Raw genomic sequence first — 72,089 nt, forward strand, 5'->3', positions numbered from 1 at the left:
AAAAAACATGTAGCCTAAACATTAGTTCAATATGCCTCTTTGTGGAAGCGTGGGATAGGCTACATTTCAAAGGCTTTCTTTCTTTCTTTCTTTTTGTTTTTGTTAACTTGTGGAATAGTGGAATATTTTTTGTTAACTTCTCAGTTGAAGTGAATTAATATAACCTTTACACATTTGTTGAACCATGGTACTAATAAAAACTACAGGATAGTAAGAGCTGAAATGTTGCTTTATTTATCCAATTTCCACCACTATGGAAAACGTCGGCCGGTCTTGGGCCTGAAACTCCCGGGCTGAAAAGTGGCCCCACTCCGGCCCTGCTGACAGTTCTTGCAAAATAAAACACTCGCCTTAAAAGTTTTTCTTGTGCTCAGAACCAGTGTCAGAGCACCAATCCAGTGTCTCTTTAATTCTTTTGAGCAGTATATTTATATTGTTTATGTAGAAAATTATACATTTATTTCTGTAATTATACATTTACCCCCCCCCCAACCCTACAGTATATGTTAGCAGCAAGTAGAATAGAGAAAAACATTAAATATTTAAATATCGCAAGTTATATCGTTATCGCAATACTCAATAATGTTATCGCATATCGCATGTTTTCCTAATATCGTGCAGCCCTAAAGCATAGGCCATTATACAGCATTGTACAATATATTCAATGAAATGCCAACATGCTGCATTAAATGGATCCATAATCCAGTCATACTGAGCACTGCTGGTTGGGAAATATTTTTTAAATAAACTTTGCAGGGATGTGATGTAGGCCTACTGTTTAATACATGGGATCACAAGAGTGCCTCCCAATCAGACGTTTCAGCGATTTCGCTCAGAAATCTCAAAGGCATAATACTGTCGCGATCGATGCGCCTGTCCTACTCAAGTTTTTTTGGTGATCTTATTTGCTAGGTGAGGTGCTTGTCTTTGCCTTGTAACTGGACATTTCACTCAAATGTATCGCTAAGATATATCAAATATATCGCTAAGATAGGCCAGCTTCGTCAAGAAATGTTCATTAGTGAACGTGCTTGCAGATTCAAACATGCGCTCTTCCTCCAAAAAGAGGCGACTCGGAGCTCAAACACGCGCGACAGCACTTTACCAACCCGCGCCTTGCCATGCAGCTGCAGTCTACTTGGAAGCAGCGGGGAACATAGGACCCTTTTTTCAATTTTTTTCTTTTACCATCTCTCCATCTTGGAAAGATTTTTTATGCTTGATGATGGAATGACTCACCCTTAAGGATGCCTCGGTGGCTGCTTTGGCTTTTGAATTTGTCTTGGTGAAAAGAGACTGCTGTCCGATTAACTGCGAATTTTAGTTCCCTCACCTTTCTCTTTCTAAGTTCACTATTCGGAGGGAAGTCAGTGTCATAGTTTTTATGAACAGTTCGATAGTGCCTCCCCACATTTCCCTTCTTCAGCACAGCAATGCTAGCTTTACGTATGAGACAAACACACTTGGAATATGAGGTTGTGAAGAAAAAGTCCAAGTTGTTTTTGTTGCTGTTTTTGGAGCCTGGGCTGTCCACAGAGACCGCTTTTTTTTACAGTGTCAGGGCACAGGCAGCATGTGAGGTGAGGTATGCTGTATGTGATAAAAAAATGTTTTAGCTTAGAAATCACGTAACATCGCTTAGAGCACTTTTAACATTTAAACTACAGAGCTACAGCTACAGCAATATAATAATATTTAAGCTACAGTGCAAAGGAGGCTATAGCTAGGAATTACCACTGCATCTGTCAATACTAGTACTAGAGGATAGGAGTGCCTACATATTGAGTACTAGTCAAAGTATGGTAGGAGGAGAAGTTGTAGAAGAGGAAGTAGAGAAGGGAAGAGAGATGTAATCTAGTAGCCTGGAAGCCAGCTGATTTTAGCCCCGCCCACAACATTTGAGGTTGGGAAGTTTGTTCTGGACTTGTTCCATTATGGAGCAACTATGCCCGAACCAGAGCTGTTCGGAGTCACGGTTCGGACCAAAACTTGAATTGAATTGATCTTTTATTTCCCCTTGGGGATTTCTATCTCCTGAACGGTTTAGTTCAGAGCTGAAAATGCAACTGTGTTTGACAGAGGAAAGATGTATGTTGCTAGTGACAAAATATTAGCTTTCAGTATGGTACGATGTCTTTGTAAGTGACATTTAATTAAAAAGTGTTTCGTTCTTCCCAGTTCTTCCCAACAAAAACGCTGTTGCTAAAAGGTAGAAGAACCCCTGTATCGGTTGAAACATGTACCATAATCACATCCCAATGGAGCAGTATCAGACTTAAATTCTGACTAGTACGGGCTAGTAATCTAGTCTAATGTTATACTATGTCTTAACTCATTGAGTGCCAAAACCCATGCGTTGAGTGCGTATTACGTTTTTAGCTTTTTTTTTTTAATTACGAAACTAGACACTCTAACACACCTTATATGTGATTTTGGGAACTCTGTGATGAATGGAAATGAAATACAGTATATGACGATCGTGAAACTCATGAAAACGCACAATCTGGACATTTTATCATAACTCGGCTGCCGCTTTGGGTCGAATCAGTGACGCATGCACGTCAGGTCAAAACCAGGCCATTTTCGTGGGTCTATCACTAGGTGGCAGTCTCGCCAGGTCACTTCCCGGAAAGTTCACACAAGTAAGTAACAGGCAACACTTCATATTTCATGAAAGACGTTATATCTCCATTTCTAGAAAAAAATTTGCTGAAAACTAGCCACTGTTTAGCTTGGGATTTCTCAGGAACAGAGGCGTGTAGAAATACACGGTTTGCACCCACTGAGAGCTTAAAGTCTCATCTTTCAAACGAGCCATTGTATGTGTTCATAGCTATCATGTTTAGTGGACACAAACTCAAAATAATGACTATAGCTAAAATGCGCATCTCTCTCCTCCCTCTATTGTTGTTTATGTTTGTGTTGCTGCGTGGTATTACACGTGAGTCATCATGCTGAAAACGTGAGCGTTAATACCCGAAAAAAGTGGTCAAAATAGAGTAACGCGTTACTGGCATCACTGGATCTAGCCATGTCTCGTTGAAAGTAGGCCTACACTTTCCCATTTTCCACACGTGGCCGAACTTTAACAAATTCTGAGGAGACGCAGATGTATTTTGCGGGCAGGTATTGCATTTATCACAGGATTTGTAGATGTATCACTGCGTAGGCTACGTACCAACACCAGTATCCCCCAGAAAGAACTACAACACACTGAACCAATGTTCTGAGCATTCTGCTGGTTTTGTTACAATGGTAGCAAAGACGCTAGAGCTCTGCTTTGCAAGCTACGACTCAATACCTTTTTGCTACTTTATAATAACTTTATGCGGCCAGCGTTTCTGGAAATGCACGATGGTAAAATATTTTTTAGACCTGACTAAACTAATTTTAAGACCTCGGAATGAAAATCTGGCCGTTTTTAAGACGTTTTAAGGCCTTAAATTTAAAGTTCTGAATTTTAGGCTTTTTAAGACTTTTTAAGACCCCGCGGGAACCCTGTATTAGGTTTTATTGCATTTTTGATGGAGTTATGAGGATATATTTATTACATTATTGGGAAATTATCTCATTGGTGGGTTCTACAGATTTCAAAGTCCTTAATCCTGGTTGCATCTCTTTTCAGCATTCCTGGGGCCTCAGGTATCTGCCATTTTATTTTCCTAAGGAGCCTACAGTTCAAAGTAAATGTGTAATGTTGGAAATAAATTAATGCCTATGGATTCCTCTAGAAAATTTAAGTTAAAATGCAATGGTGTGCATTGGTGTGTGTGTGTGTTTGTGTGTGTCTATGGGTATCGGGAACAAAAATGTAACCGGAACTTAATGCTTATGTTGTGAAATGGCCATTGTCCATTGTATTTTTTCAAATATGTGCTCAAAAGTGTGGGCCTCAAATGTCATTCAGGGTTGTTCAGGGCCTTTCGCTTTGTTTGGGTTAACTGAAGGTGATGGCTTTGGATGTCTGGCATTGTATGAGTGTATGTAGCATATGCATTTGGTATGTCAGACATACCAAGTCAAATTGTCTAGTATACATAAGAGCTTTGATTTCTAATCTGACATGTACAGTAAGCATGAGGAGACAAAGTGGCATAAGCAGCCATAAGAGTTTTTTTTTTTTTTTTTTTAAAGTGTGTTTAACTAGCAGACAATATTGTAAATGTATGGGTATGACTGCTTTACATCACTGTATTTAGTCAAAATGACTTAGAATATAAAATCAGCAACCAACACACATGCTAACTAACTCTTCATTAACAAACAACATGCATTAGAAAACAAACAAAAACGGCATAATGTTGCTTCAAGTTGAATTGATTTTATTGCATTGGCAGAACAGATCTCAGAATGGAACTTTCATGTTATATAATGTGGTCAGTCAGGAAGATCTCAACGCTGATATGTCTCTCACATGAAATAACACTTCAAACAGTTGCTTTAAAGTGTAGCTGTCATCTAATGATAGAGTAGCCATATGATAATGATAGAGTAGCCATATTCAATTATGAATATTGCTCAAGGACACAGCAAGTTGGACAGCTGAATGACATTGGCTTTTGAAAGGTTTTCTCTCCAGAATGCGAGTTTCTTTATGAATCCGGGCGGTGGTAGTGTAGTGGTTAAGGAGCTGGGCTAGCGTGCACTAGCCTGAAAGTTGTACGGCTTCCACCGTTGTGCCCTTGAGCAAGGCACTTAACCCCAAGTTGCTCCGGGGACAATGTGATCCCTTGTAATATAGCTAACATATGTAAGTCACTTTGGTCAAGAAGTGTCTGCTTAATGTAATGTAAATCCATCCAAAAATCTCATTTGCATTATAGTCTTGTTTTTGCCCTGCATACTTATGTTCAGTTCATTAAGTTTACAGAATATGTTGGTCACATATGCAAGGAGACACATTTTTTGTCGGTCACACAAAAAATCGACAAACTCTGTTTTGTTAACATGCATGGAAAAAGCCAACAATTAATTTCTCAGCTTGAAAAATCTCTCCAGAACCCTGCCTCTAGACAATCACCATGCTTCTGTGTGAAAGAACAAATTGACATGTTCTGAGCCCATATGACAGCATAGTTTTGTGAACAGACAAGCATGCAGTGGATGTGGTTTGATAAAGTTCACAATACTGACTACCTGTTGTAAAACATCTGCAATTGGCCCACTGAGTTCCTGACATGGCAGTTGCTCTCAGTGAATCATGCAGTCCATACGACGGAGGGGGCCACATCCTTGATCAGTGTTCGTAGGCCTGCTCGTCGTCCTGTATTGTCAGACAGAGGTATGGAAGTTAGTTGTTGAGCCTCTTCCTCCCCACACAGAAAGTATGGAGGCAGCAAAGCTAGAGGAGTTATTCCAGATGGGCAAGAACAAGGTAGGGAATTGGTGTGCTTGTCAGAACGCGTTAGACTGCATTACAGCTGTTTAAAGCCAGACGTCATGGTACGCTGGAACAAAATAAGGTAACTTAGCCTGTAGCCTATAGGGCTGTATCAAGTTGTCCAAATGAATAGGTCATTGTAGACGTTGTTGTATTATTGCATGTGGATGTTGTTATGCTATGTAGTCTACTTTTTTGCTGACCAATGCACAGGGCTAAAACCGGGAAACGGACAAATATTGCACGCGTGATTTATTTTTTTTTGCAGGGGGGGGGGGGGGGGGGCGTACCATAGCATTAATTCCTACAGGCGCCCCTGTATATGTGTAAATCCTCTACGTTTGGAAATGAAGATGACTTAATCCAACATGTTATAATCCATTGAGTATGCCTAGCCTAGGCTATGTCAGCGTCACAAGACGAGACTTACTTAGCTACATGAAGTAAACAACTAAACAACTGTATAATTAACTCAGAAGTCAACAGACAGTTGCTGTGTGAACCTGTGTCAGGTGATCATGAAATAGTATGCAAAATATTCAAAATAATCACATATCACGTGTGGTGTGTAGGCTACAGTCTGTGTGAAATGTTCAGGCAGGCACTGCACATCAAAAGCTCCACTCTAGAATCTTGCTGCACGTATGAAATCGAATTGACACACGACACAGTCATCGTTTTAAGAATTTTTCACTTTGGAGTGCGTTTGTAAAAGTATGCGTTTGAGGGAGCTAAATCTCCGTTTACGTGTAAACAAAAGGGCCAAACGCATACAAAAGTATGCATTTATACAAATATCTAAATATGTGTAAACGGGCCCTTCAATGACACTCATAAATCCATATTCTAGAAAGGTTTTGTCATACTTTACCTTTCTCTTTGTTGGATGTTTTATGTGGCCATGTTCAGATTCAGAATGGTTGGCCATAGGCATTCACAGCAGCACTAGATCAGTGTGATTCAGCAACGAACGAACAAGAACTGGAAAGGCGAATCAGTTCAGGTCGTTGAGTGCCAAAAACGTAATATTATTATGTTTTTCCTTCCCATGCGTTGAGTGCCAAAAACGTAATATTACGTTTTTAGCTTTTTTTTTAAATTACGAAACCAGACACTCTAACACACCTTATATGTGATTTTGGGAACTCTGTGATGAATGGAAATGAAATATATGACGATCGAAAACTCATGAAAACGCAAGATCTGGACATTTTATCTGGATGTTTGATCTTAACTCAGCTTTTGATGGTTGCCGCTTTGATGGTAGCCTATCAGTGACTAGAGGTGGATTTTGTCGTTCGTTCTCATGACACAGTTCGCGTCGTTCAGTTCACCAAGATGATTAGTTCTGAATCGTTCGTTCTTTCGTTCAGTCGCATTTCCGGTAGCCTACAACGTAGTTCAGCGGTGAATCATGGAATGCAGGTTCTCAGCTCCTCGTTTGTGAAAACGGTCAACACAACACTGTAATTGTAGCGGCAAATATAGCTGCAACTAAATGATTATGTGTACTTTTAGACAAAACAGCAGTAGCTAATGTGTTCATTCATCTTGACATTAAATTGACATATTGAAGTAGACTACGGCTAGATCAGCTAATTTCTTTTTTAAAAATGTGTTCATTCATAAAGGAACAAAGACCCAGTAGGCTATGCCGACAAACATGTTTAAAGGCTTGGCAGAAAGATTATATTGATGAAAAGGTTTCAAGTCCCCATTTTGCCCAGGCTACACAGCCATAATCACTCTGCTTCTTCTGCTTCACTCTGCCAAGAACGAGTGACTGACTTAACGAGAACGACAGACCGAAGTGAAACAGGTCTTGGCGTGAGAACGAACGAACGAGACAGATTGAAGAGACATTTATTAACCTGACATGACACAGAAAATACAAAGACAGCATGCATTTACCATTAGACAGATATTTAAATGTAAATGCCAATATTGAAATGCAAAATGGAATTGTTAATGTACATTATCGTTATTTTTTATCGTATGCTCTCCCACTAGTCTCACTAGCCCATTTTTTTTTTTTCATCGAAACGGTTGCTATGCTTTCATGCCCCTCATTGGCTAATTCGATGAGAACGTTTTAGAAACAATACAGACAACAGCATACGATTGGTTTGGCTCTCGCCTTAGGAAGCTGGGCCAGAGGCATTCACAGCAGCACTAGGTCAGTGTGATTCAGCAACGAACAAGAACTGGAAAGGCGAACTAGTTCAGGTCGTTCATTTTAAAGACCCGTTCGAAGGAACTAGTTCGTTCGCGACCGACCCACCTCTATCAGTGACATGCACGCCAGGTCAAAATCAGGTCATTTATTTTCGTGGGTTTATCACTTGGTGGCAGGTCTCGTTAGATCTCTTCCCAGAAACTTTGCAGGCAACACTTCTCAGGTGCTGAAGGGAGAAATTAAAAAGTCGAAGAAAAAGATATTGCAGAAGGTGCGTTTTCGCCAGACAACGCTGGATGAGTCCACTTTTCAAACGATTAAAAAATTTAATCACGATTAATCGCTGAATTCCTATAGTTAATCACGATTAATCACATATTTTATCGCATGATTAAAATTCTATTATTTTGCATTTCTGAACTTTCCAGGAGTCCATGTTAACAATATAAAGCAATTATTGTGTATCTTGATTAGGATTCAAATGAAAGCAAAGCAAGTTACTTCATTAACTTAATTTTAAGACGTTAATAACGCGTTTAACTGACAGCACTAGTTTTTTTCAATGCCCATTATTTTAATTTCCCGAATGTTCATGGAAATTCATCTCTTTTTTTTCAGAGACTCTATTGCCCATTACAGTGGGAAAAGGGTTTATTGTGAATGTGTAATAATTTTTTGTTGATGTTAAAAGTTAATTAACTCATTGGCTGCTAATGACGTCTATAGACGTCAATTTAAAGGAGAAGTTCGGTGTGAAATTGACCTTAGCTGTACTGAAAGATGTTGCCGAGTACTCACATGTGTCCAATAGGCACCTTCGCTCACCCCCTAGCATTCCAAATTACGCCGTTTTTAGCCGAGTAGCTGTGGGGGCATAGCGTAGCCTATGCAACTAAATCGCTATTTTTACACCATTAAAAAGGTTCCAAGTAACTCCACACTGCATTGGTAGACTTCTGAGGGTCTTGGAACCTTTTTAATTGTGTAAAAATAGCGATTTAGCTGCTTAGGCTACGCTATGCCCCCCACAGCTACTTGGCTAAAAACGGCGTAATTCGGAATGCTAGGGGGTGAGCGAAGGTGCCTATTGGACACATGTAAGTACTCGGCAACATCTTTCAGTACAGCTAAGGTCAATTTCACACCGAACTTCTCCTTTAAATACGACTGTTGACTGGCATTGACCTCTATAGATGTCAATTACGTTTTTCAACGGGGCGGGCTGGGGAACAATCTGGCGGAGCTTGTCACTAAAAATCAGGCTTGTAAACAGAGAATGTACTAGCGAACTGACCTGCTAGGTGGCCGCAGTGTCAGTTTGGATGGGAGATGAGAAAAGACCATAGACAGTAGAAGAATACTAAAGCTGCTGAAGCCCTATGGCGAGTCCCTTTACACACTCCTGTACAGTAGGTGGCGGTATACACACAGAATGTTGTAATCCGCCAATAAAAAAGAAGACAACCTATGGCTAAATCCAGAGTGGTACAGAAAACAGCTATATGATGTCTATGGCGAAAGCCTATAAGAAGAAACGGGTTGTTCACAACTAAACAACTTTTTGTGCTATATTTAGTGTTGATTTGCTACTTTCATTCGTGTCTCATGTGAAACAATGAAATAGGCAATATGGCCCCTGTGCAACATGTTTGAATAACCAGTCAGGAAAATACTCTTCCACTTTTTTATTTGAAATTCCAGATGAACATTAATTATTACTGTATTACTTCATAAATATATGTAGAAAAGGAATCGTTTAAATCAAGCGGAATAAGTTTACATGCAGGAATCCATGATGCGCCTCATGCTCATGAACCTCATGTTGCTCATTCCCATCTCCCTGAAGCTTCTGTACTCGCCAGGCCTCATGTACATCATTCTGCCTCTGAAGTGGGGCTGCTCATACATGAGCCAGTGGCCATCCATAACATTGCAGGACTGGCAGTCAGACATACGGTAACGGTCCATGATGGAGTCACAGTCGTCCATCAGCTCCATCATCTGTCCACCGAAGTTCTCCCTCTCGTAGATCCTCATTCTGAACTGTCCTCTGTGCTGTACAGACAAAAGTTCAATAAGCGTTTTACTCCAATAATTATCATTAATTATCAGTAGCATCTGACATGAAACTTATTTACCATGGGGATCATGCGGCAAGATCTGATGCAGTCGCTCATGCCCATCATGCGCATGTAGTCAGAGTACTCGCCCCTCTTCATGAAGTACTGGTTACCCATGAAGTTGGGACGGTCGTAGACCATGAAGCAACCGCTCTCCACCCTGCAGGAGTGGCAGCGGCTGAGGTAGGAGTGCATGTCAGGGCAGTCACTCATGCACTCATAGGAACGACCCTGGAAGTTCCTGTCCTCGTAGAAGATAATCTGTTCAAAGAGGAAGTGAGATTAATAATCAGTACCACTAGTTTGTTAGATATGATTCATACATAATGGTAGCTGCCTCTAAACTTACCTTGCCCATGGTCATGATTGCGGTTGTAGTTCTGCCGAGAACAGTTAGCACTGATGTCCTGGCTGTGTTAACCCCTTACTTTTATACCTGACAAACCTCAAAGAAAAAGTGCCCCCTATTGTGTTAAGTCAGCCAGTAGGAGAGCTTTTGTTTTGATAACACACGCCTAAGCCCCATAGCAGATGAACAGCTGTTTAGTCTTGCGCAGGGGGCGTGTTCGGTTGGTATAGGTGCGGAGCGCTCTGACCATTCATAATTTGTGTTATCACAACTCATTCTGCTAGATGTCAGAGCGGAGTCTGGGGAGTGCCAGAAAGCTAGTAGCACTGGTCCAGCACTGCAAGTAGACATAGTAGCCTCAGGCAGTGGCTTACACTGACCTTGTGCCCTCTGCGGAAAAGTGTGAATGTCCGCTTGCCTTTTGGCAATCAGGCGTTTGGGGTCAAGCTCGAGTCCAACGAATGCAGTGAGGGAGCAGTTCACCTGTTAGCCTCCAGAATCCAGTCGTCCAAAAATTTTAGTATGCAGATTCTGTCCTGTCTCAGAGGAGCAGGAACCGATAGCCCGAACAGGAGAACTCCCACACCTCTCCTTTGAAAGCAAAACGCAGATGCTTCCTGCGTCTGGGCATTATTTCAAAGTGGAAAAACGCTTCCTTCAGGTCCATGTAGACTAGCCATTCTTCTTAGCAGACACTGGCGAGGATTTGGTGCCGAGTAATCTTTCAGAATGGCACTTGTTTCAATTAGGCATTTAAAGGTCTCAGGTCAAGGATGGTGTAAAAATCTGCTGTAAAAACCCCTATGTATGTCCTCCGCTGGTACTAGCTAGTTAGTTTGCTTTGCCGCCAGCTCGCTGATCTCCTTCCTCACAGCGGCTACATAGTGGGGTGGAACTGGCATTGGGCACACCGCTGTGAATTGTGATTGAGGGCACAGGTGAGCAGCGAGTTGCTTGCATGTTGGCGCATCCCAAGCACCCAACTGAGGCAGAGTGGGACCTAGTGACCCACAGGGGAAGGGGAAGTGTTTTTTTTGTGTGAGGCTGCTTCATGTGACACCAAACTACAAGTGGAGATGGGCAAGGGAGAGCACTGGCTACCACTGTGTGGGGCACGAGGGGAAAGGAGTTCCATGCACAGACCTGGGAGATTCTTTTACACCGGAGCTGGAGTAGGTGATTTTTTTTCTGGCTGACTCAGGTCAGGAATGTTGCTGTGCAGAGCCCTTCGATTCAGATCTGGAGCGCTGTTGTCGAATCCGTTTTGACCAGGACTTCTGCCTGGCGGGAGGGGTAGGAGGTGGTGGTTCCTTATGAGGTGGGCAGTCTCGAAGCCACCTTTAAGCTGTAGTTATCACTGCAGTAGCTTGCAGCTAACGTCACCCGGGGCTCTAGGCAAGCACATGGGTAAAGAGGGGGAGGATGCCCCGGTTTGAGCAGCAGCGGACACCTGAGAGTGAGCCTTCCATCGGTTCAGATGACATCATACGGGGATGACTTCCTATTGGTTAAGGCCAAATGAACCTGACTGAAAGAGAAACAGCCTCTTGACTGTATATGGGAAGTTTATAATAATAATAATAATCTTTATTTATATAGCACTTTTCAAAACAAAGTTAAACAAAGTTACAAAGTTAAAGTTAGTTTAGGAGCTCTGTCTAACACTGCCTGCCTAAAAATGTATGTTTTAAGTGGTGCCGTCTGCTCTGACTGTGTGTGATCAACTAGCTCAAGCGGGTGATCTGGTGGTCTTTTAGAGGTTTTATAAATCAAAAAAACTTCTATAAAAACCAGACCAGGCATCTCATTGAGACCCGTCTCGATATGTTAAAACATGATGAGGTTTTATTGCAATTTTGATTTTTATTACATTATTGGGAAATTATCACATTAATGGGTTCTACAGATTTCATAATCCTGGGTGTATCTCTTTTCAGCATTGCTGGGGCCTAAGCAGCCTCCAGTCCACAATGGCGATAAAAGTGTAATGGAAATACTTGAATGCCTCTGGATTCCTCTAGAAAATGTCACCCCAACCCCTACCATTGATTTAATTCCTCTAAGTTAAAATGCAATGGTGTGCATTACACATTGGTGTGTGTGTGTGTGTGGCTGTCTATGGGAATTGGGAACAAAAATGTAAACGCAACTTCATGCTCATGTTGTGAAATGGCCATTGTCCATTGTATTTTTTTCAAATATGTGCTCAAAATTGTGGGCCTCCAATGTCATTCAGGGTTGTTCAGGGCCTTTCGCTTTGAAGGTGATGGCTTTGGCTGTCTGGCATTGTATGCACAGTTCAAATTATGAGGTTTTTTTGGGGGGGTTGACCCCCTGATTAGAACCTAGACCCCAAAAACAGATAAAAACAACAGTTTGGGAGGATTGCAATATTCAATATAATTAGAGATGTACCGATTGATCGGCTGGTGACCGGAATTGGACGATTTTCACGTGATCGGCCATGACCGGCTGGTCAGTCTGACACATGCCGGTCAAATGAACTTGCGGGCCGCACTTGAAACAACGTCACCCATCTGAGTTTGCAAAGTTCGAAGGAGCTAGCAAAGGCCAGCACTTAGAGCTGGATGTACAAAGAAAGCGCTAATACCAAGTTTTTCTATGCGCAAAAAGCGAACGCTGTGCTTTGCATGGAATTAACTAAGCGGTCACTTCATTAGGCTACGTAAACAGCGCTCATCACCTGTCCCTGGCGCTAATTGTGTGCCCACAGCTGAACCACAAGCGCCGCTGAACGGAGTTAACCGATTGCAACATTAAAAAGAATCAAAGTTTAGCGATCATAGGCTGATAATAAGATGTCAACAAGCAGCGGCATACAGAATAGGCCTAGTAGTTCTACTCCACTTAAAAATACTCAAACTATTTACTGCACGTAGACTAAGGCTATTTACTGCACGTAGACTAACACCAAAGCACTTTTCCTCTGTCGCACACACGCTATTTGTTTATCCAACAATGGCTTTGGAAATAACAATGTCCACAGACAAGGTAGAGTATATTGCATGATTTTATGAAAGTTTGATGTATTGCGACATGAGAAGCAAGTTTGTAGTTTCTTATGTCTCATTCCATCGAACTACAGATCCGCTACCCTATCTGGCAAACTTACATAGTGCAGTTATAGCCGATAGAGCGCCGCGAAGCGAATGCAGAAGTGCCGTTCACCCTGTTACGAGCCTATTAGAAAGGCAAACAAAAGTTGAAGTTGCTTAATTTGACATAGTAGCCTACAGTAAAAAAACACTGGTGCTCGGAATAGCCTACTAATTCAGCTGTCTCTGAAAGGTTCTATGTATTTAACCAGAATTTGGATTAATGTTTTTCAAAACACACGCCCTGTTTTCATACATATATGGCGGATCACCTAATCAATCGCTATTAGCACTTCTCTTAGCACACTCCCCTGTGTTTCCATTAATGCATATGAAAATATGTTCCATGGCAACATGTTCAATCATGACAATTGTTTTTGTATTTTTAGTTGGATATTGGATGTGAGAAGAAAAAAATGGGTGTTCCATAACACAGTGCATTTAGTAGTGTGTGAAATGAATGTCCCACACTGGGAAGCATTATAGTTTGATACTGCATCTGAAGTTAGACTTGAAGAAGAAACTGTCACCTGTTCCATTTTTGTTAACAGCCATTCCATTATTGATAAGTTAATTACATTTATATGTTAACATGTTCTATTAAAGAAAAGATGGAAAATAACTCTTTGTGTGTGCTGTAAAGTGGTTAGAAGAAATGAAATCAGAATCGGCTAAAATCAGTATCGGCAGGTCAAACTCTCGGTGCGGTCATCGTGCAAATGACCCTAGGGTGAGAACTTCATAGGGTGAGAACTTCAAACAGCCCATTAGTATTTTGATGGTCACCGGCGCATTTGAAGGAATCTACTTGCACGCAAGACCGTATGGAACAGGTATTCCACTAAATCATGCTTTACTAAAACCTAGCAGATTATAGCCTACACGCATCTGCACTCGTCTGTTATTTGAACTCATTGGCAAAGTGAAACTAACTTCACCGTGGTCTCATAGTCAACAACAAAACAGTTATACACAGTTAATTTCACTATTGACTGACAATAGGTTACCATCGAAAACATAACCTGAAAAACACTTACCCCAATAATGTTTGAATGACAAAATAAAAAACCTAAGGACATTTATCCTGCAGAGAAGTTGCTGCTTACATCTTGTGACAGTGCATCTTCAGCTGTGCTTCATGCCTCTCGCTAGACCAGGTTTTTTTTAGTCAGATGCGTAACGTTTTATAGATAGTGTACGATAGTGATTTTGTGGTCACGGGATCAGGAAGATCTCATCGCTGCACTGCAAAGACGGCTTATCTAATAAATCTAACCAAGTGTTATTAATCTTATATCAGGATTAAAAATGTAATCCATATTGTTTTCAGTTTAAATAGACTTACCTAGTGCTTTCACGTAAAATCATTTCACTTAATTTAAGTAGAGTTTGACTCCTTTTAAGATGTCTCATCCTGAAAACAAGCAAATTTGTCTGCCAGTGCATTAACCAAATTTGTCCTAAAAACAAGCAAATTTGCCTGCCAGTGCGTTAAGTAAATTTGTCTTGATAAGACTGTAACGGCGCTATGTCGGGCACTAAGAAAAAGCAAGTTCAGGCGCCAGGCAGGCCTATCAATCCTGCCACTAAATAATAATTAAACAAAGCTACCGCCAGCCATATCAAATAATATTAAAAATAAACAGACAATAACCAAGGTTTCAAGCCACACGTCTTTACTCCTTACCAAATCAACCAAAAATAGACGTGCATCCGACAACAACACAAATACACACCAGCCGTGCCGGTTATCCACAACAGAAAATAAACAATATAGGCTACAACACAAAAGTCCAAAGTCTCTAGCTCACTCGTCAGTGAGATACCCCAAAAACTAAACAAAAGTTATCAGTGTGCGTGTATGTAGAAGAAAAGAAAAGGATATCAGTGTGTTTGAACTGTGTACTGTATGTAGGCTATGTTGCGGGAGTGGGTGTCTGCGTATGTTAGCGTGCGTGCATGTGTGTGTGTGTAGGGGAGACAAGCAGAGTAAGAGGGTGTGTGTGTGTGTGTGTGGAGGAGAGGAGCAGAGCGAGGGATTTAAGCTCCACTGCAGCGTGGAGTCACTCAGGGCCAGTTCAACCGAGCAGCAAGGAAAAGTAGGATTCGACTCACAGTTTCTGGAGGGGCTGTTTTGGTCTGTCCGGGAAAGTCTAGGCTACTTCACTCGGCTCGAAAACAACAGACCGGGCCATTGACTTCACTTCGATGCTAATGTTGCTCGTCTTGAAATCTCCCCAGAGTATCCTTAACTCATTGAATGCCAAGCTGTTTTCGGGAGCGTTGTCCTAGAGTGCCAGCAATCTAGACCATTGTTGATGATTTTTGTACAGCCACAGCATATTCTGTGTTATAGCTATGAACACATACGATAGCTCGATTAAAAGGTGAGACTTTAAGCTCTCGGTGGGTGCAAACCGTGTAGTTCTACACGCCTCTGTTCCTGAGAAATCCCGAGCTAAACAGTGGCTAGTTTTCATCAAAATCGCTGTTTTTTTTCTAGAAATGGAGATATAACGTCTTTCATGAAATATGAAGTGTTGCCTGTTACTTACTTGTGTAAACGTTCCGGGAAGTGATCAGCGAGACCTGGCGAGACTGCCACCTAGTGATAGACCCACGAAAATGGCCTGTTTTTGACCTGACGTGCATGCGTCACTGATTCGACCCAAAGCGGCAACCGAGTTATGATAAAATGTCCAGATTGTGCGTTTTCATGAGTTTCACGATCGTCATATATTTCATTTCCATTCATCACAGAGTTCCCAAAATCACATATAAGGTGTGTTAGAGTGTCTAGTTTCGTAATTTAAAAAAAAAAAAGCGCTTACGTTTTTGGCACTCAACGCATGGGAAGGAAAAACGTAATATTACGTTTTTGGCACTCAATGAGTTAAGGCTCTCGATACTCCTTTTGGCGCTGGTGCTCTCACTGCTTTTGGACCGCGTTAATTCCGCTTCTCACTGTGCTTTACTCGATGCTCTCCCCCCCATCAATGCTACAAACTGGCATCTAAACCAAATGCCAGCTTACGGCCACACCCCCCTCAATCAGTCTCGCTACAGGTGCTTCTTATTCCAGAGCAGATGAAATGATTAAGTAGCGTCAATTATGTTACTTGTGTTTGTGTTTGCAGTGTATGCGTGTGCTTCTGGAAAATTGAAAACAATTAACGTTGAGACAGGGTGAAATGAATTCCGCCACAAGACTCCTTAAAAAAGTCAAAGTCTTCCTAAATTAAGTCAAACTGATGTTTTGAGAGAGTGGTAGGTAAGTCTCCTCATACTGAAAACAATCCCAAATAGATTGTTTGATCTTAATATAAGATTAATAACACTTGGTTAGATTTGATTTTTTGCAGTATGATAAGTCTCTCACATGAAATAACAGTTCAAACAGTTGCTTTAAAGTGTAGTTGTCATTTAAGACACATGACGATAGAGTAGCCATATTCAATAATGACAAATAACATGGTTTGTTATGGTTTGCCTAACCCAGAGCATAGTACCTCCTGTTCATGTTTGAAACATTATCTTTCTTTCCTTTATTTTTATGAACGCCACTAGAGCTAGCATTTTTTTTTCAGCTAGCGCTGTTTTTCTCAGCATTTTTCTGTTGATTTTCAGCCATTTTTGGAAGTTTGGGGTCTTCCTGGAGGGCACTTGTTTGAAAGTGACTCGTTTGAAAGGGCACTCGTTTGAAAGTGACTAAGATATCCAGTAATTTTCCTATTTAAAACTTGTCTCTTTTCAAGTTAGAAAAAGTGTAATAAGACTAATAAAAACTAAAAACGTGGCGATTTTCTAGGCTGACTTGACATGGAACTATACTCTCATTCAGGCGTAATAATCCAGTCACTAACCAATTTGTCTGCTGCAGCTCAACCTTGTTGCTGGAAGTTAGCCTACGGGGACTATTTTCAGGTGCTGCATGATATTGTGCTGTTGCGCCCATAGTGTTCCTTGATTATTACGCTGGAATGAGAGTATAATTAGTGGGTTTGATCGATCCAGCAAGCCCGCTATTGTTCTTCTTAAGTTTACTTTATTTATTTATTTATTAGTGGGTTTGATCCAGCAAGCCCACTATTGTTCTTCTTAAGTTTACTTTATTTATTAGTGGGTTTGATCCAGCAAGACCACTATTGTTCTTCTTAAGTTTTCTTATTAGTGGGTTTGATCCAGCAAGACCACAGTGGAGCAAGCCCACTATAGTTCTTAAGTTTTTTTTCTTTCTTTCTTTCTTTCTTATTCCTTTTCACCCACTTTTTGTACGAACTACTGCTCCTAGACCGCTTGAGCTATCGACGCGGTTCCAACTCCAAAAATCCATGCCCCTGATCAAACCCAGTCTTGCAGTTCCTCGGAACCGCAATTCTAGTTTATTAGTGGGTTTGATCCAGCAAGCACACAGCACTATTGTTCTTCTTAAGTTTTCTTATTTATTAGTGGGTTTGATCCAGCAGGCCCACTATTGTTCTTCTTAAGTTTACTTATTATTATTAGTGGGTTTGATCCAGCAAGCCATGCTGTGGGCTTGTTCTTCTTAAGTTTACTTATTATTAGTGGGTTTGATCCAGCAAGCCCACTATTGTTCTTCTTAAGTTTACTTTATTTATTAGTGGGTTTGATCCAGCAAGACCACAGCATGGCTGGGCTGGGCTGTCTGTGTATATGAAGGTGTGTGCATGTAACTTTTGACCAGTATGTCCGATTTTCATGAATGAGGTACCGTTGGAATCCTCGAATGAAGCCCAGTTCAATGCCTTGCCAGCACTAAGTGTAAAGGTAATGTAAAAAAAGATGAGACAAACCATGTTGATACAGGTCATTAAAAATATATATATATATATTTTCCAAATCCATTCAGCCCAGTTCAATGCCTTGCCAGCACCAGTTGTAAAGGTCATGTAAAAAAAGATTACAAAAATAAATAAATAAAGTATTTTCCCAATCCATTCAGCCCAGTCCTATGCCCAGCTAGCTCCATTCAAACTTAGTCATGTGTAAAGTTGTATAGTTATTACATTGAGAAACACACTTTCATACAGATATTATGCACATCCACGCATCATTACTATTCAAGTTAAGTTACTCATCATTGCCCGGCAAGAAGTCCACAATCAATTCAATTGTCTTGCCACGATCTGTGGAGCTTACAGACAACGTTATATTACTATAGGTTCTGTATGCTATTTAAAGCCGACCTAACGATGAGTCCCTTCATGACGGTGTGTTGCAATGCATTCTGGGCGCTGTGCTGTGATCCGACGGCTCGTCACATGACCCACCAAACACAACGATGCTTGAACCAGAGCGCTTGAACTAAACGTAGTAAAAATAAATAGCTACCAAGGCTCCAAATAGCAACACACTACACCGTAGCATAATGAGGGTATCTACATGTAAACCGAAGCATTCAGAACTGTGTAAGTTTACAGGCAGTTTATTAAAAAGAAAAACAGTACCGTTCACGTCTCGTTCACACAGACGGGCGCCATCTTGAGACAACACAACTCTCTGGGATGTGGCGTAATCTCGCGTGAAACCTTGTTGCCAGAACAGCAGGAAGAGGTAACAGGATAGCAGCACGAAAGATACACAGGATGCACACGGAATTCGAACGAATTTGAAGACATCGAAGAACGAACCCTTCTTCTTCCCCCACTTCGAACGTTATCACTCGATTGAATGGGCGTTATCAATCGTAATCAGCCTCATAGTTATGGGTTAGAAGGGACCATCTACACCTTCTAGCAGGTTCAGAAGGCTGTTATCATCGATTCACATGGTTGACCACGATACGAACACATTGGGATCCCAGAATCCAATCAGAAACGGAAATTACCGAGCAGGGACGGGCTAAAACGAAGAATTTAAATCGGGAAAGGTGGTGAGATGTGTTAGTGTACGTTTCCTGAAACGGAAATTACTGAGCAGGGACGGGCTAAAACGAAGAATTTAAATCGGGAAAGGTGGTGAGATGTGTTAGTCTACGTTGCCTTGTGTTGCACACATGCATTTGGTATTATGATTTGTGGTTAGATCTGGGGTCACGCTTTTATGGCTTAGCCTTGGCTACTTAAGGAGGTAGGCTAACGCAGTCCTGGTTATTGAGGTATGTAAACGCTTGAAAAACGCAGAAGAGCCCCGTATAAGAGCCCCAGTGTGATAGGCTGGTTGCTGTCATGTGACACACGCCACCACAAGAAAGCGGAAACGCATCGTAGAGCGAGAGCTGGCTGTGTGGGGTAAGTTAAGTTAAACTACGTAAATTTAGTAAATAATAATAATAATGTTGTTTTTTTGTTGTTGTTTCGAACAAAATATAGGGATACTTATCCTGACTAAAACTCCTTCATGCTGTAAAACAACTAGAATCACGCGAAATTAGTGCAATTTCTTAGTCAATGTAAAAGACGGACAAATACGTGATAATTAGCTAAATAAATCATTATTCACGACACGTTATGGTTAAAGTATCGAAATGAATGCGATGGTGATACAATCAATGATGTCAGTTTCACGTAATAAGCTATTTGTTTCTTTGGCTCTGGGTAATTGAAATTAGCAATTTCTTAGTACAATTCAATGTCTTATAATGGTAAAAGACGTGGACAAATACGTAATAATTAGCCAAATAAATCATTGTTCACGACACGTTATGGTTAAATTATCTATGTCTATGAATTGCAGTAGTGATCAAATGAAAAAGGAAAGAAAGGTGTCCTGATGTGTTGTTTAGGGATGGTCCTGCAATGTTTTCTCGACATATCTTTATGCCCCCCCCCCTACTTATGTTTTCACAGATCCTTGCTCCTGATATCCTGATGTATGGGTTGCATTTCATTATATGACTCCAGCAGAAAACTCACAGAAAGGAGAGTGGTGTCAAACTACAAGACAGCCAGTATGTAAGCAAGGCCTTGATTGTCCTTGTTTGGCTACTCATTTGTCTACTTCCTTAAGAGGCTGAAGCATGCTGGCCTTGACACCTCAGTCCTTGCTTCCATTAACAGCTGTGTTATGGAGTGCATCCTCACATCATGGTCTACTGCAGCGGTGGATACAGAGCACAATTGGCAGGTATTTTACGTCACTTTTACATTACTTTTACTGTGATTTTGCTAGATATGGTCGCTGTGCTAAATATAGGCCCATAATGTAGATCGAGAAACGCATTGTACAGCTGACACATCTTGGGCTATACTATTAAGGGACAGCTGAATTGACCACCTAAACCATATATTTTCTGAATGCCTATAGCCTCTAGATGTCAATTAATATACATTAAGACATGTACCACCTTCCTACTGACTTTGGTGCATCATAAGGCGTACATAGGCCCATAATGTAATTCGAGAAACGCATTGTACAGCTGACACATCTTGGGCTATACTATTAAGGGACAGCTGAATTGACCACCTAAACCATATATTTTCTGAAAGCCTATAGCCTCTAGATGTCAATTAATATACATTAAGGCATGCCCCACCTTCCTACTGACTTTGACATATCATAAGGCGTACATAGGCCCATAATGTAATTCGAGAAACGCATTGTACAGCTGACACATCTTGGGCTATACTATTAAGGGACAGCTGAATTGACCACCTAAACCATATATTTTCTGAAAGCCTATAGCCTCTAGATGTCAATTAATATACATTAAGACATGTACCACCTTCCTACTGACTTTGGTGCATCATAAGGCGTACATAGGCCCATATTGTAGATCGAGAAACGCATTGTACAGCGGATACATCTTGGGCTATACTATTAAGGGACAGCTGAATTGACCACCTAAACCATATATTTTCTGAAAGCCTATAGCCTCTAGATGTAAATTAATATACATTAAGACATGTACCACCTTCCTACTGACTTTGGTGCATCATAAGGCGTACATAGGCCCATATTGTAGATCGAGAAACGCATTGTACAGCGGATACATCTTGGGCTATACTATTAAGGGACAGCTGAATTGACCACCTAAACCATATATTTTCTGAAAGCCTATAGCCTCTAGATGTAAATTAATATACATTAAGACATGTCCCACCTTTCTCCTGACTTTGACAATATACAAAATAGTGCCATGTATACATTTATGTCCTCCAAAGTTTGCAGGAAGGTGGGCCATGTGCTAGTGTATGTTAACTCACATGTACAAGTGACAGGCTTTAAGAAAATATATGGTTTGCATGGCTGAAACTGCTTTGCCTTTGTGTTGGAGCTCAAAATGATCTAAACATATCTTAAATTTCTCTCTTCTACTTATGTTTTCACAGATCCTCGCTCCTGATATCCTGATGTATGCATTCCATTTCATTATATGACTCCAACAGGACACCTACACAAAGGAGCTGTTAAAGCATTGTCCTTCTACAAACAACAAGACAGCGAGCATGTAAACAAGGCCTTGTTTGTCCACTTCCTGAAGGGGCTGAAGCATGCTGGCCTTGACACCTCAGTCCTTGCTTCCATTTACAGCTGTGGTGTGGAGCGCATTCTCACATCCTATGGTCTGCAGCGGGTGGTGTCATCGCGTTATTTATCATCGTTTGTGTAAATCTTACACATCTTACACAAAAGTCTAAAATAATCTAAACTTCATTCACTCTCCATGTATAGATCAAGATAGACTTGCAGAACAGGCTGCAGGGCAACAGTCTGATAGCCTGCATGAAAGCATAAATGGTCCGCACTTGTTAAAGAGTGCAATTATCAAAGGGCCCTTGAATTGTGTTTTTTTAAACCAAGGAGGATGGCTGTAGCGATGCTGTCAGCTCTGCCATAAGCAGTGACTGTGATTACGTTTGCACATTTTGAAAATGTTGTTTTTCTTTCTTTTGCATTCTTTTCCACTTCATTGTTGTATAGTTTGTATAATGTTTGTTAAAGTTGCACACATTAATTCACTGTTCTTATTTGTAAACATTTGTATAGTGTGGTATAGTTTGTATGGTGGAGTCTTTATTGTATCGCACAAACAAGAACACCCCACCCCACCATACCACTTTGACTAACCAATTTTCTGCGGGAAACCCTGGAGGCTTTCTACAGGTATTTTGTGAAACATAGGGGTTGCTATGGTAGTGGTTGCTAAGCTATTGCTAGGGTAACTGAGAAGGTTGCTATGGTGTTGCTACAGGATATAGTGGTTGCTATGCAGGTTTATAGGGTAATCCTTTTGGTTGCTAGGTTGGTGATAGAGTAACTGAGAAGGTTGCTAGGGTGTTGCTAGAGTAGATATGGTGGTGGCTATACTAAATTAAGTGGTTGCTATGCTGGTTGCTAGGGTAATTGAGATGGTTGCGAGGCTAGTCATGTTGGTTGACTATCAAAGTGGTTGCTAGGTTGGTATTGTACAGGTGGTTGCTAGGTTGTTGATAGGGTAACCAAGAAGGTTGCTAGGGTGTTGCTAGGGTAGATATGGTGGTTGCTATTCCAAATAAAGTGGTTGCTATGCTGGTTGCAAGGTTAATCATGTTGGTTGCAACGGTGGTTGCTCGGTTGACATTTTGGTGGTAGTTGTGAGGTTGTTGGTAGGGTAATTAATATGGTTGCTAGGTTGTTGCTATGGTTCTTATGTTGGTTGCTAGGTTGTTGCTAGGGTTACTTAGAAGAATTTTGTTCAGCTAATACATTTTGGCCTACACTATTAAGGGACAGCTGAATTGACCATCTAAACCATATATTTTCTTAAAGCCTATAGTCTGTAGATGTCAATTAATATGAATTAAGACATGTCCAACATTCCTACTTACTTTGGTGCATCATATAGGCTTAAGCAATACTGCTATTTTTGCTCTTAGACTAAAAATCCATAATCACTTTAAAAACGCTAACTGATTACAATAGTTTTTGAAAGTCAATTTTTTAAAATCATGCTTGAAATTGTAACCATATTCTTTATTGAGTTATGTTAATTGACTATAATACTATTGTATTGTCATCCTTCTTTGGGACTTGAGTACTTCAATATCCCCTTCATGTATCAATGTACATTAATATCAATGTACATTAAAGCATCTTTGATAGTAAAGGACTCTCCATGTAAATAATTACTTGAATTGTCTTTCACTTGTACTGGTTCTATATGTTTGGACCACTGATTGACTGCACTCTGGTTTTCATCAGCAAGGTCAAGGCTTAAATTAACCTCAGATAAGTCTGTTTTCATCCCATGCATTATATGTGCTAATGTTGTGAAGTAATTGGTGTGACCCTACAAAGGTCTGTCTGACCTATGACCTATTAACCTAGGGTTAGTAAATATGTGATCGGAGTGAAATTACCTCACACATTCAGAAACCTCAAAGTGAAATGACCTCACACATCCAGGAAGCTACAGCAATACAAACTCAGCTACAGGTCTCAAATACGGCAAACCAGTTGCCAATTTCTATGCCCTTTATATCAATTTGTGCCACATGTTATTAGTTGAAAATTACTGGTGTAAGCTTATCTGACCTGTTTGACCTTTGCAATTCATGGACATGTACACATTGGTTTCGCATTTCTAAGTAGAATATCACTGATTAAATTTGACATGTAACATCCTTGGATGACAAAATATAGTGAAATGGACTCAACCCTCACATATTCACAGACTCTATAGCATCCCCTAGAAATCCAATATTTCCTATATTTGGCTCCGCCTCCTGGCAACACACAAGTCAATAGATGTCCCAAATTTGACAAACTAGTTTATCATCCCGTGTATCAAAATATGTGCCACATGTTGGTACTATCTTGAATTAACTAGTGTAATCATATCAAGGCCTGTCTGACCTATGCAAATTATGATATCATATAGGCTACATTTAATTTGCTTCACGCCCCATTTTAGCGGAAAACAAGTTAACATACATATATATCATTGATTCTAATGGGAAAGACAGATAGCCTAATTACACCTTGACGTTACATCTAGTTATTAATTTACAGGCCATTCAATAATTTTACTAAAATTACACGGCAGTTATAAAGAATTATGTGTATGTAACTTACTCATGTCGAAACGATGTAGGCAACATTATAACCCATTCAGCACGTACTAGCTACACTTACCATATCCCATGTAAAACGGTTAGCTTGCTAGCTAGCTAACTGTATAACTTCAGTATAACAGGCATAGCCAATTATCTCACCTAGTTGTAGGAAAAAGGCTACGTTCATATTACAAGTGATAGAATGAATGTGTGACTTATGTTTAGTTGATGTTATGACATGTAAAGTTAAGCTTGCCGAACTTAGTTATAGTCAGCCATGGGCAGTTTGACTGTGCCTACATTCGTGACACTCCTGTTAGTAGGCTAAACTGGAAAGAGCAAAAAATAGGAACGTAATGGTCACATTAATCCCATAAACACACAGTTAACTCCAGATACACCAACCTTATTTTGTGCCTTTTATTCACGTTTGTTTCAAGATTTAGTAAGTACAACCCCTTTTCGCTCCCCACTTCTATGTAGCATAGGTTTCCATTATCCAAACAGCTCCCTTTCCCCATAAAAGGGGGCTTGTACATGCAGCACGGTCTAGCTAGATCCAGTGTGGTGTTGTAGTTGTTCTAACGTTACTAGTTGTTGCAACAGCTTGTGAAAAAACTACAAAGTTTGTTACACCAAAAAGAATGTTAATCTCGCGATAAAATAGGTTTACGTTAACGCCGTTAATAACGCGTTTAACTGACAGCACTAGTTTTTTTCAATGCCCATTATTTTCATTTCCCGAATGTTCATGGAAATTCATCTCTTTTTTTTCCAGAGACTCTATTGCCCATTACAGTGGGAAAAGGGTTTATTGTGAATGTGTAATAATTATTTTGCTGATGTTAAAAGTTCATTAACTCATTGGCTGCTAATGACGTCTATAGACGTCAATTTAAATACGACCGTTGACTGCCATTGACCTCTATAGATGTCAATTACGTTTTTCAACGGGGCGGGCTGGGGAACAATCTGGCAGAGCTTGTCACTAAAAATCAGGCTTGTAAACAGAGAATGTACTAGCGAACTGACCTGCTAGGTGGCCGCAGTGTCAATTTGGATGGGAGATGAGAAAAGACCATAGACAGTAGAAGAATACTAAAGCTGCTGAAGCCCTATGGCGAGTCCCTTTATACCGCCACCTACTGTACAGGAGTGTGTACACACAGAATGTTGTAATCCGCCAATAAAAAAAGACAACCTATGGCTAAATCCAGAGTGGTACAGAAAACAGCTATATGATGTCTATGGCGAAAGCCTATAAGAAGAAAGGGGTTGTTGTACTCATACAATTTCTTTGAAGTTGGCAGGTCTGAAAAATCACAACTTTTTGTGCTATATTTAGTGTTGATTTGCTACTTTCATTCGTGTCTCATGTGAAACAATGAAATAGGCAATATGGCCCCTGTGCAACATGTTTGAATAACCAGTCAGGAAAATACTCTTCCACTTTTTTATTTGAAATTCCAGATGAACATTAATTATTACTGTATTACTTCATAAATATATGTAGAAAAGGAATCGTTTAAATCAAGCGGAATAAGTTTACATGCAGGAATCCATGATGCGCCTCATGCTCATGAACCTCATGTTGCTCATTCCCATCTCCCTGAAGCTTCTGTACTCGCCAGGCCTCATGTACATCATTCTGCCTCTGAAGTGGGGCTGCTCATACATGAGCCAGTGGCCATCCATAACATTGCAGGACTGGCAGTCAGACATACGGTAACGGTCCATGATGGAGTCACAGTCGTCCATCAGCTCCATCATCTGTCCACCGAAGTTCTCCCTCTCGTAGATCCTCATTCTGAACTGTCCTCTGTGCTGTACAGACAAAAGTTCAATAAGCGTTTTACTCCAATAATTATCATTAATTATCAGTAGCATCTGACATGAAACTTATTTACCATGGGGATCATGCGGCAAGATCTGATGCAGTCGCTCATGCCCATCATGCGCATGTAGTCAGAGTACTCGCCCCTCTTCATGAAGTACTGGTTACCCATGAAGTTGGGACGGTCGTAGACCATGAAGCAACCGCTCTCCACCCTGCAGGAGTGGCAGCGGCTGAGGTAGGAGTGCATGTCAGGGCAGTCACTCATGCACTCATAGGAACGACCCTGGAAGTTCCTGTCCTCGTAGAAGATAATCTGTTCAAAGAGGAAGTGAGATTAATAATCAGTACCACTAGTTTGTTAGATATGATTCATACATAATGGTAGCTGCCTCTAAACTTACCTTGCCCATGGTCATGATTGCGGTTGTAGTTCTGCCGAGAACAGTTAGCACTGATGTCCTGGCTGTGTTAACCCCTTACTTTTATACCTGACAAACCTCAAAGAAAAAGTGCCCCCTATTGTGTTAAGTCAGCCAGTAGGAGAGCTTTTGTTTTGATAACACACGCCTAAGCCCCATAGCAGATGAACAGCTGTTTAGTCTTGCGCAGGGGGCGTGTTCGGTTGGTATAGGTGCGGAGCGCTCTGACCATTCATAATTTGTGTTATCACAACTCATTCTGCTAGATGTCAGAGCGGAGTCTGGGGAGTGCCAGAAAGCTAGTAGCACTGGTCCAGCACTGCAAGTAGACATAGTAGCCTCAGGCAGTGGCTTACACTGACCTTGTGCCCTCTGCGGAAAAGTGTGAATGTCCGCTTGCCTTTTGGCAATCAGGCGTTTGGGGTCAAGCTCGAGTCCAACGAATGCAGTGAGGGAGCAGTTCACCTGTTAGCCTCCAGAATCCAGTCGTCCAAAAATTTTAGTATGCAGATTCTGTCCTGTCTCAGAGGAGCAGGAACCGATAGCCCGAACAGGAGAACTCCCACACCTCTCCTTTGAAAGCAAAACGCAGATGCTTCCTGCGTCTGGGCATTATTTCAAAGTGGAAAAACGCTTCCTTCAGGTCCATGTAGACTAGCCATTCTTCTTAGCAGACACTGGCGAGGATTTGGTGCCGAGTAATCTTTCAGAATGGCACTTGTTTCAATTAGGCATTTAAAGGTCTCAGGTCAAGGATGGCATAATTCTTTTGAACAATGAAGTATCTGCTGTAAAAACCCCTATGTATGTCCTCCGCTGGTACTAGCTAGTTAGTTTGCTTTGCCGCCAGCTCGCTGATCTCCTTCCTCAGAGCGGCTACATAGTGGGGTGGAACTGGCATTGGGCACACCGCTGTGAATTGTGATTGAGGGCACAGGTGAGCAGCGAGTTGCTTGCATGTTGGCGCATCCCAAACTGAGGCAGAGTGGGACCTAGTGACCCACAGGGGAAGGGGAAGTGTTTTTTTGTGTGAGGCTGCTTCATGTGACACCAAACTACAAGTGGAGATGGGCAAGGGAGAGCACTGGCTACCACTGTGTGGGGCACGAGGGGAAAGGAGTTCCATGCACAGACCTGGGAGATTCTTTTACACCGGAGCTGGAGTAGGTGATTTTTTTTCTGGCTGACTCAGGTCAGGAATGTTGCTGTGCAGAGCCCTTCGACTCAGATCTGGAGCGCTGTTGTCGAATCCGTTTTGACCAGGACTTCTGCCTGGCGGGAAGGGTAGGAGGTGGTGGTTCCTTATGAGGTGGGCAGTCTCGAAGCCACCTTTAAGCTGTAGTTATCACTGCAGTAGCTTGCAGCTAACGTCACCCGGGGCTCTAGGCAAGCACATGGGTAAAGAGGGGGAGGATGCCCCGGTTTGAGCAGCAGCGGACACCTGAGAGTGAGCCTTCCATCGGTTCAGATGACATCATACGGGGATGACTTCCTATTGGTTAAGGCCAAATGAACCTGACTGAAAGAGAAACAGCCTCTTGACTGTATATGGGAAGTTTATAATAATAATAATAATAATCTTTATTTATATAGCACTTTTCAAAACAAAGTTAAACAAAGTTACAAAGTTAAAGTTAGTTTAGGAGCTCTGTCTAACACTGCCTGCCTAAAAATGTATGTTTTAAGTGGTGCCGTCTGCTCTGAATGTGTGTGATCAACTAGCTCAAGCGGGTGATCTGGTGGTCTTTTAGAGGTTTTATAAATCAAAAAAACTTCTATAAAAACCAGACCAGGCATCTCATTGAGACCCGTCTCGATATGTTAAAACATGATGAGGTTTTATTGCAATTTTGATTTTTATTACATTATTGGGAAATTATCACATTAATGGGTTCTACAGATTTCATAATCCTGGGTGTATCTCTTTTCAGCATTGCTGGGGCCTAAGCAGCTTCCAGTCCACAATGGCGATAAAAGTGTAATGGAAATACTTGAATGCCTCTGGATTCCTCTAGAAAATGTCACCCCAACCCCTACCATTGATTTAATTCCTCTAAGTTAAAATGCAATGGTGTGCATTACACATTGGTGTGTGTGTGTGTGTGGCTGTCTATGGGAATTGGGAACAAAAATGTAAACGCAACTTCATGCTCATGTTGTGAAATGGCCATTGTCCATTGTATTTTTTTCAAATATGTGCTCAAAATTGTGGGCCTCCAATGTCATTCAGGGTTGTTCAGGGCCTTTCGCTTTGAAGGTGATGGCTTTGGCTGTCTGGCATTGTATGCACAGTTCAAATGATGAGGTTTTTTTGGGGGGGTTGACCCCCTGATTAGAACCTAGACCCCGAAAACAGATAAAAACAACAGTTTGGGAGGATTGCAATATTCAATATAATTAGAGATGTACCGATTGATCGGCTGGTGACCGGAATTGGACGATTTTCACGTGATCGGCCATGACCGGCTGGTCAGTCTGACACATGCCGGTCAAATGAACTTGCGGGCCGCACTTGAAACAACGTCACCCATCTGAGTTTGCAAAGTTCGAAGGAGCTAGCAAAGGCCAGCACTTAGAGCTGGATGTACAAAGAAAGCGCTAATACCAAGTTTTTCTATGCGCAAAAAGCGAACGCTGTGCTTTGCATGGAATTAACTAAGCGGTCACTTCATTAGGCTACGTAAACAACGCTCATCACCTGTCCCTGGCGCTAATTGTGTGCCCACAGCTGAACCACAAGCGCCGCTGAACGGAGTTAACCGATTGCAACATTAAAAAGAATCAAAGTTTAGCGATCATAGGCTGATAATAAGATGTCAACAAGCAGCGGCATACAGAATAGGCCTAGTAGTTCTACTCCACTTAAAAATACTCAAACTATTTACTGCACGTAGACTAAGGCTATTTACTGCACGTAGACTAACACCAAAGCACTTTTCCTCTGTCGCACACACGCTATTTGTTTATCCAACAATGGCTTTGGAAATAACAATGTCCACAGACAAGGTAGAGTATATTGCATGATTTTATGAAAGTTTGATGTATTGCGACATGAGAAGCAAGTTTGTAGTTTCTTATGTCTCATTCCATCGAACTACAGATCCGCTACCCTATCTGGCAAACTTACATAGTGCGGTTATAGCCGATAGAGCGCCGCGAAGCGAATGCAGAAGTGCCGTTCACCCTGTTACGAGCCTATTAGAAAGGCAAACAAAAGTTGAAGTTGCTTAATTTGACATAGTAGCCTACAGTAAAAAAAAACTGGTGCTCGGAATAGCCTGCTAATTCAGCTGTCTCTGAAAGGTTCTATGTATTTAACCAGAATTTGGATTAATGTTTTTCAAAACACACGCCCTGTTTTCATACATATATGGCGGATCACCTAATCAATCGCTATTAGCACTTCTCTTAGCACACTCCCCTGTGTTTCCATTAATGCATATGAAAATATGTTCCATGGCAACATGTTCAATCATGACAATTGTTTTTGTATTTTTAGTTGGATATTGGATGTGAGAAGAAAAAAATGGGTGTTCCATAACACAGTGCATTTAGTAGTGTGTGAAATGAATGTCCCACACTGGGAAGCATTATAGTTTGATACTGCATCTGAAGTTAGACTTGAAGAAGAAACTGTCACCTGTTCCATTTTTGTTAACAGCCATTCCATTATTGATAAGTTAATTACATTTATATGTTAACATGTTCTATTAAAGAAAAGATGGAAAATAACTCTTTGTGTGTGCTGTAAAGTGGTTAGAAGAAATGAAATCAGAATCGGCTAAAATCAGTATCGGCAGGTCAAACTCTCGGTGCGGTCATCGTGCAAATGACCCTAGGGTGAGAACTTCATAGGGTGAGAACTTCAAACAGCCCATTAGTATTTTGATGGTCACCGGCGCATTTGAAGGAATCTACTTGCACGCAAGACCGTATGGAACAGGTATTCCACTAAATCATGCTATAAAACCTAGCAGAGTATAGCCTACACGCATCTGCACTCGTCTGTTATTTGAACTCATTGGCAAAGTGAAACTAACTTCACCGTGGTCTCATAGTCAACAACAAAACAGTTATACACAGTTAATTTCACTATTGACTGACAATAGGTTACCATCGAAAACATAACCTGAAAAACACTTACCCCAATAATGTTTGAATGACAAAATAAAAAACCTAAGGACATTTATCCTGCAGAGAAGTTGCTGCTTACATCTTGTGACAGTGCATCTTCAGCTGTGCTTCATGCCTCTCGCTAGACCAGGTTTTTTTTTGTCAGATGCGTAACGTTTTATAGATAGTGTACAATAGTGATTTTGTGGTCACGGGATCAGGAAGATCTCATCGCTGCACTGCAAAGACGGCTTATCTAATAAATCTAACCAAGTTATTAATCGTATTGTTTCCATATTATTGTAATCCATATTGTTTTCAGTTTAAATAGACTTACCTAGTGCTTTCGCGTAAAATCATTTCACTTAATTTAAGTAGAGTTTGACTCCTTTTAAGATGTCTCATCCTGAAAACAAGCAAATTTGCCTGCCAGTGCGTTAAGTAAATTTGTCTTGATAAGACTGTAACGGCGCTATGTCGGGCACTAAGAAAAAGCAAGTTCAGGCGCCAGGCAGGCCTATCAATCCTGCCACTAAATAATAATTAAACAAAGCTACCGCCAGCCATATCAAATAATATTAAAAATAAACAGACAATAACCAAGGTTTCAAGCCACACGTCTTTACTCCTTACCAAATCAACCAAAAATAGACGTGCATCCGACAACAACACAAATACACACCAGCCGTGCCGGTTATCCACAACAGAAAATAAACAATATAGGCTACAACACAAAAGTCCAAAGTCTCTAGCTCACTCGTCAGTGAGATACCCCAAAAACTAAACAAAAGTTATCAGTGTGCGTGTATGTAGAAGAAAAGAAAAGGATATCAGTGTGTTTGAACTGTGTACTGTATGTAGGCTATGTTGCGGGAGTGGGTGTCTGCGTATGTTAGCGTGCGTGCATGTGTGTGTGTGTAGGGGAGACAAGCAGAGTAAGAGGGTGTGTGTGTGTGTGTGTGGAGGAGAGGAGCAGAGCGAGGGATTTAAGCTCCACTGCAGCGTGGAGTCACTCAGGGCCAGTTCAACCGAGCAGCAAGGAAAAGTAGGATTCGACTCACAGTTTCTGGAGGGGCTGTTTTGGTCTGTCCGGGAAAGTCTAGGCTACTTCACTCGGCTCGAAAACAACAGACCGGGCCATTGACTTCACTTCGATGCTAATGTTGCTCGTCTTGAAATCTCCCCAGAGTATCCTTAACTCATTGAATGCCAAGCTGTTTTCGGGAGCGTTGTCCTAGAGTGCCAGCAATCTAGACCATTGTTGATGATTTTTGTACAGCCACAGCATATTCTGTGTTATAGCTATGAACACATACGATAGCTCGATTAAAAGGTGAGACTTTAAGCTCTCGGTGGGTGCAAACCGTGTATTTCTACACGCCTCTGTTCCTGAGAAATCCCGAGCTAAACAGTGGCTAGTTTTCATCAAAATCGCTGTTTTTTTTCTAGAAATGGAGATATAACGTCTTTCATGAAATATGAAGTGTTGCCTGTTACTTACTTGTGTAAACGTTCCGGGAAGTGATCAGCGAGACCTGGCGAGACTGCCACCTAGTGATAGACCCACGAAAATGGCCTGTTTTTGACCTGACGTGCATGCGTCACTGATTCGACCCAAAGCGGCAACCGAGTTATGATAAAATGTCCAGATTGTGCGTTTTCATGAGTTTCACGATCGTCATATATTTCATTTCCATTCATCACAGAGTTCCCAAAATCACATATAAGGTGTGTTAGAGTGTGTAGTTTCGTAATTTAAAAAAAAAAGCGCTTACGTTTTTGGCACTCAACGCATGGGAAGGAAAAACGTAATATTACGTTTTTGGCACTCAATGAGTTAAGGCTCTCAATACTCCTTTTGGCGCTGGTGCTCTCACTGCTTTTGGACCGCGTTAATTCCGCTTCTCACTGTGCTTTACTCGATGCTCTCCCCCCCCATCAATGCTACAAACTGGCATCTAAACCAAATGCCAGCTTACGGCCACACCCCCCTCAATCAGTCTCGCTACAGGTGCTTCTCATTCCAGAGCAGATGAAATGATTAAGTAGCGTCAATTATGTTACTTGTGTTTGTGTGTGCAGTGTATGCGTGTGCTTCTGGAAAATTGAAAACAATTAACGTTGAGACAGGGTGAAATGAATTCCGCCACAAGACTCCTTAAAAAAGTCAAAGTCTTCCTAAATTAAGTCAAACTGATGTTTCGAGAGAGTGGTAGGTAAGTCTCCTCATACTGAAAACAATCCCAAATAGATTGTTTGATCTTAATATAAGATTAATAACACTTGGTTAGATTTGATTTTTTGCAGTATGATAAGTCTCTCACATGAAATAACAGTTCAAACAGTTGCTTTAAAGTGTAGTTGTCATTTAAGACAATAATGACAAATAACATGGTTTGTTATGGTTTGCCTAACCCAGAGCATAGTACCTCCTGTTCATGTTTGAAACATTATCTTTCTTTCCTTTATTTTTATGAACGCCACTAGAGCTAGCATTTTTTTTTTCAGCTAGCGCTGTTTTTCTCAGCATTTTTCTGTTGATTTTCAGCCATTTTTGGAAGTTTGGGGTCTTCCTGGAGGGCACTTGTTTGAAAGTGACTCGTTTGAAAGGGCACTCGTTTGAAAGTGACTAAGATATCCAGTCATTTTCCTATTTAAAACTTGTCTCTTTTCAAGTTAGAAAAAGTGTAATAAGACTAATAAAAACTAAAAACGTGGCGATTTTCTAGGCTGACTTGACATGGAACTATACTCTCATTCAGGCGTAATAATCCAGTCACTAACCAATTTGTCTGCTGCAGCTCAACCTTGTTGCTGGAAGTTAGCCTACGGGGACTATTTTCAGGTGCTGCATGATATTGTGCTGTTGCGCCCATAGTGTTCCTTGATTATTACGCTGGAATGAGAGTATAATTAGTGGGTTTGATCCAGCAAGCCCGCTATTGTTCTTCTTAAGTTTACTTTATTTATTTATTTATTAGTGGGTTTGATCCAGCAAGCCCACTATTGTTCTTCTTAAGTTTACTTTATTTATTAGTGGGTTTGATCCAGCAAGACCACTATTGTTCTTCTTAAGTTTTCTTATTAGTGGGTTTGATCCAGCAAGACCACAGTGGAGCAAGCCCACTATAGTTCTTAAGTTTTTTTTCTTTCTTTCTTTCTTTCTTATTCCTTTTCACCCACTTTTTGTACGAACTACTGCTCCTAGACCGCTTGAGCTATCGACGCGGTTCCAACTCCAAAAATCCATGCCCCTGATCAAACCCAGTCTTGCAGTTCCTCGGAACCGCAATTCTAGTTTATTAGTGGGTTTGATCCAGCAAGCACACAGCACTATTGTTCTTCTTAAGTTTTCTTATTTATTAGTGGGTTTGATCCAGCAAGCCCACTATTGTTCTTCTTAAGTTTACTTTATTTATTAGTGGGTTTGATCCAGCAAGACCACTATTGTTCTTCTTAAGTTTTCTTATTAGTGGGTTTGATCCAGCAAGACCACAGTGGAGCAAGCCCACTATAGTTCTTAAGTTTTTTTTCTTTCTTTCTTTCTTTCTTATTCCTTTTCACCCACTTTTTGTACGATCTACTGCTCCTAGACCGCTTGAGCTATCGACGCGGTTCCAACTCCAAAAATCCATGCCCCTGATCAAACCCAGTCTTGCAGTTCCTCGGAACCGCAATTCTAGTTTATTAGTGGGTTTGATCCAGCAAGCACACAGCACTATTGTTCTTCTTAAGTTTTCTTATTTATTAGTGGGTTTGATCCAGCAAGCCCACTATTGTTCTTCTTAAGTTTACTTATTATTATTAGTGGGTTTGATCCAGCAAGCCATGCTGTGGGCTTGTTCTTCTTAAGTTTACTTATTATTAGTGGGTTTGATCCAGCAAGCCCACTATTGTTCTTCTTAAGTTTACTTTATTTATTAGTGGGTTTGATCCAGCAAGACCACAGCATGGCTGGGCTGGGCTGTCTGTGTATATGAAGGTGTGTGCATGTAACTTTTGACCAGTATGTCCGATTTTCATGAATGAGGTACCGTTGGAATCCTCGAATGAAGCCCAGTTCAATGCCTTGCCAGCACTAAGTGTAAAGGTAATGTAAAAAAAGATGAGACAAACCATGTTGATACAGGTCATTAAAAATATATATATATATATTTTCCAAATCCATTCAGCCCAGTTCAATGCCTTGCCAGCACCAGTTGTAAAGGTCATGTAAAAAAAGATTACAAAAATAAATAAATAAAGTATTTTCCCAATCCATTCAGCCCAGTCCTATGCCCAGCTAGCTCCATTCAAACTTAGTCATGTGTAAAGTTGTATAGTTATTACATTGAGAAACACACTTTCATACAGATATTATGCACATCCACGCATCATTACTATTCAAGTTAAGTTACTCATCATTGCCCGGCAAGAAGTCCACAATCAATTCAATTGTCTTGCCACGATCTGTGGAGCTTACAGACAACGTTATATTACTATAGGTTCTGTATGCTATTTAAAGCCGACCTAACGATGAGTCCCTTCATGACGGTGTGTTGCAATGCATTCTGGGCGCTGTGCTGTGATCCGACGGCTCGTCACATGACCCACCAAACACAACGATGCTTGAACCAGAGCGCTTGAACTAAACGTAGTAAAAATAAATAGCTACCAAGGCTCCAAATAGCAACACACTACACCGTAGCATAATGAGGGTATCTACATGTAAACCGAAGCATTCAGAACTGTGTAAGTTTACAGGCAGTTTATTAAAAAGAAAAACAGTACCGTTCACGTCTCGTTCACACAGACGGGCGCCATCTTGAGACAACACAACTCTCTGGGATGTGGCGTAATCTCGCGTGAAACCTTGTTGCCAGAACCGCAGGAAGAGGTAACAGGATAGCAGCACGAAAGATACACAGGATGCACACGGAATTCGAACGAATTTGAAGACATCGAAGAACGAACCCTTCTTCTTCCCCCACTTCGAACGTTATCACTCGATTGAATGGGCGTTATCAATCGTAATCAGCCTCATAGTTATGGGTTAGAAGGGGCCATCTACACCTTCTAGCAGGTTCAGAAGGCTGTTATCATCGATTCACATGGTTGACCACGATACGAACACATTGGGATCCCAGAATCCAATCAGAAACGGAAATTACCGAGCAGGGACGGGCTAAAACGAAGAATTTAAATCGGGAAAGGTGGTGAGATGTGTTAGTGTACGTTTCCTGAAACGGAAATTACTGAGCAGGGACGGGCTAAAACGAAGAATTTAAATCGGGAAAGGTGGTGAGATGTGTTAGTCTACGTTGCCTTGTGTTGCACACATGCATTTGGTATTATGATTTGTGGTTAGATCTGGGGTCACGCTTTTATGGCTTAGCCTTGGCTACTTAAGGAGGTAGGCTAACGCAGTCCTGGTTATTGAGGTATGTAAACGCTCAAAAAACGCAGAAGAGCCCCGTATAAGAGCCCCAGTGTGATAGGCTGGTTGCTGTCATGTGACACACGCCACCACAAGAAAGCGGAAACGCATCGTAGAGCGAGAGCTGGCTGTGTGGGGTAAGTTAAGTTAAACTACGTAAATTTAGTAAATAATAATAATAATGTAGTTTTTTTGTTGTTGTTTCGAACAAAATATAGGGATACTTATCCTGACTAAAACTCCTTCATGCTGTAAAACAACTAGAATCACGCGAAATTAGTGCAATTTCTTAGTCAATGTAAAAGACGGACAAATACGTGATAATTAGCTAAATAAATCATTATTCACGACACGTTATGGTTAAAGTATCGAAATGAATGCGATGGTGATACAATCAATGATGTCAGTTTCACGTAATAAGCTATTTGTTTCTTTGGCTCTGGGTAATTGAAATTAGCAATTTCTTAGTACAATTCAATGTCTTATAATGGTAAAAGATGTGGACAAATACGTAATAATTAGCCAAATAAATCATTGTTCACGACACGTTATGGTTAAATTATCGAAATGAGTGCGTATGTCTATGAATTGCAGTAGTGATCAAATGAAAAAGGAAAGAAAGGTCTCCTGATGTGTTGTTTAGGGATGGTCCTGCAATGTTTTCTCGACATATCTTTATGCCCCCCCCTACTTATGTTTTCACAGATCCTTGCTCCTGATATCCTGATGTATGGGTTGCATTTCATTATATGACTCCAGCAGAAAACTCACAGAAAGGAGAGTGGTGTCAAACTACAAGACAGCCAGTATGTAAGCAAGGCCTTGATTGTCCTTGTTTGGCTACTCATTTGTCTACTTCCTGAAGAGGCTGAAGCATGCTGGCCTTGACACCTCAGTCCTTGCTTCCATTAACAGCTGTGTTATGGAGTGCATCCTCACATCATGGTCTACTGCAGCGGTGGATACAGAGCACAATTGGCAGGTATTTTACGTCACTTTTACATTACTTTTACTGTGATTTTGCTAGATATGGTCGCTGTGCTAAATATAGGCCCATAATGTAGATCGAGAAACGCATTGTACAGCTGACACATCTTGGGCTATACTATTAAGGGACAGCTGAATTGACCACCTAAACCATATATTTTCTGAAAGCCTATAGCCTCTAGATGTCAATTAATATACATTAAGGCATGCCCCACCTTCCTATTGACTTTGACATATCATAAGGCGTACATAGGCCCATAATGTAGATCGAGAAACGCATTGTACAGCTGACACATCTTGGGGCATAAAAAAAAAAAAAGGTTTGGTTCCTGTTGGTTGTCAGTTGAGGCCATGGGTCGGTAGGGATTTTTTTTTTTTTTCCAGTGGCAGTAAGGCATAGGTAGAAAATCAATCCCACCAGGATTTCGCGAGGTTTTTTGAGACTGTTGCGACCTTAAATGCCTGGATGGAAGTTGCGGTGATTTTAGCTGTTTCTTGTGGAGAAATTGCGGGAGGAAGTGAAAATTGCAAAAATAGTTTAAATTTAGGGCAATTAAGGTTAGTAAGACCAAAATCACACTGATAATCTTGATGCTTATTAAAAAGGATAATCAAAGGTAAACAGTAAGGATTACAGAAAATCAAAGTAGGCCTACTTTATTTGTGAAAATGCTTTGACTGAGGTCATTCACAAAGCATTATAGTAGAACTGTCCAAAAAAGACAGTCACCTAAAGAGATGGCATCATGTCATATGTTTCAATACATTCATATATTTTGTAATTCATATTAAGTTCATATCTTTTTAATAATTCATAGTCTGTGGCCTGCATAATTACTAATAGCCAAGTAAGTATCTAGTAATTTCATATTGATTTAAACTATTTGACTACACTTCTGTTTAATGTCATTACATTGGTGGTGTACGTCTAATTGACTGCCTGCCCCTTTAAGGACGTGAGAGTAGCCTAAGTACATTTCTGAGTGGATTGGAAGGCTTGCATCTCACTGTGTTCGGCTACGAGTGTAAATCACTTTTTGCATAGTGCATTACGATATGTGGATGCAATTGGGAATGTCTTCTATGTCATTAGTTAAAGTAAATGTTAAAAAAAAACAACTCGAATGAAATCATTATTGGATCATAGAAGAGGTAAATGTCTTGCAATTTTATTAATTTCTATGATTTTGGTAGCACTACTCAAACTAAGCCCACAAGCTAGCAAACATGACATAAGCTAAAAGGACATATCCAGGTAAACGTTTGCCAATGGGTTGCATAGCCTACTCAAAAATCAGTAAACCAAGTAGGCCTTAATTAACTTTCATAGCCTAGGTAGGTTAGCAACTCCAGGTTGAGAGATGCAAGTAAGCAGATCATTAACGTTAGCCTTCTATTTATTGTCATCAAAACTGTAGAGGAACGAACACGTTAGGGCAGTCTTTGGTGTCATATACAAAAGGTGCAGAAGTAAGTGTGCCATCTGGCTCAATATTCTGCGCGAGGGACTGTTGTGGTAGGTGAAATTTCACGGTGAAACTACGATGATTGGTCAAATTTGCGAAAAAGTTGCGGTGTTTGGACAAAATTGCGAGTGCCTTGGTAAGTGACGAAAACAATCGTCTTCGTGAACAGCTGTGCATAGGCTACTTTGTAAAAGAGAGAATATGCTCATCCCTATACATAACGCAAGGGGTAATTAATGTAATTATAGTTCGCCTTTTATTTGTGGATTTATTTAATATATTTAGTGTTATTTCTTCCCCAAAGCTCATAAAATAAATTTGGGTCGCACATAAATTGACAGGGACGGTCGGAAACCGGAACCCAAGAATTTTTTTTTTTATGCCTGGGCTATACTATTAAGGGACAGCTGAATTGACCACCTAAACCATATATTTTCTGAATGCCTATAGCCTCTAGATGTCAATTAATATACATTAAGGCATGCCCCACCTTCCTACTGACTTTGACATATCATAAGGCGTACATAGGCCCATAATGTAATTCGAGAAACGCATTGTACAGCTGACACATCTTGGGCTATACTATTAAGGGACAGCTGAATTGACCACCTAAACCATATATTTTCTGAATGCCTATAGCCTCTAGATGTCAATTAATATACATTAAGACATGTACCACCTTCCTACTGACTTTGGTGCATCATAAGGCGTACATAGGCCCATATTGTAGATCGAGAAACGCATTGTACAGCGGATACATCTTGGGCTATACTATTAAGGGACAGCTGAATTGACCACCTAAACCATATATTTTCTGAATGCCTATAGCCTCTAGATGTCAATTAATATACATTAAGACATGTACCACCTTCCTTCTGACTTTGGTGCATCATAAGGCGTACATAGGCCCATAATGTAATTCGAGAAACGCATTGTACAGCTGACACATCTTGGGCTATACTATTAAGGGACAGCTGAATTGACCACCTAAACCATATATTTTCTGAAAGCCTATAGCCTCTAGATGTCAATTAATATACATTAAGACATGTCTCACCTTTCTCCTGACTTTGACAATATACAAAATAGTGCCATGTATACATTTATGTCCTCCAAAGTTTGCAGGAAGGTGGGCCATGTGCTAGTGTATGTTAACTCACATGTACAAGTGACAGGCTTTAAGAAAATATATGGTTTGCATGGCTGAAACTGCTTTGCCTTTGTGTTGGAGCTCAAAATGATCTAAACATATCTTAAATTTCTCTCTTCTACTTATGTTTTCACAGATCCTCGCTCCTGATATCCTGATGTATGCATTCCATTTCATTATATGACTCCAACAGGACACCTACACAAAGGAGCTGTTAAAGCATTGTCCTTCTACAAACAACAAGACAGCGAGCATGTAAACAAGGCCTTGTTTGTCCACTTCCTGAAGGGGCTGAAGCATGCTGGCCTTGACACCTCAGTCCTTGCTTCCATTTACAGCTGTGGTGTGGAGCGCATTCTCACATCCTATGGTCTGCAGCGGGTGGTGTCATCGCGTTATTTATCATCGTTTGTGTAAATCTTACACATCTTACACAAAAGTCTAAAATAATCTAAACTTCATTCACTCTCCATGTATAGATCAAGATAGACTTGCAGAACAGGCTGCAGGGCAACAGTCTGATAGCCTGCATGAAAGCATAAATGGTCCGCACTTGTTAAAGAGTGCAATTATCAAAGGGCCCTTGAATTGTGTTTTTTTAAACCAAGGAGGATTGCTGTAGCGATGCTGTCAGCTCTGCCATAAGCAGTGACTGTGATTACGTTTGCACATTTTGAAAATGTTGTTTTTCTTTCTTTTGCATTCTTTTCCACTTCATTGTTGTATAGTTTGTATAATGTTTGTTAAAGTTGCACACATTAATTCACTGTTCTTATTTGTAAAAATTTGTATAGTGTGGTATAGTTTGTATGGTGGAGTCTTTATTGTATCGCACAAACAAGAACACCCCACCCCACCATACCACTTTGACTAACCAATTTTCTGCGGGAAACCCTGGAGGCTTTCTACAGGTATTTTGTGAAACATAGGGGTTGCTATGGTAGTGGTTGCTAAGCTATTGCTAGGGTAACTGAGAAGGTTGCTATGGTGTTGCTACAGGATATATAGTGGTTGCTATGCAGGTTTATAGGGTAATCATTTTGGTTGCTAGGTTGGTGATGGAGTAACTGAGAAGGTTGCTAGGGTGTTGCTAGAGTAGATATGGTGGTGGCTATACTAAATTAAGTGGTTGCTATGCTGGTTGCTAGGGTAATTGAGATGGTTGCGAGGCTAGTCATGTTGGTTGACTATCAAAGTGGTTGCTAGGTTGGTATTGTACAGGTGGTTGCTAGGTTGTTGATAGGGTAACCAAGAAGGTTGCTAGGGTGTTGCTAGGGTAGATATGGTGGTTGCTATTCCAAATAAAGTGGTTGCTATGCTGGTTGCAAGGTTAATCATGTTGGTTGCAACGGTGGTTGCTCGGTTGACATTTTGGTGGTAGTTGTGAGGTTGTTGGTAGGGTAATTAATATGGTTGCTAGGTTGTTGCTATGGTTCTTATGTTGGTTGCTAGGTTGTTGCTAGGGTTACTTAGAAGAATTTTGTTCAGCTAATACATTTTGGCCTACACTATTAAGGGACAGCTGAATTGACCATCTAAACCATATATTTTCTTAAAGCCTATAGTCTGTAGATGTCAATTAATATGAATTAAGACATGTCCAACATTCCTACTTACTTTGGTGCATCATATAGGCTTAAGCAATACTGCTATTTTTGCTCTTAGACTAAAAATCCATAATCACTTTAAAAACGCTAACTGATTACAATAGTTTTTGAAAGTCAATTTTTTAAAATCATGCTTGAAATTGTAACCATATTCTTTATTGAGTTATGTTAATTGACTATAATACTATTGTATTGTCATCCTTCTTTGGGACTTGAGTACTTCAATATCCCCTTCATGTATCAATGTACATTAATATCAATGTACATTAAAGCATCTTTGATAGTAAAGGACTCTCCATGTAAATAATTACTTGAATTGTCTTTCACTTGTACTGGTTCTATATGTTTGGACCACTGATTGACTGCACTCTGGTTTTCATCAGCAAGGTCAAGGCTTAAATTAACCTCAGATAAGTCTGTTTTCATCCCATGCATTATATGTGCTAATGTTGTGAAGTAATTGGTGTGACCCTACAAAGGTCTGTCTGACCTATGACCTATTAACCTAGGGTTAGTAAATATGTGATCGGAGTGAAATTACCTCACACATTCAGAAACCTCAAAGTGAAATGACCTCACACATCCAGGAAGCTACAGCAATACAAACTCAGCTACAGGTCTCAAATACGGCAAACCAGTTGCCAATTTCTATGCCCTTTATATCAATTTGTGCCACATGTTATTAGTTGAAAATTACTGGTGTAAGCTTATCTGACCTGTTTGACCTTTGCAATTCATGGACATGTACACATTGGTTTCGCATTTCTAAGTAGAATATCACTGATTAAATTTGACATGTAACATCCTTGGATGACAAAATATAGTGAAATGGACTCAACCCTCACATATTCACAGACTCTATAGCATCCCCTAGAAATCCAATATTTCCTATATTTGGCTCCGCCTCCTGGCAACACACAAGTCAATAGATGTCCCAAATTTGACAAACTAGTTTGTTATCATCCCGTGTATCAAAATATGTGCCACATGTTGGTACTATCTTGAATTAACTAGTGTAATCATATCAAGGCCTGTCTGACCTATGCAAATTATGATATCATATAGGCTACATTTAATTTGCTTCACGCCCCATTTTAGCGGAAAACAAGTTAACATACATATATATCATTGATTCTAATGGGAAAGACAGATAGCCTAATTACACCTTGACGTTACATCTAGTTATTAATTTACAGGCCATTCAATAATTTTACTAACACGGCAGTTATAAAGAATTATGTGTATGTAACCTACTCATGTCGAAACGATGTAGGCAACATTATAACCCATTCAGCACGTACTAGCTACACTTACCATATCCCATGTAAAACGGTTAGCTTGCTAGCTAGCTAACTGTATAACTTCAGTATAACAGGCATAGCCAATTATCTCACCTAGTTGTAGGAAAAAGGCTACGTTCATATTACAAGTGATAGAATGAATGTGTGACTTATGTTTAGTTGATGTTATGACATGTAAAGTTAAGCTTGCCGAACTTAGTTATAGTCAGCCATGGGCAGTTTGACTGTGCCTACATTCGTGACACTCCTGTTAGTAGGCTAAACTGGAAAGAGCAAAAAATAGGAACGTAATGGTCACATTAATCCATGCATTAATCCCATAAACACACAGTTAACTCCAGATACACCAACCTTATTTTGTGCCTTTTATTCACGTTTGTTTCAAGATTTAGTAAGTATAACCCCTTTTCGCTCCCCACTTCTATGCAGCATAGGTTTCCATTATCCAAACAGCTCCCTTTCCCCTAAAAGGGGGCGTGTACATGCAGCACGGTCTAGCTAGATCCAGTGTGGTGTTGTAGTTGTTCTAACGTTACTAGTTGTTGCAACAGCTTGTGAAAAAACTACAAAGTTTGTTACACCAAAAAGAATGTTAATCTCGCGATAAAATAGGTTTACGTTAACGCCGTTAATAACGCGTTTAACTGACAGCACTAGTTTTTTTCAATGCCCATTATTTTAATTTCCCGAATGTTCATGGAAATTCATCTCTTTTTTTTCAGAGACTCTATTGCCCATTACAGTGGGAAAAGGGTTTATTGTGAATGTGTAATAATTATTTTGCTGATGTTAAAAGTTCATTAACTCATTGGCTGCTAATGACGTCTATAGACGTCAATTTAAATACGACCGTTGACTGCCATTGACCTCTATAGATGTCAATTACGTTTTTCAACGGGGCGGGCTGGGGAACAATCTGGCGGAGCTTGTCACTAAAAATCAGGCTTGTAAACAGAGAATGTACTAGCGAACTGACCTGCTAGGTGGCCGCAGTGTCAGTTTGGATGGGAGATGAGAAAAGACCATAGACAGTAGAAGAATACTAAAGCTGCTGAAGCCCTATGGCGAGTCCCTTTACACACTCCTGTACAGTAGGTGGCGGTATACACACAGAATGTTGTAATCCGCCAATAAAAAAGACAACCTATGGCTAAATCCAGAGTGGTACAGAAAACAGCTATATGATGTCTATGGCGAAAGCCTATAAGAAGAAAGGGGTTGTTGTACTCATACAATTTCTTTGAAGTTGGCAGGTCTGAAAAATCACAACTTTTTGTGCTATATTTAGTGTTGATTTGCTACTTTCATTCGTGTCTCATGTGAAACAATGAAATAGGCAATATGGCCCCTGTGCAACATGTTTGAATAACCAGTCAGGAAAATACTCTTCCACTTTTTTATTTGAAATTCCAGATGAACATTAATTATTACTGTATTACTTCATAAATATATGTAGAAAAGGAATCGTTTAAATCAAGCGGAATAAGTTTACATGCAGGAATCCATGATGCGCCTCATGCTCATGAACCTCATGTTGCTCATTCCCATCTCCCTGAAGCTTCTGTACTCGCCAGGCCTCATGTACATCATTCTGCCTCTGAAGTGGGGCTGCTCATACATGAGCCAGTGGCCATCCATAACATTGCAGGACTGGCAGTCAGACATACGGTAACGGTCCATGATGGAGTCACAGTCGTCCATCAGCTCCATCATCTGTCCACCGAAGTTCTCCCTCTCGTAGATCCTCATTCTGAACTGTCCTCTGTGCTGTACAGACAAAAGTTCAATAAGCGTTTTACTCCAATAATTATCATTAATTATCAGTAGCATCTGACATGAAACTTATTTACCATGGGGATCATGCGGCAAGATCTGATGCAGTCGCTCATGCCCATCATGCGCATGTAGTCAGAGTACTCGCCCCTCTTCATGAAGTACTGGTTACCCATGAAGTTGGGACGGTCGTAGACCATGAAGCAACCGCTCTCCACCCTGCAGGAGTGGCAGCGGCTGAGGTAGGAGTGCATGTCAGGGCAGTCACTCATGCACTCATAGGAACGACCCTGGAAGTTCCTGTCCTCGTAGAAGATAATCTGTTCAAAGAGTAAGTGAGATTAATAATCAGTACCACTAGTTTGTTAGATATGATTCATACATAATGGTAGCTGCCTCTAAACTTACCTTGCCCATGGTCATGATTGCGGTTGTAGTTCTGCCGAGAACAGTTAGCACTGATGTCCTGGCTGTGTTAACCCCTTACTTTTATACCTGACAAACCTCAAAGAAAAAGTGCCCCCTATTGTGTTAAGTCAGCCAGTAGGAGAGCTTTTGTTTTGATAACGCACGCCTAAGCCCCATAGCAGATGAACAGCTGTTTAGTCTTGCGCAGCGGGCGTGTTCGGTTGGTATAGGTGCGGAGCGCTCTGACCATTCATAATTTGTGTTATCACAACTCATTCTGCTAGATGTCAGAGCGGAGTCTGGGGAGTGCCAGAAAGCTAGTAGCACTGGTCCAGCACTGCAAGTAGACATAGTAGCCTCAGGCAGTGGCTTACACTGACCTTGTGCCCTCTGCGGAAAAGTGTGAATGTCCGCTTGCCTTTTGGCAATCAGGCGTTTGGGGTCAAGCTCGAGTCCAACGAATGCAGTGAGGGAGCAGTTCACCTGTTAGCCTCCAGAATCCAGTCGTCCAAAAATTTTAGTATGCAGATTCTGTCCTGTCTCAGAGGAGCAGGAACCGATAGCCCGAACAGGAGGACGTCGAACTCCCACACCTCTCCTTTGAAAGCAAAACGCAGATGCTTCCTGCGTCTGGGCATTATTTCAAAGTGGAAAAACGCTTCCTTCAGGTCCATGTAGACTAGCCATTCTTCTTAGCAGACACTGGCGAGGATTTGGTGCCGAGTAATCTTTCAGAATGGCACTTGTTTCAATTAGGCATTTAAAGGTCTCAGGTCAAGGATGGCATAATTCTTTTGAACAATGAAGTATCTGCTGTAAAAACCCCTATGTATGTCCTCCGCTGGTACTAGCTAGTTAGTTTGCTTTGCCGCCAGCTCGCTGATCTCCTTCCTCAGAGCGGCTACATAGTGGGGTGGAACTGGCATTGGGCACACCGCTGTGAATTGTGATTGAGGGCACAGGTGAGCAGCGAGTTGCTTGCATGTTGGCGCATCCCAAGCACCCAACTGAGGCAGAGTGGGACCTAGTGACCCACAGGGGAAGGGGAAGTGTTTTTTTGTGTGAGGCTGCTTCATGTGACACCAAACTACAAGTGGAGATGGGCAAGGGAGAGCACTGGCTACCACTGTGTGGGGCACGAGGGGAAAGGAGTTCCATGCACAGACCTGGGAGATTCTTTTACACCGGAGCTGGAGTAGGTGATTTTTTTTCTGGCTGACTCAGGTCAGGAATGTTGCTGTGCAGAGCCCTTCGACTCAGATCTGGAGCGCTGTTGTCGAATCCGTTTTGACCAGGACTTCTGCCTGGCGGGAGGGGTAGGAGGTGGTGGTTCCTTATGAGGTGGGCAGTCTCGAAGCCACCTTTAAGCTGTAGTTATCACTGCAGTAGCTTGCAGCTAACGTCACCCGGGGCTCTAGGCAAGCACATGGGTAAAGAGGGGGAGGATGCCCCGGTTTGAGCAGCAGCGGACACCTGAGAGTGAGCCTTCCATCGGTTCAGATGACATCATACGGGGATGACTTCCTATTGGTTAAGGCCAAATGAACCTGACTGAAAGAGAAACAGCCTCTTGACTGTATATGGGAAGTTTATAATAATAATAATCTTTATTTATATAGCACTTTTCAAAACAAAGTTAAAGTTAAAGTTAGTTTAGGAGCTCTGTCTAACACTGCCTGCCTAAAAATGTATGTTTTAAGCGGTGCTGTCTGCTCTGACTGTGTGTGATCAAAGCAGCATAGAACTAGCTCAAGCGGGTGATCTGGTGGTCTTTTAGAGGTTTTATAAATCAAAAAAACTTCTATAAAAACCAGACCAGGCATCTCATTGAGACCCGTCTCGATATGTTAAAACATAATGAGGTTTTATTGCAATTTTGATTTTTATTACATTATTGGGAAATTATCACATTAATGGGTTCTACAGATTTCATAATCCTGGGTGTATCTCTTTTCAGCATTGCTGGGGCCTAAGCAGCCTCAAGTCCACAATGGCGATAAAAGTGTAATGGAAATACTTGAATGCCTCTGGATTCCTCTAGAAAATGTCACCCCAACCCCTACCATTGATTTAATTCCTCTAAGTTAAAATGCAATGGTGTGCATTACACATTGGTGTGTGTGTGTGTGTGGCTGTCTATGGGAATTGGGAACAAAAATGTAAACGCAACTTCATGCTCATGTTGTGAAATGGCCATTGTCCATTGTATTTTTTTCAAATATGTGCTCAAAATTGTGGGCCTCCAATGTCATTCAGGGTTGTTCAGGGCCTTTCGCTTTGAAGGTGATGGCTTTGGCTGTCTGGCATTGTATGCACAGTTCAAATGATGAGGTTTTTTTGGGGGGGTTGACCCCCTGATTAGAACCTAGACCCCGAAAACAGATAAAAACAACAGTTTGGGAGGATTGCAATATTCAATATAATTAGAGATGTACCGATTGATCGGCTGGTGACCGGAATTGGACGATTTTCACGTGATCGGCCATGACCGGCTGGTCAGTCTGACACATGCCGATTTTATGCCGGTCAAATGAACTTGCGGGCCGCACTTGAAACAACGTCACCCATCTGAGTTTGCACAGTTCGAAGGAGCTAGCAAAGGCCAGCACTTAGAGCTGGATGTACAAAGAAAGCGCTAATACCAAGTTTTTCTATGCGCAAAAAGCGAACGCTGTGCTTTGCATGGAATTAACTAAGCTGTCACTTCATTAGGCTACGTAAACAGCGCTCATCACCTGTCCCTGGCGCTAATTGTGTGCCCACAGCTGAACCACAAGCGCAGCTGAACGGAGTTAACCGATTGCGACATTAAAAAGAATCAAAGTTTAGCGATCATAGGCTGATAATAAGATGTCAACAAGCAGCGGCATACAGAATAGGCCTAGTAGTTCTACTCCACTTAAAAATACTCAAACTATTTACTGCACGTAGACTAAGGCTATTTACTGCACGTAGACTAACACCAAAGCACTTTTCCTCTGTCGCACACACGCTATTTGTTTATCCAACAATGGCTTTGGAAATAACAATGTCCACAGACAAGGTAGAGTATATTGCATGATTTTATGAAAGTTTGATGTATTGCGACATGAGAAGCAAGTTTGTAGTTTCTTATGTCTCATTCCATCGAACTACAGATCCGCTACCCTATCTGGCAAACTTACATAGTGCGGTTATAGCCGATAGAGCGCCGCGAAGCGAATGCAGAAGTGCCGTTCACCCTGTTACGAGCCTATAGAAAGGCAAACAAAAGTTGAAGTTGCTTAATTTGACATAGTAGCCTGCAGTAAAAAAAACTGGTGCTCGGAATAGCCTACTAATTCAGCTGTCTCTGAAAGGTTCTATGTATTTAACCAGAATTTGGATTAATGTTTTTCAAAACACACGCCCTGTTTTCATCCATATATGGCGGATCACCTAATCAATCGCTATTAGCACTTCTCTTAGCACACTCCCCTGTGTTTCCATTAATGCATATGAAAATATGTTCCATGGCAACATGTTCAATCATGACAATTGTTTTTGTATTTTTAGTTGGATATTGGATGTGAGAAAAAAATGGGTGTTCCATAACACAGTGCATTTAGTAGTGTGTGAAATGAATGTCCCACACTGGGAAGCATTATAGTTTGATACTGCATCTGAAGTTAGACTTGAAGAAGAAACTGTCACCTGTTCCATTTTTGTTAACAGCCATTCCATTATTGATAAGTTAATTACATTTATATGTTAATATGTTCTATTAAAGAAAAGATGGAAAATAACTCTTTGTGTGTGCTGTAAAGAGGTTAGAAGAAATGAAATCAGAATCGGCTAAAATCAGTATCGGCAGGTCAAACTCTCGGTGCGGTCATCGTGCAAATGACCCTAGGGTGAGAACTTCATAGGGTGAGAACTTCAAACAGCCCATTAGTATTTTGATGGTCACCGGCGCATTTGAAGGAATCTACTTGCACGCAAGACCGTATGGAACAGGTATTCCACTAAATCATGCTTTACTAAAACCTAGCAGAGTATAGCCTACACGCATCTGCACTCGTCTGTTATTTGAACTCATTGGCAAAGTGAAACTAACTTCACCGTGGTCTCATAGTCAACAACAAAACAGTTATACACAGTTAATTTCACTATTGACTGACAATAGGTTACCATCGAAAACATAACCTGAAAAACACTTACCCCAATAATGTTTGAATGACAAAATAAAAAACCTAAGGACATTTATCCTGCAGAGAAGTTGCTGCTTACATCTTGTGACAGTGCATCTTCAGCTGTGCTTCATGCCTCTCGCTAGACCAGGTTTTTTTTAGTCAGATGCGTAACGTTTTATAGATAGCCTGTACAATAGTGATTTTGTGGTCACGGGATCAGGAAGATCTCATCGCTGCACTGCAAAGACGGCTTATCTAATAAATCTAACCAAGTGTTATTAATCTTATATCAGGATTAAAAATGTAATCCATATTGTTTTCAGTTTAAATAGACTTACCTAGTGCTTTCGCGTAAAATCATTTCACTTAATTAAGTAGAGTTTGACTCCTTTTAAGATGTCTCATCCTGAAAACAAGCAAATTTGTCTGCCAGTGCATTAACCAAATTTGTCCTAAATACAAGCAAATTTGCCTGCCAGTGCGTTAAGTAAATTTGTCTTGATAAGACTGTAACGGCGCTATGTCGGGCACTAAGAAAAAGCAAGTTCAGGCGCCAGGCAGGCCTATCAATCCTGCCACTAAATAATAATTAAACAAAGCTACCGCCAGCCATATCAAATAATATTAAAAATAAACAGACAATAACCAAGGTTTCAAGCCACACGTCTTTACTCCTTACCAAATCAACCAAAAATAGACGTGCATCCGACAACAACACAAATACACACCAGCCGTGCCGGTTATCCACAACAGAAAATAAACAATATAGGCTACAACACAAAAGTCCAAAGTCTCTAGCTCACTCGTCAGTGAGATACCCCAAAAACTAAACAAAAGTTATCAGTGTGCGTGTATGTAGAAGAAAAGAAAAGGATATCAGTGTGTTTGAACTGTGTACTGTATGTAGGCTATGTTGCGGGAGTGGGTGTCTGCGTATGTTAGCGTGCGTGCATGTGTGTGTGTGTAGGGGAGACAAGCAGAGTAAGAGGGTGTGTGTGTGTGTGTGTGTGTGTGTGTGGAGGAGAGGAGCAGAGCGAGGGATTTAAGCTCCACTGCAGCGTGGAGAGTCACTCGGCCAGTTCAACCGAGCAGCAAGGAAAAGTAGGATTCGACTCAGTTTCTGGAGGGGCTGTTTTGGTCTGTCCGGGAAAGTCTAGGCTACTTCGCTCGGCTCGAAAACAACAGACCGGGCCATTGACTTCACTTCGATGCTAATGTTGCTCGTCTTGAAATCTCCCCAGAGTATTACTCCTTAAGGCGAGACACTACAGGTGAATAGGGTAAAATTTTTAAATAAAAGACATCACCATGAAACTTCCTCAGTTGATTACTTACACAAGTATGAACAAAAAATGTATTACAATTTTTGAAATTCGAATGTTTAATTATGCAAATTCGGCATTATCTCATTAAATATGCGCAAATTTGCATATATTTTCGGTAGATAGATCTGAACATATGATAAAGCCTGGTACAAAATTATTCTTTCATTTTGTTTGCATACACTCTAAAAAACATTGGGTTAAAAACAACCCAATTTCAACCCATCCACTGGGTAAATAGTGGTCGAGCCCAGCACTGAGTTATATTAGCCCCGAAAATTGGGTTGTTCGGTTAACCCAATGAGTTGGGTTGATAGTCTAACCCAAACATTGGGTTATCGTAACAAAACTGTTAGGTTAAACCTACATAATTGTTGGGTAGGCTATTTTATACAACCCAGGATTTATATTATTTTCACTGTCATCTCTGGGTTATGCTGACCTAATTTATGGGTTATTCTAAGTATCTTATTTTTCTCCTTAATCCAATCACTATTAATTGATAATAATTCAAATAAATGTTTGCAAATCATTAATGTTACAATATAATGTTTTAAAATCCATCCAATGGGCAACAATAGCCATGCAATGAAATAATACAGTTCGACATTTATTTATTTGGCAGTTTATTTTTTGAACAGATAGGAAAAAGCTTGTGATACTTCCATGAAGGCAGGCAGATTCCACCGTCCGTTTTGGGGATCACCCCTGTGAATCAAAGAAAAAAAAAAAGAGTGCATTAATCACTGTTATTTACAGAACTTTATCTCAAGATTTTCATGAACCATTATCATTGAATGACGTTGACAAACATTAAAAATCCACCAGGAGACAAAATATTAGCGCAACACACTTGGAAACCATGACCACCTGTGCAGTTATAATAACTTGTAGCTTCTAGTTCTAGATGCTAACGTTATCTAAATGACTGTCTGATAGTGCTACTACAACCAGAGCCCGTCTTCTCTGCTACAACCAAAAACACCCAGTAACGTTAAGTTACATGGCTATGATATGAAGCTACCCTGAATAAATTAATAAGATGTTGTTTGCCATTATTATTACCGTATGTGTGGCTTGTGAAGAGACTAACATTACCTTCAACTGTGTTGGCTAATATTAGCTGACAAACGTTAGCTGCAACCATAGTCTAGGCTACAACCACCATGAAGCATATTTAATTAGCATTGATGCTAGCTATATGGTCTGCTAATGTCAACCAGCTTGGTATGCTCATTTTAGTTCGTTGTAAAAGTTCGTTTTGTTTCTGTCAGCAGTTCATACCCAGTGAACAAAGAACTATGTTTTTATGAGTCTGTCTTTGTGTATATTTAACATGAACAGTAATTGTAAGTTAATGTTAGCTAACGTTAGTTAGCATGAATGACACAATTGTTAACCTGTTTGAGGCTGAACGAAATTGGCAGGCAGAATATCCATTCATATCATGAAGGGTAGCTTCTACATCTCTGGGTGGACTTTTAAAATCAGTCTGGATAAAACATTTAAAAAAAAGTTAAAGATACATACCTTACGAAATCGCCTGATTTCCATTGCATGCTGACAGCTGGTGGACTGGACGGTTGGAAGAATAACGATGTTTTTTCGAACTCTCAAATAACTATGCAGCTGTGTTAAAGTCACCCAGGTGCTGGGTAGTGTACTCCACGTCAGGTGGGAGAGAGGAGGGGCGCTGTCCTAAACTATCAACCCAACAAGCTGGGTTACAGAAAATAACCCAACATGAGTAAAAACAACCCCACAAAATGCCCTGACAGCCTCAACCCAACGTTTGGGTTGAGAAAATAACCCAGTATTTTTTAGTGTGTACAAGATAAAAATAAAATTACAGAGGGATTTCAGGATATCTGCTTTCATTACCTAGGAAATCAGAATATACTGTCCATAGCCTTAAAAAATCGATTTTTGCCTTATATTTTTGATTAAAATGTCACATAAATCAGGTCAGGAATGATTTATTAACAAATCCCTCTGTAAATATCTTCAGAATACTGCTAAGTGTATATCTGGAAAGTTTGGTGTACATAGGGGCTACATAGGCTGAGATGTTTCTACTGGAAAATGATAAAAACTCAATTTGAGAAAACAGCCTTGGAACACAGCCAAGAGATTCCGTTCTCAGCCTAGACTCGCCTTTGAACTTTCGCGATTGGTTGCGGTTAAAAAGGAAGTGTCCATATTTGGATAGCACAACGTCATGCAGGAAAAACAGAGCTTTCCAACGGTACTACCAGGGGCGGAGCCAGACATTGTAAACATTCGGGGCTTAGCCCATTTAATTTTTTTTTTTTTAAATAACCCCCTAAATAATGACTTCTAGTGAATTTTGTGTAAACTAATGGACACATTGAGACTTAAAAAATGTGAAACTAACATTCAACAGATTCAAGGTATCTGACTGGCACAACACTGTGTAAAATTATAGTTTTGGGTCTTTCAAGAGGCAATAGCTGTTCATATCTGTTTAGCATGTACTTAGTTAATTAAGCGTTTCTTATGGTTTGTATATTATAGTATTTGTTTATTTTCATTAGGCTATTGTTTGATATGACATTACTGTTTATTATTGCTATTCTCCTTCTTCCTCTTCCCTGGTCTCATCTGTGTGACAAATATATAGAATATCTTATACTATAATATACATAATGTTATGATATAATTACAGTATGGCCAGTCATCATGATACAAGGGTATTTTAGAAGGAATGCATTAACATCTTGACATAGGCGTTTCTAAATTATATTAATTTTGTAATTTAGCAAGATTATTCATAGGTTTCATCAGGCACCTTTACACAGGTGCATAAAATCAAGCACCTAGATTATGAATGCAGACTGCATGGTGCTTGATTAACACACTTATGGAAAGGGCCCTTTCCTCTCAATATATCATTGTAGCCTAATGTTATTTTTTTTTTAGTTAATAATTAGTTAGGCAGCCAAAACAACATAACATGACTTTTATATTTATGTGGACTGTTGGATTATAAGATCTGTGGTGGTGGATAGGATATCAACAAGGTTTTAAGGTAGGCTAACAGTTAACATTATTTTGTGCAACATATGACACTGAAAAGTTGACATGGGCAGATAACTGTTAATGGGTTTTTTATGACATTTCAAAACAGTGTAGCCTAATTTATTACAAGACGAGGATCACTTTGTTTTGGGAGCTGGAATTTCTTATTCTGCAGTAGTCTTAGCTAGCCTATGAGAGTATTGAATTTGCCTTTTCCGCCGACGAACGAGGACATTTAACGTTAACGTTAAAAGCATGTTAGGGAGCTAGCCAAGTAGCCTAACGTTAGCCTGCCTAACTGACTGAAAGCTCTTAACGTGAAATCACCAACCTGAAACAACACCATCCGTCAGTTCACTGGGCGATGCTGTTGCTTGAACGGAGCTGGGTGGTCTTTTGAAAAACTTTCTAATATCCATAACGTTTCAACAACATGTAGCCTACACAAAGTGTTTTATCACAGACTGTAAAAGTGACAGACTTCTGACAGAGGCTTTTTGGAACACCGAAGCCATGACGTAGCGTTGTCAAGGCAGCATTTTCACTGGATCTAAACAAATCAATCTAACCAGATAGCCCAGAGACGTGGCATAGATCGTGTAGCAAGTCAAATTATTTTTCAATATTGGGCTTTGAAAATAAGGGATATATTTCCTCAGTAATAGAGCATTTGGTGACATTTATAGAGAAACCGAGGGGGAGTTATATTGGAAATAAGAGTTGCCGGGAATTTAAAACACTAAAAAAAGATTCGGGGCTTTTGAAAAAAGATTCGGGGCTTAAGCCCCGTAAGCCATCCCCTAGCTCCGCCACTGGGTACTACACATGTTATGTTTGGTATCACGGTCGCGGTAGAGCATGAAACGTTAGAAGACTAACTTTTGGTGAATTTAGGAGAAATATACAGGCGCGAGTAGACAAAATGTAATGAAACTAGATGTACCGCATAGCGGTACATAATATGACCGCCGCTCAGTCCTGTACATCCGTTCTGCGAAAATAAATCACACTTCAATTTGTCTCCATATTTTACTCCATCCCCCACTCTTGAAACTTTTGTGTATGCTTGTTTGGCATGCCTGAGTGTGTGTGTGTGCGGCTGCACAGAAAGTAGTCTGCTGGTGCTGAAAAGGTGAATAGATTGTAGAATAGCCAAAGAAGATGTAGCATTGTTATAAAACCTTTAAAATCTCTAAACAATCACAAGTAGGGCAGTTCATCACAGTTCATCCATTGCAACTGGATTGATGAAAGGTCACTTACACCTGTAGGCTACATTGTATTTGGGAAAAGCAAAAGGTATCAGCATAATTTTATTTATTTATTTATTTATAAATAAACAAAAACATCTCTGTCAGTTCCATGCCGTTTTCAACAGCTATCAAAAACAAAGGTCATTTTTGGATGGATGGATTTTTTGTGAATGTTTCTTCTTCTAGGCTACATAAGATTTTAGTCATCTTTAGTTCATGTAATACTTTATTGTCAATGCACAAATTATGTAACAGTCTGAAACGTTATTGTTAATGCACAAATTAAGTAACAGTAGTCTGAAACGAAATGCTGTTTTACATCTAACCAGTGGTGCAAATAACTGACATGTCCAAATGGGCCTTGATGAAATGCGTCGCAGACTGTTCATACACATTTTAACGGGCCAAAGTTAAAGAGTTGTTGTCCGTTATTGTTAGTGCAAATATAGGCTGATTCGTGTTCCCTTGCATTGTGTAACTGAGGTCCATGGCTAGTCTGGCTTTCACCAGACCAAGCTCAATCTTTTAAGAAATCAAAAAATAAATAGCGGGCAGATCAGGCTGGGTTCACCCAGCCTAGTCCATAGGCACCCGATATTGTTTAATTTTCCGATTGAGATATCCACGCTCTGGCTATTCTAAATGCAAAAATGCATCAGGGAGTTATGACAAAGCTGTAACTAACAAACTAGATCCTAATAGAAAGCTGTTAGCTTCCCTAAGCTACAGGTAGGCTTATAAGGTAGGCCTATTTACAACATAAATTGTCAATAGGCTAGGCTATGCTGGCGACACAAATAAAATCTCCTTTGGAAACCAATGGCTTACGCCTTACAGTATCAAGCGGACTTAAACTGCCATATCGTGGCGAAAAGTTGTAATAAAATTCACGCAGCTCCATGAGTCAAGGAAAGCGCAAATGAAGTAGCCACTTCTAAATGGGACCCACTACACAGTAGCTTAAGGTGTGTTGCTAAAGCAGCCATAATGAAATCAAGGTGTTTGGATACTTCACACACACGTGCTTTTTAATTTCACAGACTACAACTACCAAGTTGGAATCAAAGCACATCGATTCCCCTCTCACACCCTGCATGCACTTAAAACAAAATAAACAGGCGTCTCAGTCTCACGCATGTATAGGCAAAACTGTATCAGACCGGTGTAACGTTGGTAAATCTTTCATTGCACAGAATGATTTTTGTAGCACGTGCAACAAATGACAGTCGAAAGATACAATTACAGTGCTGCTATCAATTTGCTTGGTATAACCGCATTTATAGTTTTCTACAAATGCAATCAATCAAATTGGCCTCCATCACTCAACCAACGCTAACGGTAACATTACCTAGGTCCTTATTGATATTATAAGATTAACGTACCTGCAGTAAAAACCAAGCATGTCCGATAAACATCCTCAGATTTATTTCGGCTTCAAGAAGAAATGGGAATTACATTTCATGTGAACATTGTCCTATCCTTATTAGACGTTCTCTGCGGTAAACAGTCCTTGTAGGAAGTCACTGTTTTTCCAATCCAACAAAATTACGTCTCACTGCAACGATGCGCCATCTAGTGGACAAACGACTACTTATCGCCAATACTGGAAATGCAGCCATGATGATGATGATGAATATTTATTTTTTATTTATTTTGGCTTTCTTTTAATCCTACTGAATTTGTAATTATGTATCGGCCGTTCTAATACCGATAGTATGTGGGTGCCTGTGTGTGTGTGCATGTGTATATGTGTGCACCGCCATCTACAGGCCAATGAGTGTACAGTCACTAAATGTACACATAACCTAATTTTTTTAGGACCCCCCCATGGATGAAATTCTATGAAACTTGGCATACCCCCAGAGAATGCCAGGTCAATCATACACATAAAATTTGGTGCAGTTCTGAACATCTTAACTGAAGATAGGGGCAATTAAAGCAAAATAATATTGCATTTTCATTTTTTACCGGGGGGGTGCAAATCACAAATGAGTGATTATGGGCCAGGTTGATGTGGGCCCTTGAGACCAACATACCATAAAAGATTCTTCATCCTCAGTGCCACGGTTCAGGTAGTTATTTAGGAAAAACTGTTTTTTTTGCGGTTCGGGGGGCCCAGCACGGGGAGGGAGTGGCCCCCGGGGACGAAACGAAATTTTTCCGTAAAAGTCTAGTGGGGCTACATACCCACCAAATTTTATGTGCCCCGGTGGTTCGGTGTCCCGGGTATCGTTGACCAAAAATTCAGGAAGTAGATGACGGGAAAAAAAAAAAAAAAAAAAAAAAAAAAAACTTTGACAATCCCTATATGACCGCTTCGCTAGCTTCGCTAGCGGCGGTCATAATAAACACCTAAATGTGTAAATCGGGCTTTGTTGTTGTAGTAGTGTGAAAGAATACATGCTAAGGTAGCAAATTAGCCCAAAATCTCGAAATTGACCAGTGCATGAAAAAACTGTTTTCACCTGCCGTGTCTCGCCTTAACTCATTGAATGCCAAGCTGTTTTCGGGAGCGTTGTCCTAGAGTGCCAGCAATCTAGACCATTGTTGATGATTTTTGTACAGCCACAGCATATTCTGTGTTATAGCTATCAACACATACGATAGCTCGATTAAAATGTGAGACTTTAAGCTCTCGGTGGGTGCAAACCGTGTATTTCTACACGCCTCTGTTCCTGAGAAATCCCGAGCTAAACAGTGGCTAGTTATCAAAATCGCTGTTTTTTTTCTAGAAATGGAGATATAACGTCTTTCATGAAATATGAAGTGTTGCCTGTTACTTACTTGTGTAAACGTTCCGGGAAGTGATCAGCGAGACCTGGCGAGACTGCCACCTAGTGATAGACCCACGAAAATGGCCTGGTTTTGACCTGACGTGCATGCGTCACTGATTCGACCCAAAGCGCAGTAGGAGTTAAGTCTTATAGAGACGAATGACCCATTAGACCAGCCTCAGACGAGTCCAGGAAGTGACGTCAATTCCAGAAATAAGTACATCATTCACTTTACTCTTTATGGAGAATACAGTGGGGAAAAACGTGTTTTCTTTTACAGTTCATGGAAAAAATAGTCACATTAGGTAGAATCTTTTTATTATTATTCGTAATTCACATGTATTTATTAAATAATCGATCGCGACTGACTGTCCACGTGATCTGCCAGTCAGCTGGGAGGAGCTCGTGACTCACGCATAGGGACTCACGGCAGATATTGCGCGAAATGTTGGTTTATTTAAATGTTGGTATCGTTTAGATGTCCTTCCTATTCATTAACATGAACATGATGACTGACTAAATAAATGACTACGATGTTTAATAAACCATTGTAGGCATACAAGTTATCATTATATCACATCAATTAGTTTTCTGTAGGCTAGTCTAGTGTGACATGCTTTACACTAGGCTACAGCATAAAAATATGCTCAACAATAGGCTATCAACACGTTTGCAGTATCACTGTTGCAGAAATCACATACAAGAAAGCATCCTCTTGATTGTTTGTACATTTTTGCATATTCCAACATAAGGAAGCAGCATGAGGAAACTTGTTGTTTTTCTGCCTTATTTTCAGTATATTTTCTAACTACTTTTACGAGTCTGCAGTATCACCGAGTAGCTGTTACAAGAGGGTCTGGCGTCCCTTTGTTATGACGCAACTTCCTGCGACGGTCATTCGTCGGAAAATGACTTAACTCCCTCTCCCAAAGCGGCAACAGAGTAGACCTCTCCAGAATATATCCCGCCTCCTAGCTTCCGTATCCATCCAACTTCCGGGCGTGGATTGTCTATGGGAAATAACATGGCGTTTTGAAAGATCGTACCTGTCAAACTCTGTAGGTGACAAAGTAGAAAAAGCTGCTGGGCAGGTTGGCCTACACACTTCTGCCATCTAGTTTCCACTGGATTTTTTTATTTTCGGTGCCGTTTAAGTAGTATAGTCTATAGTATACTACTTAAACGGCACCGACAATCAAAAAATCCAGTGGAAACTATATGGCAGAAGTGTGTAGGCCAATCTGCCCACCAGCTTTTTCAACTTCGCTACCTACAGATGTTTTACCGGTATGATATTTCGAAACGCCATGTTATTTCTCATAGACAATCCACACCCGGAAGTTGGATGGATACGGAAGTTACGGAGGCGGGACTTATTCTGGAGAGGTCAGTAATCATAAAATGTCCAGATTGTGCGTTTTCATGAGTTTCACGATCGTCATATATTTCATTTCCATTCATCACAGAGTTCCCAAAATCACATATAAGGTGTGTTAGAGTGTCTAGTTTCGTAATTTAAAAAAAAAAAGCTAAAAACGTAATATTACGTTTTTGGCACTCAACGCATGGGAAGGAAAAACGTAATATTACGTTTTTGGCACTCAATGAGTTAAGGCTCTCGATACTCCTTTTGGCGCTGGTGCTCTCACTGCTTTTGGACCGCGTTAATTCCGCTTCTCACTGTGCTTTACTCGATGCTCTCCCCCCCAACAATGCTACAAACTGGCATCTAAACCAAATGCCAGCTTACGGCCACACCCCCCTCAATCAGTCTAGCTACAGGTGCTTCTCATTCCAGAGCAGATGAAATGATTAAGTAGCGTCAATTATGTTACTTGTGTTTGTGTGTGCAGTGTATGCGTGTGCTTCTGGAAAATTGAAAACAATTAACGTTGAGACAGGGTGAAATGAATTCCGCCACAAGACTCCTTAAAAAAGTCAAAGTCTTCCTAAATTAAGTCAAACTGATCTTTCGAGAGAGTGGTAGGTAAGTCTTCTCATACTGAAAACAATCCCAAATAGATTGTTTGATCTTAATATAAGATTAATAACACTTGGTTAGATTTGATTTTTTGCAGTATGATAAGTCTCTCACATGAAATAACAGTTTAAACAGTTGCTTTAAAGTGTAGTTGTCATTTAAGACACATGACGATAGAGTAGCCATATTCAATAATGACAAATAACATGGTTTGTTATGGTTTGCCTAACCCAGAGCATAGTACCTCCTGTTCATGTTTGAAACATTATCTTTCTTTCATTTATTTTTATGAACGCCACTAGAGCTAGCATTTTTTTTTTTCAGCTAGCGCTGTTTTTCTCAGCATTTTTCTGTTGATTTTCAGCCATTTTTGGAAGCTTGGGGTCTTCCTGGAGGGCACTTGTTTGAAAGTGACTCGTTTGAAAGGGCACTCGTTTGAAAGTGACTAAGATATCCAGTCATTTTCCTATTTAAAACTTGTCTCTTTTCAAGTTAGAAAAAGTGTAATAAGACTAATAAAAACTAAAAACGTGGCGATTTTCTAGGCTGACTTGACATGGAACTATACTCTCATTCAGGCGTAATAATCCAGTCACTAACCAATTTGTCTGCTGCAGCTCAACCTTGTTGCTGGAAGTTAGCCTACGGGGACTATTTTCAGGTGCTGCATGATATTGTGCTGTTGCGCCCATAGTGTTCCTTGATTATTACGCTGGAATGAGAGTATAATTAGTGGGTTTGATCCAGCAAGCCCGCTATTGTTCTTCTTAAGTTTACTTTATTTATTAGTGGGTTTGATCCAGCAAGCCCACTATTGTTCTTCTTAAGTTTACTTTATTTATTAGTGGGTTTGATCCAGCAAGACCACTATTGTTCTTCTTAAGTTTTCTTATTAGTGGGTTTGATCCAGCAAGACCACAGTGGAGCAAGCCCACTATAGTTCTTAAGTTTTTTTTCTTTCTTTCTTTCTTTCTTATTCCTTTTCACCCACTTTTTGTACGAACTACTGCTCCTAGACCGCTTGAGCTATCGACGCGGTTCCAACTCCAAAAATCCATGCCCCTGATCAAACCCAGTCTTGCAGTTCCTCGGAACCGCAATTCTAGTTTATTAGTGGGTTTGATCCAGCAAGCACACAGCACTATTGTTCTTCTTAAGTTTTCTTATTTATTAGTGGGTTTGATCCAGCAAGCCCACTATTGTTCTTCTTAAGTTTACTTATTATTAGTGGGTTTGATCCAGCAAGCCCACTATTGTTCTTCTTAAGTTTACTTTATTTATTAGTGGGTTTGATCCAGCAAGACCACAGCATGGCTGGGCTGGGCTGTCTGTGTATATGAAGGTGTGTGCATGTAACTTTTTTCTACATCCGATTTTCATGAATGAGGTACCGTTGGAATCCTCGAATGAAGCCCAGTTCAATGCCTTGCCAGCACTAAGTGTAAAGGTAATGTAAAAAAGATGAGACAAACCATGTTGATACAGGTCATTAAAAATATATATATATATATATTTTTTCCAAATCCATTCAGGCCAGTTCAATGCCTTGCCAGCACCAGTTGTAAAGGTCATGTAAAAAAAGATTACAAAAATAAATAAATAAAGTATTTTCCCAATCCATTCAGCCCAGTCCTATGCCCAGCTAGCTCCATTCAAACTTAGTCATGTGTAAAGTTGTATAGATTATTACATTGAGAAACACACTTTCATACAGATATTATGCACATCCACGCATCATTACTATTCAAGTTAAGTTACTCATCATTGCCCGGCAAGAAGTCCACAATCAATTCAATTGTCTTGCCACGATCTGTGGAGCTTACAGACAACATTATATTACTATAGGTTCTGTATGCTATTTAAAGCCGACCTAACGATGAGTCCCTTCATGACGGTGTGTTGCAATGCATTCTGGGTGCTGTGCTGTGATCTGACGGCTCGTCACCTGACCCACCAAACACAACGATGCTTCAACCAGAGCGCTTGAACTAAACGTAGTAAAAATAAATAGCTACCAAGGCTCCAAATAGCAACACACTACACCGTAGCATAATGAGGGTATCTACATGTAAACCGAAGCATTCAGAACTGTGTAAGTTTACAGGCAGTTTATTAAAAAGAAAAACAGTACCGTTCACGTCTCGTTCACACAGACGGGCGCCATCTTGAGACAAAACAACTCTCTGGGATGTGGCGTAATCTCGCGTGAAACCTTGTTGCCAGAACAGCAGGAAGAGGTAACAGGATAGCAGCACGAAAGATACACAGGATGCACACGGAATTCGAACGAATTTGAAGACATCGAAGAACGAACCCTTTTAGTTTCACACACTTCGAACGTTATCACTCGATTGAATGGGCGTTATCAATCGTAATCAGCCTCATAGTTATGGGTTAGAAGGGGCCATCTACACCTTCTAGCAGGTTCAAAAGGCTGTTATCATCGATTCACATGGTTGACCACGATACAAACACATTGGGATCCCAGAATCCAATCAGAAACGGAAATTACCGAGCAGGGACGGGCTAAAACGAAGAATTTAAATCGGGAAAGGTGGTGAGATGTGTTAGTGTATGTTTCCTGAAATGGAAATTACTGAGCAGGGACGGGCTAAAACGAAGAATTTAAATCGGGAAAGGTGGTGAGATGTGTTAGTCTACGTTGCCTTGTGTTGCACACATGCATTTGGTATTATGATTTGTGGTTAGATCTGGGGTCACGCTTTTATGGCTTAGCCTTGGCTACTAAAGGAGGTAGGCTAACGCAGTCCTGGTTATTGAGGTATGTAAACGCTCGAAAAATGCCGAAGAGCCCCGTATAAGAGCCCCAGTGTGATAGGCTGGTTGCTGTCATGTGACACACGCCACCACAAGAAAGCGGAAACGCATCGTAGAGCGATAGCTGGCTGTGTTGGGTAAGTTAAGTTAAACTACGTAAATTTAGTAAATAATAATGTTTTTTTTGTTGTTGTTTCGAACAAAATATAGGGATACTTATCCTGACTAAAACTCCTTCATGCTGTAAAACAACTAGAATCACGCGAAATTAGTGCAATTTCTTAGTCAATGTCTTATAAGGGTAAAAGACGGACAAATATGTGATAATTAGCTAAATAAATCATTGTTCACGACACGTTATGGTTAAATTATCGAAATGAGTGCGTATGTCTATGAATTGCAGTAGTGATCAAATGAAAAAGGAAAGAAAGGTGTCCTGATGTGTTGTTTAGGGATGGTCCTGCAATGTTTTCTCGACATATCTTTATGTCCCCCCCCCCCCCCCTCTACTTATGTTTTCACAGATCCTTGCTCCTGATATCCTGATGTATGGGTTGCATTTCATTATATGACTCCAGCAGAAAACTCACAGAAAGGAGAGTGGTGTCAAACTACAAGACAGCCAGTATGTAAGCAAGGCCTTGATTGTCCTTGTTTGGCTACTCATTTGTCTACTTCCTGAAGAGGCTGAAGCATGCTGGCCTTGACACCTCAGTCCTTGCTTCCATTAACAGCTGTGTTATGGAGTGCATCCTCACATCATGGTCTACTGCAGCGGTGGATACTGAGCACAATTGGCAGGTATTTTACGTCACTTTTACATTACTTTTACTGTGATTTTGCTAGATATGGTTGTCGCTGTGCTAAATATAGGCCCATAATGTAGATCGAGAAACGCATTGTACAGCTGACACATCTTGGGCTATACTATTAAGGGACAGCTGAATTGACCACCTAAACCATATATTTTCTGAATGCCTATAGCCTCTAGATGTCAATTAATATACATTAAGGCATGCCCCACCTTCCTATTGACTTTGACATATCATAAGGCGTACATAGGCCCATAATGTAGATCGAGAAACGCATTGTACAGCTGACACATCTTGGGGCATAAAAAAAAAAAGGTTTGGTTCCTGTTGGTTGTCAGTTGAGGCCATGGGTCGGTAGGGATTTTTTTTTTTTTTTTTTTTTTTTTCCAGTGGCAGTAAGGGATAGGTAGAAAATCAATCCCACCAGGATTTCGCGAGGTTTTTTGAGACTGTTGCGACCTTAAATGCCTTGATGGAAGTTGCGGTGATTTTAGCTGTTTCTTGTGGAGAAATTGCGGGAGGAAGTGAAAATTGCAAAAATAGTTTAAATTTAGGGCAATTAAGGTTAGTAAGACCAAAATCACACTGATAATCTTGATGCTTATTAAAAAGGATAATCAAAGGTAAACAGTAAGGATTACAGAAAATCAAAGTAGGCCTACTTTATTTGTGAAAATGCTTTGACTGAGGTCATTCACAAAGCATTATAGTAGAACTGTCCAAAAAAGACAGTCACCTAAAGAGATGGCATCATGTCATATGTTTCAATACATTCATATATTTTGTAATTCATATTAAGTTCATATCTTTTTAATAATTCATAGTCTGTGGCCTGCATAATTACTAATAGCCAAGTAAGTATCTAGTAATTTCATATTGATTTAAACTATTTGACTACACTTCTGTTTAATGTCATTACATTGGTGGTGTACGTCTAATTGACTGCCTGCCCCTTTAAGGACGTGAGAGTAGCCTAAGTACATTTCTGAGTGGATTGGAAGGCTTGCATCTCACTGTGTTCGGCTACGAGTGTAAATCACTTTTTGCATAGTGCATTACGATATGTGGATGCAATTGGGAATGTCTTCTATGTCATTAGTTAAAATAAATGTTAAAAAAAAACAACTCGAATGAAATCATTATTGGATCATAGAAGAGGTAAATGTCTTGCAATTATATTAATTTCTATGATTTTGGTAGCACTACTCAAACTAAGCCCACAAGCTAGCAAACATGACATAAGCTAAAAGGACATATCCAGGTAAACGTTTGCCAATGGGTTGCATAGCCTACTCAAAAATCAGTAAACCAAGTAGGCCTTAATTAACTTTCATAGCCTAGGTAGGTTAGCAACTCCAGGTTGAGAGATGCAAGTAAGCAGATCATTAACGTTAGCCTTCTATTTATTGTCATCAAAACTGTAGAGGAACGAACACGTTAGGGCAGTCTTTGGTGTCATATGCAAAAGGTGCAGAAGTAAGTGTGCCATCTGGCTCAATATTCTGCGCGAGGGACTGTTGTGGTAGGTGAAATTTCACGGTGAAACTACGATGATTGGTCAAATTTGCGAAAAAGTTGCGGTGTTTGGACAAAATTGCGAGTGCCTTGGTAAGTGACGAAAACAATCGTCTTCGTGAACAGCTGTGCATAGGCTACTTTGTAAAAGAGAGAATATGCTCATCCCTATACATAACGCAAGGGGTAATTAATGTAATTATAGTTCGCCTTTTATTTGTGGATTTATTTAATATATTTAGTGTTATTTCTTCCCCAAGCTCATAAAATAAATTTGGGTCGCACATAAATTGACAGGGACGGTCGGAAACCGGAACCCAAGAATTTTTTTTTTTATGCCTGGGCTATACTATTAAGGGACAGCTGAATTGACCACCTAAACCATATATTTTCTGAATGCCTATAGCCTCTAGATGTCAATTAATATACATTAAGGCATGCCCCACCTTCCTACTGACTTTGACATATCATAAGGCGTACATAGGCCCATAATGTAATTCGAGAAACGCATTGTACAGCTGACACATCTTGGGCTATACTATTAAGGGACAGCTGAATTGACCACCTAAACCATATATTTTCTGAATGCCTATAGCCTCTAGATGTCAATTAATATACATTAAGACATGTACCACCTTCCTACTGACTTTGACATATCATAAGGCGTACATAGGCCCATAATGTAATTCGAGAAACGCATTGTACAGCTGACACATCTTGGGCTATACTATTAAGGGACAGCTGAATTGACCACCTAAACCATATATTTTCTGAATGCCTATAGCCTCTAGATGTCAATTAATATACATTAAGACATGTACCACCTTCCTACTGACTTTGGTGCATCATAAGGCGTACATAGGCCGATATTGTAGATCGAGAAACGCATTGTACAGCGGATACATCTTGGGCTATACTATTAAGGGACAGCTGAATTGACCACCTAAACCATATATTTTCTGAATGCCTATAGCCTCTAGATGTCAATTAATATACATTAAGACATGTACCACCTTCCTTCTGACTTTAACAATATACAAAATAGTGCCATGTATACATTTATGTCCTCCAAAGTTTGCAGGAAGGTGGGCCATGTGCTAGTGTATGTTAACTCACATGTACAAGTGACAGGCTTTAAGAAAATATATGGTTTGCATGGCTGAAACTGCTTTGCCTTTGTGTTGGAGCTCAAAATGATCTAAACATATCTTAAATTTCTCTCTTCTACTTATGTTTTCACAGATCCTCGCTCCTGATATCCTGATGTATGCATTCCATTTCATTATATGACTCCAACAGGACACCTACACAAAGGAGCTGTTAAAGCATTGTCCTTCTACAAACAACAAGACAGCGAGCATGTAAACAAGGCCTTGTTTGTCCACTTCCTGAAGGGGCTGAAGCATGCTGGCCTTGACACCTCAGTCCTTGCTTCCATTTACAGCTGTGGTGTGGAGCGCATTCTCACATCCTATGGTCTGCAGCGGGTGGTGTCATCGCGTTATTTATCATCGTTTGTGTAAATCTTACACATCTTACACAAAAGTCTAAAATAATCTAAACTTCATTCACTCTCCATGTATAGATCAAGATAGACTTGCAGAACAGGCTGCAGGGCAACAGTCTGATAGCCTGCATGAAAGCATAAATGGTCCGCACTTGTTAAAGAGTGCAATTATCAAAGGGCCCTTGAATTGTGTTTTTTTAAACCAAGGAGGATGGCTGTAGCGATGCTGTCAGCTCTGCCATAAGCAGTGACTGTGATTACGTTTGCACATTTTGAAAATGTTGTTTTTCTTTCTTTTGCATTCTTTTCCACTTCATTGTTGTATAGTTTGTATAATGTTTGTTAAAGTTGCACACATTAATTCACTGTTCTTATTTGTAAAAATTTGTATAGTGTGGTATAGTTTGTATGGTGGAGTCTTTATTGTATCGCACAAACAAGAACACCCCACCCCACCATACCACTTTGACTAACCAATTTTCTGCGGGAAACCCTGGAGGCTTTCTACAGGTATTTTGTGAAACATAGGGGTTGCTATGGTAGTGGTTGCTAAGCTATTGCTAGGGTAACTGAGAAGGTTGCTATGGTGTTGCTACAGGATATATAGTGGTTGCTATGCAGGTTTATAGGGTAATCATTTTGGTTGCTAGGTTGGTGATAGAGTAACTGAGAAGGTTGCTAGGGTGTTGCTAGAGTAAATATGGTGGTGGCTATACTAAATTAAGTGGTTGCTAGGGTAATTGAGATGGTTGCGAGGCTAGTCATGTTGGTTGACTATCAAAGTGGTTGCTAGGTTGGTATTGTACAGGTGGTTGCTAGGTTGTTGATAGGGTAACCAAGAAGGTTGCTAGGGTGTTGCTAGGGTAGATATGGTGGTTGCTATTCCAAATAAAGTGGTTGCTATGCTGGTTGCAAGGTTAATCATGTTGGTTGCAACGGTGGTTGCTCGGTTGACATTTTGGTGGTAGTTGTGAGGTTGTTGGTAGGGTAATTAATATGGTTGCTAGGTTGTTGCTATGGTTCTTATGTTGGTTGCTAGGTTGTTGCTAGGGTAACTTAGAAGAATTTTGTTCAGCTAATACATTTTGGCCTACACTATTAAAGGAACACGCCACCCAAAATCAGTAGTGATATATGTTCTTACCGTAACTTTCACGAGTTGAGTCGTACCTCTCCCGCGTCGGTAGGTGCACTCAAACGCTCTGTCGCGCGGTGCGAATGTGTTAGCATGTTGCTATGCTAGCGGGCTCTGCCGTGGCCGTAGAGAGAGGCACATAGCAGTATTCAAACACCTCCACGTTTTACCTACTTAAATACAGTTGCACAAGTAGTTGATGAAAAATGTTAGGGCACACAACATGAAACGTGACGATTTTCCAAGCGAATAAACATGAGAACTACGATGTGTGGCGCAATAGCACTTGGGAGTACTTCGACCTAGCGTGGTAATATTATTAACACCTAATTGTAGTTCCTATCCACCACAGAGTTTAGAATCCATGCTGGATCGACCCTCAGCCTCTCCCTCCCCTCTGAGCGAGAGAGGCACACACACTAGAGGTGGTGGCTGGTTGTTTTAATGTAGGCTATATGGGTGATGCAGCGCTGCTGACGTGAGGCTAGAAAGCCCTTGCCTGTTCTAGAAAGACTGATCTAATGCAGCAAATATATTAAAAGGCAAAAGTCGTACATTGGCTAGGCCTATCCCCAGAATATCAGCAGCAAACTCAGTCTCTGTCGCGCAAAACAGTCTCCAAATAAAACGCACATCGGCCTGTTGCCTATTCTGCCAGCTTGTGACAATATATCGTCCAAAATGCTTGATTGCATTGCATTCTCCACATTTCTAGCTACATTTTCATATACCACATCAGCATTTTTGTTCAGTGAATCTTTTGTAAATTGCTTTACAATTACCGTCGGGCCCTTGTCAGCAGACTTCGGCTTGCCTCTTGCCATATTCACTCCTTGTCTTCCGATGTCATTTCTGAGTCATCTACAGATGTTCACCTCCCTAAATAGAACCAACTTCAACCTGTGTTATATCCTAGATGAGACTGCCTGGGTTATTTTGTTTAGATATTAGCCTATATATAAAACACATAATTGTAGCCTACCATTCAGGGAATAGGCATTTAAAAGAGAGACAGAGAGTGATATGACTAAGAAATGACATCGGGCGATGGCAGTGCGAGATGTTCAGAACGTAGCTAAAACTTCTACAAACTCACTAACATCCACAGCGGAAAAAGAAGGTAAGAAAAATACTCGGAAAACTTAGATGTGTAAGGCAAGCAAGCAAGTTTGGCGGTTGTTACTAAAAATGTGAACATGCACGTTGCATTGTTGTGCGGTGGACTTTCAGAATGAATGGAGTCGGAGTTTCTTTAATATCGAGGCGTCATATTTGTCCGATGGCCTGCTATAAAATTAATTGCGATGTCTGTCTGAAAAAGACGCGCTCGTGCAGTCAAAATGAATGGGAGTCTTCAGAACAGGCTTGTCAGTCAACCTGACATAACAGTGTGTAAAGTAGCCTATAATGTGAATGACTTGTTATTTTATCAAGGATTTCTTTCTTTTTGCAAAAAATAAAGTACAATAGGCATTAATTAGTTGGCCAGGAGCATGCTGAAATTATGTGGCAAATTGCGTTTTTTATTACAATGATAAAATTGTAAAAGGACGTGACCGAAGCTGAGGCAAGCCAGGCAATAGGCCTATAGGCCCGACGGTAATTGTAAAGCAATTTACAAAAGATTCACTGAACAAAAATGCTGATGTGGTACATGAAAATGTAGCTAAAAATGTGGAGAATGCAATGCAATCAAGCATTTTGGACGATATATTGTCACAAGCTGGCAGAATAGGCAACAGGCCGATGTGCGTTTTATTTGGAGACTGTTTTGCGCGACAGAGACTGAGTTTGCTGCTGATATTCTGGGGATAGGCCTAGCCAATGTACGACTTTTGCCTTTTAATATATTTGCTGCATTAGATCAGTCTTTCTAGAACAGGCAAGGGCTTTCTAGCCTCACGTCAGCAGCGCTGCATCACCCATATAGCCTACATTAAAACAACCAGCCACCACCTCTAGTGTGTGTGCCTCTCTCGCTCAGAGGGGAGGGAGAGGCTGAGGGTCGATCCAGCATGGATTCTAAACTCTGTGGTGGATAGGATCGATCTACAATTAGGTGTTAATAATATTACCACGCTAGGTCGAAGTACTCCCAAGTGCTATTGCGCCACACATTGTAGTTCTCATGTTTATTCGCTTGGAAAATCGTCACGTTTCATGTTGTGTGCCCTAAAATTTTTCATCAACTATTCCTGCAACTGTATTTAAGTAGGTAAAACATGGAGGTGTTTGAATACTGCTATGTGCCTCTCTCTACGGCCACGGCAGAGCCCGCTAGCATAGCAACATGCTAACACATTCGCGCCGCGTGACAGAGCGTTTGAGTGCACCTACCGACGCGGGAGAGGTACGACTCAACTCGTGAAAGTTACGGTAAGAACATATATCACTACTGATTTTGGGTGGCGTGTTCCTTTTAAGGGACAGCTGAATTGACCATCTAAACCATATATTTTCTTAAAGCCTATAGTCTGTAGATGTCAATTAATATGAATTAAGACATGTCCAACATTCCTACTTACTTTGGTGCATCATATAGGCTTAAGCAATACTGCTATTTTTGCTCTTAGACTAAAAATCCATAATCACTTTAAAAACGCTAACTGATTACAATAGTTTTTGAAAGTCAATTTTTTAAAATCATGCTTGAAATTGTAACCATATTCTTTATTGAGTTATGTTAATTGACTATAATACTATTGTATTGTCATCCTTCTTTGGGACTTGAGTACTTCAATATCCCCTTCATGTATCAATGTACATTAAAGCATCTTTGATAGTAAAGGACTCTCCATGTAAATAATTACTTGAATTGTCTTTCACTTGTACTGGTTCTATATGTTTGGACCACTGATTGACTGCACTCTGGTTTTCATCAGCAAGGTCAAGGCTTAAATTAACCTCAGATAAGTCTGTTTTCATCCCATGCATTATATGTGCTAATGTTGTGAAGTAATTGGTGTGACCCTACAAAGGTCTGTCTGACCTATGACCTATTAACCTAGGGTTAGTAAATATGTGATCGGAGTGAAATTACCTCACACATTCAGAAACCTCAAAGTGAAATGACCTCACACATCCAGGAAGCTACAGCAATACAAACTCAGCTACAGGTCTCAAATACGGCAAACCAGTTGCCAATTTCTATGCCCTTTATATCAATTTGTGCCACATGTTATTAGTTGAAAATTACTGGTGTAAGCTTATCTGACCTGTTTGACCTTTGCAATTCATGGACATGTACACATTGGTTTCGCATTTCTAAGTAGAATATCACTGATTAAATTTGACATGTAACATCCTTGGATGACAAAATATAATGAAATGGACTCAACCCTCACATATTCACAGACTCTATAGCATCCCCTAGAAATCCAATATTTCCTATATTTGGCTCCGCCTCCTGGCAACACACAAGTCAATAGATGTCCCAAATTTGACAAACTAGTTTGTTATCATCCCGTGTATCAAAATATGTGCCACATGTTGGTACTATCTTGAATTAACTAGTGTAATCATATCAAGGCCTGTCTGACCTATGCAAATTATGATATCATATAGGCTACATTTAATTTGCTTCACGCCCCATTTTAGCGGAAAACAAGTTAACATAGGCCTACATATATATCATTGATTCTAATGGGAAAGACAGATAGCCTAATTACACCTTGACGTTACATCTAGTTATTAATTTACAGGCCATTCAATAATTTTACTAACACGGCAGTTATAAAGAATTATGTGTATGTAACTTACTCATGTCGAAACGATGTAGGCAACATTATAACCCATTCAGCACGTACTAGCTACACTTACCATATCCCATGTAAAACGGTTAGCTTGCTAGCTAGCTAACTGTATAACTTCAGTATAACAGGCATAGCCAATTATCTCACCTAGTTGTAGGAAAAAGGCTACGTTCATATTACAAGTGATAGAATGAATGTGTGACTTATGTTTAGTTGATGTTATGACATGTAAAGTTAAGCTTGCCGAACTTAGTTATAGTCAGCCATGGGCAGTTTGACTGTGCCTACATTCGTGACACTCCTGTTAGTAGGCTAAACTGGAAAGAGCAAAAAATAGGAACGTAATGGTCACATTAATCCATGCATTAATCCCATAAACACACAGTTAACTCCAGATACACCAACCTTATTTTGTGCCTTTTATTCACGTTTGTTTCAAGATTTAGTAAGTATAACCCCTTTTCGCTCCCCACTTCTATGCAGCATAGGTTTCCATTATCCAAACAGCTCCCTTTCCCCTAAAAGGGGGCGTGTACATGCAGCACGGTCTAGCTAGATCCAGTGTGGTGTTGTAGTTGTTCTAACGTTACTAGTTGTTGCAACAGCTTGTGAAAAAACTACAAAGTTTGTTACACCAAAAAGAATGTTAATCTCGCGATAAAATAGGTTTACGTTAACGCCGTTAATAACGCATTTAACTGACAGCACTAGTTTTTTTCAATGCCCATTATTTTAATTTCCCGAATGTTCATGGAAATTCATCTCTTTTTTTTCAGAGACTCTATTGCCCATTACAGTGGGAAAAGGGTTTATTGTGAATGTGTAATAATTTTTTTGTTGATGTTAAAAGTTCATTAACTCATTGGCTGCTAATGACGTCTATAGACGTCAATTTAAATACGACCGTTGACTGCCATTGACCTCTATAGATGTCAATTACGTTTTTCAACGGGGCGGGCTGGGGAACAATCTGGCAGAGCTTGTCACTAAAAATCAGGCTTGTAAACAGAGAATGTACTAGCGAACTGACCTGCTAGGTGGCCGCAGTGTCAGTTTGGATGGGAGATGAGAAAAGACCATAGACAGTAGAAGAATACTAAAGCTGCTGAAGCCCTATGGCGAGTCCCTTTACACACTCCTGTACAGTAGGTGGCGGTATACACACAGAATGTTGTAATCCGCCAATAAAAAAAGAAGACAACCTATGGCTAAATCCAGAGTGGTACAGAAAACAGCTATATGATGTCTATGGCGAAAGCCTATAAGAAGAAAGGGGTTGTTGTACTCATACAATTTCTTTGAAGTTGGCAGGTCTGAAAAATCACAACTTTTTGTGCTATATTTAGTGTTGATTTGCTACTTTCATTCGTGTCTCATGTGAAACAATGAAATAGGCAATATGGCCCCTGTGCAACATGTTTGAATAACCAGTCAGGAAAATACTCTTCCACTTTT

At 40.4% G+C, this 72,089-nt stretch overlaps 3 protein-coding genes and 1 long non-coding RNA gene across 4 annotated transcripts; 1 reads left to right on the forward strand and 3 right to left on the reverse strand.

The window, feature by feature from the left end:
* Window positions 1-9,332: 9,332 nt before the first annotated feature.
* On the reverse strand, window positions 9,333-24,584 carry LOC143099911 (gamma-crystallin M3-like). Its single transcript, XM_076262822.1, has 3 exons — window positions 24,544-24,584; window positions 9,695-9,937; window positions 9,333-9,611 (listed from the first exon to the last, which is right to left on the reverse strand). Exons 2-3 carry the CDS (start codon window positions 9,887-9,889, stop codon window positions 9,333-9,335), a joined length of 474 nt encoding a protein of 157 aa, XP_076118937.1. The 5' UTR covers window positions 9,890-9,937; window positions 24,544-24,584.
* A 1,099-nt stretch (window positions 24,585-25,683) lies between these two features.
* LOC143099912 (gamma-crystallin M3-like) lies at window positions 25,684-26,391 on the reverse strand. The gene is made up of 3 exons (XM_076262823.1): window positions 26,377-26,391; window positions 26,046-26,288; window positions 25,684-25,962 (listed from the first exon to the last, which is right to left on the reverse strand). Exons 1-3 carry the CDS (start codon window positions 26,389-26,391, stop codon window positions 25,684-25,686), a joined length of 537 nt encoding a protein of 178 aa, XP_076118938.1.
* Window positions 26,392-35,511: 9,120 nt separating this feature from the next.
* Window positions 35,512-40,132, forward strand: LOC143099725 (uncharacterized). Its single transcript, XR_012981723.1, has 3 exons — window positions 35,512-36,060; window positions 36,629-36,905; window positions 39,663-40,132. It is a non-coding gene; the product is annotated as an uncharacterized LOC143099725 (long non-coding RNA).
* A 3,790-nt stretch (window positions 40,133-43,922) lies between these two features.
* LOC143099913 (gamma-crystallin M3-like) lies at window positions 43,923-44,630 on the reverse strand. Its single transcript, XM_076262824.1, has 3 exons — window positions 44,616-44,630; window positions 44,285-44,527; window positions 43,923-44,201 (listed from the first exon to the last, which is right to left on the reverse strand). Exons 1-3 carry the CDS (start codon window positions 44,628-44,630, stop codon window positions 43,923-43,925), a joined length of 537 nt encoding a protein of 178 aa, XP_076118939.1.
* Window positions 44,631-72,089: the final 27,459 nt, after the last annotated feature.

This window comes from Alosa pseudoharengus, unplaced genomic scaffold (genome assembly GCF_046254945.1).
Source record: "Alosa pseudoharengus isolate Yale_2024_CS ecotype anadromous, Long Island Sound unplaced genomic scaffold, YU_APseudo_1.1 YU_APseudo_1.1_scf_3, whole genome shotgun sequence".
NCBI classification, from domain to species: domain Eukaryota; kingdom Metazoa; phylum Chordata; class Actinopteri; order Clupeiformes; family Clupeidae; genus Alosa; species Alosa pseudoharengus.

Bases quoted from the DNA above. Each gene is read 5' to 3' on its own strand.
- LOC143099911 (XM_076262822.1), bottom strand. From the start codon at position 9,889: ATGAGTGACTGCCCTGACATGCACTCCTACCTCAGCCGCTGCCACTCC. The intron at 9,612-9,694 runs GTAAATAAGTTT...TTGTCTGTACAG, and splicing joins CTTGCCGCATGATCCCCATG to CACAGAGGACAGTTCAGAAT.
- LOC143099912 (XM_076262823.1), bottom strand. The intron at 25,963-26,045 runs GTAAATAAGTTT...TTGTCTGTACAG, and splicing joins CTTGCCGCATGATCCCCATG to CACAGAGGACAGTTCAGAAT.
- LOC143099913 (XM_076262824.1), bottom strand. The intron at 44,202-44,284 runs GTAAATAAGTTT...TTGTCTGTACAG, and splicing joins CTTGCCGCATGATCCCCATG to CACAGAGGACAGTTCAGAAT.